The sequence below is a fragment of the Bufo bufo genome, chromosome 1 (assembly GCF_905171765.1).
Source record: "Bufo bufo chromosome 1, aBufBuf1.1, whole genome shotgun sequence".
NCBI lineage: Eukaryota > Metazoa > Chordata > Amphibia > Anura > Bufonidae > Bufo > Bufo bufo.
The window spans coordinates 705,043,417-705,115,505 of record NC_053389.1 but is presented as its reverse complement, the minus strand read 5'-3'; positions in this window follow the sequence as shown (position 1 = coordinate 705,115,505).

Genomic DNA, 72,089 nt, shown 5'->3' with positions numbered 1-72,089 from the left:
GATCGAGCATGCTAAGCCGAACATCAGTTTGGCTCGAGCATCTCGATGCTCGTCACATGGCGGTATTCGGCTACGCAGCCAATAAACGTGCAGGTAAGTACTGCCCTCACTGTAATGCAGTAGCCATGTTCGTTACCGGCATTACAGTGATTGGCTGGCCGGAACGCGTCATCGGGTGCCATATAACACCCGATGACGAGTGTTCGGATCAGTCTTAGGGAAAGCTGTGCTGAGAAAGGGACAGACAGTGTAGGGAGTGATATCCAAATATTTTTATTAGAAAAACTTTTCAGAGACCTAAAAGTCCTTTTAAGGACTATTGTGTGTGGGGGCAGCAATATATATTTTTAGCGCAACCTGCGCTAAATTGCTAAAACTTTACAGACCCAAAAGTTATTTTAAGAACTGTGTGTGGCAGCAGCAATATCTATTTTTAGCGCATCCTGCGATAAATAGCATGGAAAAGTTAGGCCGCTGCACACAGTGACATTAGCTGCGCCACATGTCCTATATTAAGTGTGCGCATCCAAAAAATATCTGTAACATCCAGTATACCTTTTCCGTAGACGATGTCCGTTGCGGACAGTAACATTAGCTGCGCCACATCTCCAGTGTAAAGTGTGCGCATTCCAAAAAATATCTAACATCAAGTGTACTTTTTCCGTAAACGGTGTCTGCTGCGGACAGTGACATTAGCTGCGCCACATCTCCAGTGTAAAGTGTGCGCGTCCAAAAAATATCTGACATCCAGTGTACTTTTTCCATAGATGGTGTCCGCTGCGGACAGTGACATTAGCTACGCCACATCTCTAGTGTAACGTGTGCGCATCGAAAAAATATCAGTGACATCCAATTTTTCCATAGACAGTGTCTGATGCGGACAGTGACATTACCAGTGCCACATCTGCAGTGTAATGTGTGCGCTTAAAAAATTTATCTGTGACATACAGTGTACGTTTGCAATAGACGGTGTCCGCTTCTAACAGTGACATTACCAGTGCCACATCTCCAGTGTAAAGTGTGCGTATCCAAAAAATATCTGTGACATCCAGTGTACTTTTTCCATAGACGGTGTCCGCTGCGGAGAGTAACATTACCTGCACCACATCTGCAGTGTAACGTGTGCGCCGAATTTTTTTATCTATGACATACAGTGTACTTTTTCAATAGACGGTGTCCGCTTCTGACAGTGACATTATCAGTGCCACATCTGCAGTGTAAAGTGTGCGAATAAAATTTTTTATCTGTGACATCCAGTGTACTTTTTCCGTAGATGCTTCTGACAGTGACATTACCGGTGTTACCTCTCCTGTATAACATTTCCTCATCCAAAAAACCTGTGACATTCCCTGTAATTTTTTATTAGCCTCAGGTGAAAGCATTGACATCATCTGCGGGATATCTCCTGTGTGACGTTTCCACATCCCAAATACCTTTTTTAATTTGTTTGCACATACACTTCAAAATCCTAAGCTACTGTACGTGTGACATACTTTCAAACATATATAACATTTAATATGAAGAAGGCAAGCAGTAAGGGACAGGGAAGTGGCCGTGATGCTGATGGTGCACGGAGTGGCCCTGGGTGCGTTGAAACTGTGCTTTGTGCCAGATACCTAGCTTCATGTCCCAGTTTGCAGGGTGACACAGGACACCACTCTTGAAATCAGACCAGTGCGACCATTTGTTCGGTTGGATTGCAGCAGATAATGCTTCCAGTCTGTTAAGCACCACCCTGTCTTCCACCAAGTCCATTCTCAGTAGCTAAGAGTCTGCTCAACAAAATCCCAAGCCTGGGCAAACAAGTGATCCCACACTTGGATATTTCGAGGACAGGGCCGGACTGGGACGAAAAATAGGCCCGGGCATTTTTGACTGAGCAGCCCAATCACATGACCCCCAACAGGCCCCACCCCCTTGCAGTCTAGGGGTGGAGCCAAAACCGGAAGCCCAATTGAGAGGCAGGGCCAGCCACCAGTAAGATAGGAAGGCTTCAGCCAACACACAAGCTTCTTTGGGGGTCCCCAGGTGACATTAGGGGTCTTAGTACGATCCGGCCACCTAATCCGGCAGAAAATGCAAGGAATCGACTGGACACAAAGCACAGCATGCAGCGGTTTATGTCCCGCTGATTCTCTGCATTTTTCCCAGATTGTGGCCGGATCTCTGCCGTACCCCATTATAGTTAATGGGGCTGGCGGGCATTCTGTCTGCATCCAGTAGTGCCGGATCCAGTGAATTCTCAGCTGGAACAGCCGCCAGGATCACTGACGCAGATGGAGCCTCATACAGCGCCCCACACCTCTTATATCCAGTGACGTCTCCTCTGATGTAGATGTTCTCTTTCTTCATCCTCTCCATTCAGACCAGACCACCGTGATCATTTCTTTCAGCCATCTCACATCTCTGCAGAGTTTGACAGACATCTTAGTTTCCTACTTTTCCATTATCCTCCAATTAACATCCCATCATGCACCCCCAATACTGAGAAGCTGTGCTCCCCAAAACTATACTGCAAAAAGAACTGTGCTAAGCTGATGCTGTGCCAGGGTGCCCCCACAGTAATGGTGCTCCCAAAGTCCCAACAATAGTAATTATTTATTTGCCAGAGTGCATTTAGTAGTAATAGTGCTCCTACAGTGCCCCCAACAGTAATTGTGTCCCACAAGTAATAATGCTCCCATAGTCCCCCAGTTGTAATAAAGCCCACCATAATGCCCCGATAGTAATAATTCTCTTTATAATGTGTGACAGTAGAACCCCCCCCCCTTATAATGTGCACCAGTACAAAAAATGCCCCGTTGTGTGGCAGTAAAAAAAGAAATACCTCCTCTTAGTGCCCCCAGAGTGCCCTCATGTGTTCCAATGACCCGTACTGTGTGCCACTACAAAAAACACTTAGTGCCCCCAGTTGAGCTTAGGTGCCCATAGTGACCTTATAATTTGTGCCAGTATAAAATACTCCCGTCTCCATAGTGCCCTCCATAATGTGGCACTATAGAATGCCCCTATAGACTGCCCCACATAGATACCCCCATAATGCTCCTTTCCTCCCTTCCCCATAGTGGCATCAAAATGGGTGCCAGTATTAAATGCCCCTATATAATGCCCTCATAGTGCTCTTGTCCCCCACTTCTCCATAGTGCCCACCTATAATGCATGCCAGTATATAGGGCCCCCAGTAGATGCCCCCATAGTGCAGTCATACACGCACTCTCCAGATACATGGACGCAGTCATACACGCACTCTCCACATACATGGACGCAGTCATACACGCACTCTCCACATACATGGACGCAGTCATACACGCACTCTCCACATACATGGACGCAGTCATACACGCACTCTCCACATACATGGACGCAGTCATACACGCACTCTCCACATACATGGACGCAGTCATACACGCACTCTCCACATACATGGACGCAGTCATACACGCACTCTCCACATACATGGACGCAGTCATACACACACTCTCCACATACATGGACGCAGTCATACACGCACTCTCCACATACATGGACGCAGTCATACACACACTCTCCACATACATGGACGCAGTCATACACGCACTCTCCAGATACATGGACGCAGTCATACACGCACTCTCCACATACATGGACGCAGTCATACACGCACTCTCCACATACATGGACGCAGTCATACACGCACTCTCCACATACGTGGACGCAGTCATACACGCACTCTCCACATACATGGACGCAGTCAGACACGCACTCTCCACATACATGGACGCAGTCATACACGCACTCTCCACATACATGGACGCAGTCATACACGCACTCTCCAGATACATGGACGCAGTCATACACGCACTCTCCAGATACATGGACGCAGTCATACACGCACTCTCCACATACATGGACGCAGTCATACACGCACTCTCCACATACATGGACGCAGTCAGACATGCACTCTCCACATACATGGACGCAGTCAGACAGGCACTCTCCACATACATGGACGCAGTCATACACGCACTCTCCACATACATGGACGCAGTCATACACGCACTCTCCACATACATGGACGCAGTCATACACGCACTCTCCACATACATGGACGCAGTCATACACGCACTCTCCACATACATGGACGCAGTCATACACGCACTCTCCACATACATGGACGCAGTCATACACGCACTCTCCACATACATGGACGCAGTCATACACGCACTCTCCACATATATGGACGCAGTCATACACGCACTCTCCACATACATGGACGCAGTCATACACATACTCTCTACATACATGAACGCAGTCTCCACATACATGGACGCAGTCATACACACACTCTCCACATACATGGACGCAGTCTCCACATACATGGACGCAGTCATACACGCACTCTCCACATACATGGACGCAGTCATACACGCACTCTCCACATACATGGACGCAGTCATACACGCACTCTCCACATACATGGACGCAGTCATACGCGCACTCTCCACATACATGGATGCAGTCATACACGCACTCACCATATACATAGATGCACTCATACATGCGCTCACCATATACATAGATGCACTCATGCACACAGTCACCACATACATGGACGCACACATATACAATACACATATATAGACACCCAGCTTATCTGCTGTACCTCTCCCCCATACACTAATGCCTCTGCACTTGTGCCATGCAGGATAGCAGGGAAGCTGGATGACATTTCATGATATAATTCACCTAGCTTTCCTACTGTACTGCAGGTCACATGTGCCTAGTCTGGGAAAGCTGAATATAACCCCAGTTCCCCTGCTACTCACATCACTGGTGCAGTTGTGACAATCCATCTGATGTTCAGCATGGTGGGCAGGAAAGTTCAGGCTGCAGGAATCGCTTCGCGGGCAGAAAAGGGGGCGGGGCTATTATAGCTCCGCCCACATCGGGCCGTCCTGTTGCTGGTGACCACTGTCCATCATAAGAACTAAGGAGGGGAGAGGCGGAGCAATGTCACTGATGTCAGGAGGTCAGTGACAGAGTGCAAGTGGTGCAGCAGGAGGAGAAGTCAGCTGCTCTGACAGGGGCCCGGGGTGATGGAAGTACAGTGACTGCTCTCGGCCCCGAAGCAGCTGCTTCCCTGATAGTTACGCCACTGGGAAGTGCTCATCTCCACTCCTGCCCGGCTGCTGCCTGCCACATTAATTTAAAAAAGGCCCACCAGACGGCCCGGCCCACCGGGCAAATGCCCGGTCTGCCCTATGGCCAGTCCGGCCCTGTTCGAGGACCCCTTTTAAGCGCCATTCCTTGATTTTTCCCTCTCGACAAGCCCGCTTGAAGAGGGACAGATCTTGTGCCCTGTTTCCCAAACTCTTGAGCATCCACAGTCACAAGAAGATGACGGTGGGGGGCGGCAATTGCTGTTTAATGAGGTGTATGATGATGAGACACAGTTGCCAATAAGACACTGGCAATTACTGTCTCAAGAGGTTGATGAAGAGGATGAGACACAGTTGTCGATCACTGAGGTCATGGTTAGGTCAACAAGTCAGGAGGATGAGCAGAGTGAGGAAGTGGAAGAGGAGGTGGTGGATGATGAAGTCACTGACCCAACCTGAAAGGGTGAAAAGCCGAGTGAGGACAGCAGTACAGAGGGGGAGGGATCTACTGCACGGCAACAGGCTGGACGAGGCAGTGGGGTGGCAAAACGGAGAAGGCGGGCCACACCAAACAGGCCCGCAACTATTCCACGGAGCACCCCCTTGCGGAAATCGCCCTTGCCAAGGGGTAGGTGTTCTGCAGTATGGCGCTTTTTTGAGGAACGTGCGGACAACAAAAGAATAGTAGTTTGCAACCTGTGCAGTAGTTTGCAACCTCACCACCACAAGCATGATCCGCCACATGGCATCCAAGCACCGTAATAAGTGGGAGGAAAGCCTGTGTCCACAATCTTTGTCTGCGGGTCACACCACTGCCTCCTCTTCCCCTGTGTTACGTGCTGGCTAATCCCCTGTCGAAGGCGCAGGCCCGGATGCCTCCCACCCTGCACCTGGACCTTCACATGCACCATCAGCGACCACATCCACTTACGTGTCCAAGCGCAGTGTCTAAATGTCCTTACCCCAGGCTTTTGAATGAAAGCGCAAATACCCAGCCACCCACCCACAGGCCATAGAACTAAATGAGCAGCTTTCCAATTTACTGGCCCTGGAAATGTTGCCATTTAGGCTTGTGGACACTGAGGCCTTCCACAACCTGATGTCAGAGGCCGTCCCACGTTACACAGTCCCCAGCCTCCACTATTTTTCATGGTGTGCTGTGTCCGCCTTACACCAACATGTGTCCCGTAACATCACACGTGCCCTGACCAACGCAGTTACTAGGATGATCCACTTAACCACGGACACATGGACAAGTGCATTCGGCCAGGGATTCTACATTTCCCTGATGGCACACTGGGTGAAAGTTGCAGAGGCCAGGAGCGAGTCGTAACCTGGGATGGCACAGGTGCTGCCGGTGCCAAGGATTGCGGGCCCTACATCGATCAGGGTTTCCACCAGCACCTACGTTAGTGGCTCCAACCCACACTTCTCCTCCTCCGCCTCCACTTGCACCTCTGAATTATCCGCGTGCAGCACCTGTCATCCATCAGTCGGTAGCTGAAAGCAGTGTAGCACTGCAGTGGGGAAGTGGCAACAGGCCGTGCTGAAGTTGATATGCTTAGGGTACATACAGCACACGACCGCAGAGCTGTGGCAGGGGATAAGAGACCACACTGAGCTGTGGCTCTCGCCACTCAACCTAGAAACAGGCATGGTTGTTTCTGACAATGGCCGTAACTTGTTGGCAGCTTTGGAGCTCGGCAAGCTCACACACATCACATGCCTAGTCCACGTCTTAAACTTAGTGGTTCAGCTGTATATCAAACCTATCCCAATTTGCCTGAGCTACTGGTGAAAGTGCGCCGCGTGTGTGCCCATTTCCGCTAGTCATCGACAGCTTCAGCTGGTCTGTCAACGCTGCAGCAGCGCTGGAAATTGCCAGCTCACTGACTGTTGTGCGACGTGAGCACGCGCTGGAAATCGACGTTCCACATGTTGGCCAGGCTTTGTGAGCAGCAGAGGGCAGTAGTGGAATACCAGCTGCAACATGGTCATCGCCTTTCCAGTCAGCTTCCGCTATTCACAAGCGAGGAGTGGGCATGGATGTCTGGCCACTATGAGGTTTTAAGAAACTTTGAGGAATCAACACAGATGGTGAGCGGCGATAGCGCTATAATCAGCGTAACCATCCCACTTCTGTGTCTCTCAAACGCTCGCTGCTCACAATTAAGGACAACACTTCGCATGTGGAAGAGGTGGAAATGGGGGAAGACATTACACAGGGTGATAGCCAGACCACCCTCAGTTCGTCTTCTCAGCGTGAATTGGATGATAAAGAGGAGGAGGCGCAGGAGATGTTGCCTCCGTTACATAGGGTAGCACCCATGGTAGTTTTATTCCATCTGTTCTGCGTGGGTGGGCAGAAGAGGAGGAAGAGGATGAGGAGATTTAGAGTCATCCTAATGATGAGGACAGTGAAGTCTTGCCTGTTGGTACTCTGCCACACATGGCTGACTTCATGTTAGTCTGCCTTTCCCACGAACAGCGCGTTATACGCATTTTAGACAACATGGGTTATTGGTTATTCACCCTTCTTGACCCCCGCTGCAATGAGAACTTCTCATCTCTCATTCCTCTAGTGGAGAGGATGAGCAAAACGGTGCAATACCAGAAGGTCCTTGTTGAAAAAGGTCCTTGTTGAAAAATTGCTCCAAACATTTCCAGCTGACAACGCTGGCGGCAGAGTCTGTAGTTCCTTGGGCAACCGAGGAGGGGAGACAAGTTGAACACACAGCAGTTCCAACAGAGGTAGGGCAACATTCTCCAAAGCCTGGGACAGTTTCATGACACCCCGCCAGCAACCTCACCCTGACGCGCGGCCTACTGTCACAAGTAGGGAAACATTTTGGAAGATGGTGAAGGAGTACATAGCAGATCATGTCAGCGTCCTCAATGATCCCTCAGTGCCTTACAACTACTGGCTGTCCAAGCTGGACATGTGACACGAACTGGCACTCTACGCCATGGAGGTGCTGGCCTGCCCTCCCGCCAGCGTTTTGTCTGAGCGGGTATTTAGTGCTGCTGGTGGCATTATAACAGATAAGCGTATCTGCTAGTGTTGATCGAGCACCAAAGTGCTCGTGTGCTCTGGCCGAACACATCGTTATGCTCAAGTGCTCTACCGAGCACTCAAGGATAATAGAAGTCAATGGAAGAACCCCAGGCACCCCCTGCTTGGAAGAAAAGAGGATGTCTGGTTCACAAAAAAAGGATAGAAATTGATAGAAAACTCATCAAAATGGTTTGGAAACAGCATTAAGAGGATGTGTGGATGCATCTTGGACGCCTATTATCTATGACATACAATAGACAACCACACAAAGACTATATGCCAAAAGCCAGGTATGTGGAAGCCAACAATTTATCCATGAGAAAGATAACAGTCAGCATACCTTACAATGGAAGACTTCTGTACTATGAGACATTCCAAACCAGCTCTCATCTGACTGAGAGCCAGTAAACCTCAAAGTTGCTTCACATCTGTTGGATGGCTTGGGTGGACCTGTGCACCTAGATCAATATCATTAGGGTGACAAAAAGTTTTCTGATTGTCCTTTCATAATATTCAATAACCTTTCTATACAGTTTTGTCATGCAAAAACTAATTTGCATAAACATGAGCATGTGGGAAAGACAAACAAATGAGCAGAATCTGCCTTGTTTGTCAGCTGAAAAACCATTTGCATGGAAAATTTGCAATCTACACTACTCATGAACAGCGCCATCTATTGGATTCATAGTCTTTTCTGGTTTGATGCTCTGGTCTCCCATTGACTTTTATTGTATTAAATTGTACTCGAGCACCCGCAGTATTTGGCCGAGCACTGCAATGTGCGAGCACGGCCGAGCATGCTCGCTCAACACTAGTATCCGCCTGTCAACTGAAAATGCTGACAAGTTGACTCTTATAAAAAATTAACAAGGCCTGGAAGGACCCTGACTTCTCGACTTTCCCAGAGGAAAGCTGATGAACATAAAGGCACTTTAAATGTGTTGTTTATAATGTACTGAATACACTGTATTCCCATGCACCCCTTCCACCACAAAAATTTGTCGCATAGAATGTTTTACAGGGTCAGCTCACCTACAGGCCCTCGCATATAATGTTTTACAGGGTCAGCTCACCTACAGGCCCTCACCTACAATCTTTTACAGTGTGAGCTCACCTACAGGCCCTCGCATATAATGTTTTACAGGGTCAGTTCACCTGCAGGCCCTCACCTACAATCTTTTACAGGGTAAGCTCACATACAGGCCCTTGCATATAATGTTTTACAGGGCCAGCTCACCTGTAGGCCCTTGCATATAATATTTTACAGGGTCAGCTCACTTGCAGGCACTCACCTACAATCTTTTACAGGGTGAGCTCACCTGCAGGCCCTCACATATAATGTTTTACAAGGTCAGCTCACCTACAGGCCCTTGCATATAATGTTTTACAGGGTAAGCTCACCTGCAGGCCCTTGCATATAATGTTTTACAGGGTCAGCTCACCTGCAGACCCTCGAATATAATGTTTTTCAGGGTCAGCTCACCTGTAGACCTTCACCTACAATCTTTTACAGGGTCAGCTCACCTGTAGGCCCTCGCATTTAATGTTTTACAGGGTCAGCTCACCTGTAGGCCCTTGCAGATAATGTTTTACAAGGTCAGTTCACCTGCAGGCCCTCACCTACAATCTTTTACAGGGTCAGCTCACCTGAAGGCCCTTTCATATAATGTTTTAAAGGGTCAGCTCACCTGTAGGCCCTTGCATATAATGTTTTACAGGGTCAGCTCACCTGCAGGCCCTCGCATATAATGTTTTACAGGGTCAGCTCACCTGCAGGCCCTCGCATATAATGTTTTACAGGGTCAGCTCACCTGTAGGCCCTCACCTACAATTTTTACAGGGTCAGTTCACATATAGGCCATCACATATAATGTTTTACAGGGTCAGCTCACCTGTATGCCCTCACCTACAATCTTTTACAGGGTCAGCTTACCTGCATGCCCTCGCATATAATGTTTTACAGGGTCAGCTCACCTATAAGCCCTCACCTACAATCTTTTACAGGGTCAGCTTAGCTGCAGGCCCTCGCATATAATGTTTTACAGGGTGAGCTCACCAGCAGGCCCTCACATATAATGTTTTACAGGGTCAGCTCACCTGCAGGCCCTCGCATATAATGTTTTATAGGTTCAGCTCACCTGCAGGCCCTCACCTACAATCTTTTACAGGGTCAGCTCACTTGCAGGCCCTCGCATATAATGTTTTACAGGGTCAGCTCACCTGCAGGCCCTCATCTACAACCTTTTAGAGGGTCAGCTCACCAGCAGGCCCTCAACCATAATTTTTTAGATGGTCAGCTCAGCAGCAGACCTTCACCGCTAATGTTTTAGAGGGTTAGCTCAGCAGCAGTCCCTCGCCCTTAATGTTTTAGATGGTCAGATCAGCAGACCCTTGCTTCTAATGTTTTTAAAAGGTTTGTATGATGCCCTCCTTTATGTGTAACAAAGGGTGTATTGGAGTGCCTGTTCCTTGTAATTTTTGGCAGCCTTTTCACTTAGTGCATAGGCTTTATGAGTGTAGGAGTCCCACTACCTGAACAATTGTACCACAATGTGAATGAGGCCCTCCTTTATGTGATATACAGGTTGTATCGGAGTGCCTCTTGCTTGTAATTTTTGGCAGCACTTGCACTGTATATACTAGTAAATATGTACAGTACAGACCAAAAGTTTGGACACACCTTCTTATTCAAAGAGTTTTCTTTATTTTCATGACTATGAAGGCATCAAAACTATGAATTCACACATGTGGAATTATATACATAACAAACAAGTGTGAAACAACAGAAAATATGTCAAATTCTAGGTTCTTCAAAGTAGCCACCTTTTGCTTTCATTACTGCTTTGCACACTCTTGGCATTCTCTTGATGAGCTTCAAGAGGTAGTCACCTGAAATGGTCTTCCAACAGTCTTGAAGGAGTTCCCAGAGATGCTTAGCACTTGTTGGCCCTTTTGCCTTCACTCTGTGGTCCAGCTCACCCCAAACCATCTCGATTAGGTTCAGGTCCAGTGACTGTGGAGGCCAGGTCATCTGGCGCAGCACCCCATCACTCTCCTTCATGGTCAAATAGCCCTTACTTTCAAAGTTTTCCAAATTTGTCGGCTGACTGACTGACCTTCATTTCTTAAAGTAATGATGGCCACTCGTTTTTCTTTACTTAGCTGCTTTTTTCTTGCCATAATACAAATTCTAACAGTCTATTCAGTAGGACTATCAGCTGTGTATCCACCTGACTTCTCCTCAACGCAACTGATGGTCCCAACCCCATTTATAAGGCAAGAAATCCCACTTATTAAACCTGACAGGGCACACCTGTGAAGTGAAAACCATTTCAGGGGACTACCTCTTGAAGCTCATCAAGAGAATGCCAAGAGTGTGCAAAGCAGTAACCAAAGCAAAAGGTGGCTACTTTGAAGAACCTAGAATATGACATATTTTCAGTTGTTTCACACTTGTTTGTTATGTATATAATTCCACATGTGTTCATTCATAGTTTTGATGCCTTCAGTGTGAATCTACAGTTTTCATAGTCATGAAAATAAAGAAAACTCTTTGAATGAGAAGGTGTGTCCAAACTTTTGGTCTGTACTGTATATAGGAAAAAATGTTTCCCAACAATTTTATCACTAAAATCTATTTTATCTTCGGTTTTGGGCGTATTATTGTCAGTCTGTAAAAGTGGCGACCTGGGAGTCCAAGATGCATCCAGACATCCTCCCCATGCTGTTCCCGAACCATTTCGGTGGTGTTTCCATCAATTTCTGACCTTTTCCTATGAACCAGACACCCTTAAGAGACACCCTGGTTTATTGCTCAGGCTCTCCCATTGACTTCCATTATACCATATCTACCAAGCACCCGAGCATCTCTATGTGTTTGACCAGAGCATCCGAGCACTTTGGTGATCGATCAACACTACTTGTCTCTACCTATGTTCAGCTCACAGGACAATGGCGGAGACCGGGAGACAGGGTTTTATAGGGCTGTGACATCACAGGTGATGGCTATCTACGGATTGGCTGGCTGCACGGCACTATGGGTGATCTTGTGTTGCCGGGCTTCTTACTTTCAATTTGTAACACGTGCAGCCGCCAATAAAAATCACATTTGTGAATCAAAGTTTTCCTAAACTTCGGACCCAATTCCGATTTGAATTCTTCACTTCGCTCAATACTAGTCATTAGTAATCCTTTGGCTCATTGTTTTTCCTACTTGCTCTTATTTTAACACATCATTTCTAAATTTCAGGCAGCAAGATACATTGTACATACTGGGATATGGTGTTTAAGTAAATTTGTAACATCATAGTACTAAAAAGCTGCCCCCTAACTTTGGAAACTAATATAAGAGTGTTGAAAAAGCAGCCTCATCATAAACAGATTTTACTATATCAGAGTCAAATTTTACTACTTCATTATGAGCGTGTGTGATGGGTAATGTGATTGGTTTTACAGCAAAACACCAACCTCTATTATGAAGCATACCATCACACTTCCCTAATAAAAGTTTTTATTGTGTCCTAGTTCATACATAAACTAGAACAACACTAAGTTGCATTAATAAATTGTACTTAACTTTTTTTTTTGCTTTCTATTTGGGAGCAGATTGCTAAGGTGGTGCTAATGAACACTCTTTTTCCATTGTTCCTAACTAAAATGTTATGCAATGCAGTAAAAGGTCTTATGGATGCCTAGAGCAATGAACTGTGGGAGATAAACAGAGCTAAGAGGTGTTAACTTCAGACAAATACAATGTGTTTTCTGGAATATGTAACGTACTGGCTCATGTATTAATACTGATGAATTTTCTCATCTCCTGATACTTATGCTGCTTTGTACAAATGTAAGTGCTGGTTATTCAGTACACATCATTGGGTTATGGTGCTATAGATTACTCCTTTGCAATTATTATATGGTTTCTGTATCAGCCAAATATATAAAGTGGTCGAGTTGATATGTGACACTATGCTGCTGGATGATGTTTATACTTTTTATGTTTAAAATCTGCCTCATCTTGATGCCGGCTTGTGAACCTGCAAATTCAGAGCTCAGTGTGCATTCTCAATGAAGCATACTTTCTCTCCCTCTCCATTCCCTCTAGCCTGCTTGAGTCTCCTCTGCCCTCCCACCTCTCTCATTTTGACATCGTCTTTGCAAGCTATGATTTTTGCAAAAAAACTCATCTCAAAATTTCTACCAAGGAAAGATTTGTGATATGTTCAGTCTGTGCCACTGCACAATGGATGGCTATTGCTACATTAAAAAAAATAATAGCGGGCCCTTGTGTCTATTAGATCACATACAATAGGGTACTGTTCTTCCTTCCTATATGTGTCTCAAAATTACTAATGCTAGTAACCCCACTGTTAATAAATTAGCATTTGAATATCATATTTGCACTCTATTTTTGGTATCTGTCATTTAGATGAGTTACTGTCTTATCACAAGAAAGTTTCAGTTTAGTAGGAAGCTATGCTATCACAAGTACATTTCAGTCAAATGCGCTTAAATGATATCACAAGTGTGTTTCCATTAGGTAGACTCCTGTGACATCACAAGTGTGTTTCCATACTGTGCTATTGTAAGTATGATCCCAACTATTGTGACATCACAGGTGTTGCTGTTATATAAGCTGCTATGAAAGCACAAGTGAGTTTTCATCAGGTATGTTGCTGTGTGTTTATGTCAGGTAAGCTCCTTTGACATCACAAGTGGATTTTCATTTAATGAGCTGCTTGGACATCACAAATGGGTTTCCACTGGGCAAGTGTGCTATTGTCAGGTAATCTGCTGCTTTTACCAGTAAGTTTCAGTCTGGTAAGTAATTGTGGCATCACAGCTATGTTTTGCCAGGTAATCTGCTGTAATGCCACAAGTGAATTTCATTTAGATGCGATGCTGTGACACCACAGCTATTTTCAGTTAGGTAAGTCCAGGGGTGGAAATACCTTATGTAACTCAAATTAGCAGTTTAAAATTAAGGAGCCCATACATTATTTTTGCATTTGATCCTCTGTCTTTGATGTCCATCCCTTCTTTCAGATATGTGGCATCCTGCTAACCTAATCATATGCAGTTGCTTCTGTAGTGCTCCAAAGTAGAGAAAAACCTGGAAGATATACCCTCATCAACATAGAAATTGCAACACCAAGAAGGACAAGCTGCATGGTTATTAAAGATGAGTGAAGTTCTTCAAAATTCTATTTGGCTGCTTCACTAAATAAAATAAAATAAATCACTTCATGATGAATTACTTCATCACGAAGCACATTTTTTGTAAGTAGCGGGCGCAATAACAGGGAATAGCGATTGTGCCGCCCCCGTCTTTGAACTCCTCAGATGCCGTGTTCATCACTGATCGCGGGATCTGAGATCAATATAAAATAATTTAAGGGGCTGGTCCCCAAAAATTTTTTTTTATTGTACTTACCTATACGGCCATCTTGCTTAAACATGCAGCGCGAAATCTTGCGCAGCACGTGATGATGTGATCACGTCTGCCGCCGTGGTGATGTCATACGTCACTGCACACAAGATTTCGCATGGGATTTCCAAGCAAAATGAGTGCGGGGGCTTCTTCACACTGAAATGGATGGCAAGTATGATTTTAAAAAATTTTAACGCCATTTCAGGTAAAATAAATTTGTTACTAGTCCCATGAAGAATGAAGAAATTCGGCTTAGCCATGAATTGAATGTTTCCTGAAATTTGGATCGAAGTTAACTTCAATTCGCTCAACACTAAAGGTTGTGCAAATTGAGCAAGTAGCGGGTGTTGCTAAGATCTGCAAATAATCACCTTTTCAAGTACCTAGCTGAATTTGTGGCATGTGGAAGGGGCATAAAAAAACAGATTGAGAGCAAAGTTTTATGGCCACATAAAACCGCAAAAAATGGATCAAGTCATATGGAATGATGGTACTATGCCTCCCCCATTGACGTTACAGTTATTGCCACTCACAAATTGAGAGGGACATAATCTTTGAACTGAGAGACCTTGGTATGTGCCTAGGCTGAGCACCATTCAACATTGTGTGTTCCTGTGGTTGGCAAAACAGTGATAAATTGGAATGACAGCAAGAGGTGCACAGAGACGAACCTCTGTACAGGCGGATTGCGTAGTGATCTATTCTGTACTGCAAGTGAAATTGGATGTCATATTCGAAGACTTGAGCAGCAAACAGTATCTACACAAACCCTCAGAAGGCATTTGCACAGCATTAGGTAATGAGATGGTCGTCCAGCTAAACGTGTTCTGTTAACCTCATGCCACTGCTTTCAAGGCTATCACGGTGCATAGCAATACAGCAATAGAGGCTGGAATGGAGGGCTATTCTCTTCAGCGATGAACCTTGCTTTTGCCTCAGATATACTGATAGCCAGAGATTGGTCTGGAGACCATGTAGGCAACACCATGGGTAACACCATGAAGAGGCCTACAAAGGGAATGTCACATCAGAATTATGATTTAGGGTGGCATAATGTAAGGTAGCCGGAATCCTCTAGTCTTCATTTCAGATACACTAACAGCTCTGGGTTACATTGCTTTGGCCTTGGAAGGAGTGGTAAGGCTATTTCCCAGGTGGCTTTTCAAGAACTCCTTCTTTTCCTTCCTCTCTTTCGATGTGAAAACACTGCATTTTCATGCAGCCATCACTAGGGGGATCTCAATGCATCTCATTGCAAACAGATTATGACAGCTTCCATTTCAGGCAACTGTAACTGCATAAATTCCTATGCACTGAGCTCCCCCTAGTAGTGTCTACAGCCGACCAACTTTGTAATAGATGGGAAGCAGGAGATTTATCAATGTATTTAATCAAGTTGTTTAGACCAGATGTCTGTCCTGAAGACTTTGAGAAATATGGTACTCAGAATGAGCGCCAAATGTATGAAGCATCTGTCCCGCTTTACTAAAAGAAATCAGATAAAATGGGTGAGGCCAATGGTGTTTTTTTATAGCATTTTTTTTTATTAAAATTTCATTCCTTTTACCACAAAAAATCATCAGAAATCTGGTACGTTTCACTTTGCATTCTGCATTCCCTGTTTGAGTGTTTGATGCACATATACTGGGAAACTGGGTGGGGCAGCGAGGCCCATATTAAGTTTTGCTATGGGGCCCTATAAGATCTGTGAATGCCCCTGCATAGCAGTGAATGGAGAGCAAGCCATGCAAGCGTGGCCACCCCTCCATTCACTTAAATAGGTGATCCGCTATTTTCGGAAGTTCCATAGAAGTGAATAAATGGTGGATGCGCATGCATTGCTTGTGCTTTGTTCACTTAAGGTTCTCGATCTAAGCAGTGGATCTCACACCTGTCAGATATTTCTGGTATATCTCATCAATGCACAATAACTGTTGGAGATGGGAGTACCCCATTAAACAAAGAGACAGCATATTCCTTGCTATACTAACTTACAGCTATACTTACACATAAAACTGGTATCCTTATCTTTTGAGACCACATAGCAGGGCAAATTTGATTCTCCATACTCTCCTGTTATGTGTCCCATCAGACTGTTACCCTAAAATACTCAATCTTATAGCCATTTTGACAGAAGTGGACTCCCACAGAAACATCTGTCTTACAAAAAAATAGTATATATCAATTATCACTCCTTACATGGAGTAACCATCACGGTCAGCAAAGTCTGAACAAGTCAGAGAAAGTAGTATACTGTTCAATAAGTATGAAAACTCTGTCCAAAAGGACTTACAATCTAAACAGTACTCTCCACCCCATCAAGTCTGAACTGTAGCAAGTGTTCTTACTTTCCGACACCTCAAGTGTTGAAAGCACCATTTGGACAGCTGCTGTCCTGCCTTGTGGGATGGGCACGTATTGTTAAATATTTGCTATGAGAACAAAGCAGAAAACTGCTGTAGAAATACTTGGAAATTAATGAAACACATTCCTAATCATTTAAAAAAATTGGCCCAATGCCAGATCCATACGTCAAGCATCAGTTATAGGATCTTAGCAGTGAAGAACATGTTGCTTGCATTGAAGTTCATATTAGTAAGGCTTGGTTGTACTTAATAGGTGGATACATTGTTTCCCCTAGGAGTGTAGCTACTTTAGTGCGCTCTCATTGTTATTGTATTACATGTTCACTGAAAATCTCCTGATGTATCAGATTTTAGCTGAACTTTGAGGCTGCAGTGATGGATGCCCCATTGTGCAGGCAGATACTTGCTTGCATGCATTTTAGCAGATTGTCTGTTGTTTTTAAGCTATGGACTTGGAGGTGCTGAAAGAACGCTATTGATTTACAATGTACAAGTGTCCCTCTGCTGTCATTATACCAATTTTTCCACACATTCCACTGCCGGGTCGTGTATTTGGCTTTTACATGCCTTATGCTGGCTTGTAAAAATACACCTATAAAATCCTTTACTCGGTCTACATTTCAAGAACAATAAATAATAAAAAGACAAATGCCCTAGTATTTGGTAGGGACAATTTATCATTTGATGATCAGCTTTCCTCACTATTATTATATAAGGTCAATTGCCACACTGTTTACATCTTTCATAAGTCTAGGCTGAGATCTTGGAGGGTGTAATTAACGTTTCTTTCATAAAATCACAAGCTAAAATGTTTAGTTCTAGACTTGTTTAGTTATAAATTAACTTGGAAAGACTAGATGGAAATTTACCAGACAAAAAAAAAACATTGTAAGCACTCCCTAACTACAATTTGCCGTATATAAAACTGGTGAATTCTTATGTGTCAGAGGATTTATTGGCCCTTTCAGGCACTGGGAACCAACTGCTAGCTTTAGATCTCCTATAGCTATCCTCCTGTGTATGGAGGCCTTTTGGCTCTCCCATTGGGTGTAAGGCATGTTGGATTTTCCCACAGGAGACAACTTACAGAGAGGCTGGCAGCAGCTTATTTCCTTCACCTTATTGAAATAATATACATAGAGTGTGTCCATGTTCATGGTGAAGTCAGGAAAACTATTCCAACAAATATGCATGCAGTATGTATAAGTGTCTTCATAAATACTTAATAACACTCTCATTCTGCAAATCTATGAAATCAACATTGCAGAAAGTGTTGATAGTGGCATTTTGAAGGACCTGAATGCATTTCTCCTGAGCTAAGCCTTGACAAATATTTACTAAATTAGGAAGGTTAAGTTCCTCTTTTAAGCCTATTTAATTGCTTAGTCATTATTTAAGGAAGGAATTAATTTAGTGGATAAGATTTCTGACCAAATGATTATGTCAGAGGTGCTGTCCCAATTTAAAATAATCTAATTTGCCAAATATGTATTATCTTCAATTTGTGAAAGTGTAAGCACCATATAAATAGTATTACTAATAGTATTATTATGATAATTTAAGTTTCATGTTATATGTACAGTACAGACCAAAAGTTTGGACACACCTTCTCATTCAAAGAGTTTTCTTTATTTTCATGACTATGAAGGCATCAAAACTATGAATTAACACATGTGGAATTATATACATAACAAACAAGTGTGAAACAACTGAAAATATGTCATATTCTAGGTTCTTCAAAGTAGCCACCTTTTGCTTTGATTACTGCTTTGCACACTCTTGGCATTCTCTTGATGAGCTTCAAGAGGTAGTCCCCTGAAATGGTCTTCCAACAGTCTTGAAGGAGTTCCCAGAGATGCTTAGCACTTGTTGGCCCTTTTGCCTTCACTCTGCGGTCCAGCTCACCCCAAACCATCTCGATTGGGTTCAGGTCCGGTGACTGTGGAGGCCAGGTCATCTGGCGCAGCACCCCATCACTCTCCTTCATGGTCAAATAGCCCTTACTTTCAAAGTTTTCCCAATTTTTCGGCTGACTGACTGACCTTCATTTCTTAAAGTAATGATGGCCACTCGTTTTTCTTTAATTAGCTGCTTTTTTCTTGCCATAATACAAATTCTAACAGTCTATTCAATAGGACTATCAGCTGTGTATCCACCTGACGTCTCCTCAACGCAACTGATGGTCCCAACCCCATTTATAAGGCAAGAAATCCCACTTATTAAACCTGACAGGGCATACCTGTTAAGTGAAAACCATTTCAGGGGTCTACCTCTTGAAGCTCATCAAGAGAATGCCAAGAGTGCGCAAAGCAGTAATCAAAGCAAAAGGTGGCTACTTTGAAGAACCTAGAATATGACATATTTTCAGTTGTTTCACACTTGTTTGTTATGTATATAATTCCACATGTATTATTTCATAGTTTTGATGCCTTCAGTGTGAATCTACAATTTTCATAGTCATGAAAATAAAGAAAACTCTTTGAATGAGAAGGTGTGTCCAAACTTTTGGTCTGTACTGTATATTGGCGATGGATGGAGACACTTGTTGGTGACTTTACTGCAGTAAAATCAGTAGACAATGGCTTAAGACCAAAAATGTAGGTTGTCCATTTTGTCTTAATCTAACAGTCTTGGATACAGGATATGGCATTACCTTCATTAATGCCAACTGATGTGATACCATGTAATATTAGGATAAAAAATTAAGTTGTAAAATAATCATTAAAATGATCCAGTACAATGTCCATACATTACTCAGACAGTACATTAATATCAATGGAAGGTGACTTCAGAAACCAGGGCTTGTTAACTGGTACCTTTCGCTAACAGCTTATTGTTGTTGACCTCTGATGCAGAAACGGTCCAAATTAGGGAGCTCCTTTAACCAGGGTCAAATGGCCGGATCAATACAGTTTCTCAAACTCGTCAGCTGAAACACTGAAATCTGACCAATGGTCAAATACTAAAATAACTTGAAAATAAATAAAGACTTGATTATAAGAGATTGGTGTAACTGGGGAAAACATGTGCAGCAACTTCATCAACCTGCCTGACCAAATCATCAGTCCTTCAGTCAGTAGATGTATACTCTAAGCAACATGTATATGAGTTTTGTGGTCCTTCTAGGGTGAGAACATTGTGCAAACTAATGAAATAAATACCCCAAATTTGGCCTGCAACCAAAAGTCTAAATATTTAATGTGTCCATTTCTCTAAATATAGTTTGACTCTTAGCACAAAAAAACATATACAGTTCCAAAAATAAGACCCATGAAAATGGTTGTTTATACCAATAGAGGTCTGGATGAACTGCCAGAAGAACTGTTCCTGGAACATCTCCTAACACTGGTCAGTCAGAAATAAAAGTGCAGAACTTGTAATAGGGCTGTAAAAACAGGGCAATGTAAACAGGCTAAGTATTTCAATCTAACCCTTTTGTACTTCAAACAATCCAAGTAAAGTTGAAATTGCTTTATAGGCTCCCCACAGTAAAACATTTAAGTGATTTGTCCCTGTCTAATGTGCACTTTCTTTCTTTCAACCTTTACAGAGTAGGGGAGTGTGCCAGTCTGTAAAACCTTAAAGCTGATGAAATCTCAGCCAGATCTGTTATCTCCCTATGTTATGAAGGTCCTCACTACAGAGATTAAAGAGCAAGGTTACTGTGACAATTTGTTTACATGCAGAGAAAGATTAAGATCTCGTTGAAAGGGAATAAAAATAACATCTTCTTGTGCTGTCACAGCATGAAGCTCATAGTAATCAACACTGGTCTGATTTCAGGGATAATTTAGGACCAATTTATAATCCTAATTAAAAAAGAATTTAATTTCAGATGCTATTTGGATAGCTACCAGAGAAAAGGTTATTTAAAGATCTCTATCGGATAACACAAAGTTGTCACACACAACAGATAACACATTTTTGGATCAGCAAACATTGTACTGAATTCCATAGCATTGATTAGCTTTCATATATATGGTCTTAGCCTATGTGGAAATATACATGAGGTAAAGAATTGAGTTTTCTTTACAATATATTATTACATTTTTGTATTACAAACGTCTTTGACACTTTTGCATTGTAAACGTAACCACGGGTGGAAATCCAAATTGCTCCTGTCACATAATGTCAGGTCAGACTTACAGTGACCTGGTGAACTCTGGTTACATTCATGGTGATGGGTCCTATGCTCATCAGATTAATTTGCATGAAGCTGTCCAAAGGTTGACACTAGTCACCCTCTTCACTCTGATAACAGGCAGGTCACATAGTGCACACTACTTTGTACCATTCAGATTGCTTAACTAATGGATGTTTTGTTTTCTGTTGTTTTACCGGGTTTTAACACTTTTGTAATACCTGAACATTATGGTATAATAAAGAATGATAAAGATTATTAGAAAAAAAGCTGATATATAGAATTAACAATACTCTGAGCATACATGTGTTCATTCACAGTTGTTCTCATGTATTCATTACTATCAATGAAGGTTGACCCAGTATTGTGCCACTTGGGGAATATGTCACTGCTGAGGTCATTGGCTCTAGCTGAACAGGTGACTCCCAGCATAACCAGAAATTGACAAGCAGGGACCAGAGTGAGGTGGACCAAATGAGTTAGAACCAAATGGTGGTGGGGAACAGATAGCTATACTTCCCTCCAGAGGTCTAGAGAGGTAAGTATAAAGAACCCAAACTTGTGAGGTCCTGTCACCGATGCTTTTTAGTAGATATTTTAAGAATCAACAATGTGATGAATAGTATTCCTTATTGAAATTCATCCAGCAGGGAGGATAGGGTAGGTATGGTCAAAAGTGTTTTAAAGTGGGACAACCCCATTAAAATCTTTTTAAATGGCATGATATAAAACGAATAGGGAATGACAGATTGATAAAATGATTGCCTGTCCTAAGTGCTTGGGTGCTCAGGAGCTCAAGTAGCACACCTCGGGATACTCGGGTGCTCTACCGAGCACCCGAGCACAATGGAAGTCAATGGGAGAACCCAAGCATTAAACCAGGCACCCCCTGCTCTGAAGAGGGGAGGGTGTCTGGTTCACATGAAGGTCATAAATTGATGGAAACACCACTAAAATGGTACGGGAACAGCATAGGGAGGATGTCTGGATTCATCTTGGACTCCCAGGTCGCTGCTGGGAACGATGTTGTCTGAGTAGTACACCAATTTTACAGACTGACAATAATACGCACAAAACCGAAGATAAAATCAATTGTAGAGGAAAAATTGTCAGGAAACATTCTTTCCTATATATTTACTTGTATATAAAGTGCAAGTGCTGCCAAAAATTACAAGGAAGAGGCACTCCGATTCAACCTGTATATCACATAAAGGAGGGCCTCATTAACATTGTGGTGCAATTGTTCAGGTAGTCGGACTCCTATACTCATAAAGCCTATGCACTAAGAGAAAGGGCTGCCAAAAATTACAAGGAACCGGCACTCCAATACATCCTTTATTACACATAAAGGAGGTCATCATACACAACCTTGAAAAATTATAATTGCTGGCCTGCTGGTGACACTCAAAATCATTAGGAGCAAGGGCCTGCTGGTGACCTTCTTATATGGGCGAGGGCCTGCTGCTGATCTGACCATCTAAAACATTAGGGGTGAGGGTCTGCTGCTAAGCTGACCATCTAAAACATTAGGGGCAAGGGCCTGCTGCTGATCTGGCCATGGAAAAAATTATGGTTGAGGGTCTTCTGGAGAGCTGACTCTCTAAAACATTAGGGACGAGGTCCTGTTACTGATCTGACCATCGAAAAAATTATGGTTGAGGGCCTGCTGCTGAGCTGACCATCGAAAAAATTATGGTTGAGGGTCTGCTGCTGAGCTGAACATCGAAAGAACTATGGTTGAGGGCCTGCTGCTGAGCTAAGCATTGAAATAATTATGTTTGAGGGCCTGCTGCTGAGCTGACCCTCTAAAAACATTAGGAGCGAGGGCAGCCTAATAAGCATGTTGATATGATGGAGAAGGAGGAGGAAGAGAAAAGGAAGATTGACCCATATACCCTTTTTTGTGGTGGAAGGGGAGCATGGGAATACAATGAATTCAATACACCATAAAAGCCACATTTAAAGTGCCTTTATGTTCAGCCGTTTTCCTCCAGGCAATCCAGGCCTTGTTCATTTTGATAAGAGTCAACCTGTCAGCATTTTCAGTTGACAGTCGGGTTCTTCCATTGACTTCTATTATCCTCGGGTGCTCGATAGAGCACTTGAGCATAACGATGTGTTTGGCCAGAGCACACGAGCACTTTGCTGCTCGATTAACACTAGCAGATACGCTTATCTGTTATTATGCCCCCAGCAGCACTAAATACCCGCTCTGACAAAACGCTGCGGCAGGGCATGCCCGCACCTCCAAGGCGTAGAGCGCAAGTTCGTGCTACGTGTCCAGCTTGGACACCCAATAGTTGTTAATCACAGAGGGATCATTGAGGACGCTGACACGGATTGCTACATACTCCTTCACCATCTTACTAAACTTTTCTCTGCTTGTGACACTAGGCCACACATCAGGGTAAGGTTGCTGGCGGGGTGTCATGAAACTGTCCCAGGCCTTGGAGAGTGTTGCCTTGCCTCTGTTGGAACTGCTGTGTTTTCTCCTCGTCTCCCCTCCTCAGTTGCCCAAGGAACTACGTACTCTGCTGCCAGCGTTGTCAGCTGGAAATTTTTGGTGCAATTTTTCCACAAGGACCTTCTGGTATTGCACCGTTTTGCTCATCCTCTCCACTAGAGGAATGAGAGATGAGAAGTTCTCTTTGTAGCGGGGGTCGAGAAAGGTGAACAACCAGTAATCAGTTTTGGCCAAAATGCGTGTAACGCGAAGGTCACGGGAAAAGCAGCATAACATAAAGTCAGCCATGTGTGCCAGAGTCCCAACAGACAAGACTTTTCTGTCCTTATCAGGAGCATGACTCTCAATATTCTCATCCTCTTCCTCCTCTTCTACCCATCCACACTGAACAGATGGAATAAACCTGCAACCGTCTCCTGCTCCTCCTCCTCCAATTCGCACTGAGTAGACGAACGGAGGGTGGTCTGGCTATCACCCTGTGTACTGTCTTCGCCCATTTCCACCTCTTCCACATGCAAAGCTTCCTCCTTCATTGTGAGCAGCGAGCGTTTCAGAAGACACAGAACTGGGATGGTTACGCTGATAATAGCGGCATCGCCGCTGACCATCTGTGTTGATTCCTCAAAGTTGCGTAAAACCTCACAGAGGTCAGACATCCATGCCCACTCGTCGCTTGTGAAGAGCGGAAGCTGACTGGAAAGGCGACGATCATGTTGCAGCTGGTATTTCACTACTGCCCTCTGCTGCTCACAAAGCCTGGCCAACATGTGGAACGTAAAGTTCCAGCGCATGCTCACGTCACACAACAGTTGGTAAGCTGGCCAGACGTTGCCAGACTGGCGGCAGCTGTAGATGACTTTCGGAAATGGGCACACACGCAGCACACCTTCACCAGTAGCTAAGGCAAATTGGGGTAGGTTTTTACAAAAACTGCTGAACCACTAAGTTTAAGACGTGGGCTAGGCATGGTATGTGTGTGAGCTTGCCGAGCTCCAAAGCTGCCACCAAGTTACGGCCATTATCAGAAACAACCATGCCTGGTTGTAGGTTGAGTGCCGAGAGCCACATTTCAGTCTGGTTCCTTATACCCTGACATAGCTTTGCAGCAGTGTGCTGTTTGTCACCTAAACATATTAGTTTCAGCACGGCCTGTTGCCGCTTCCCCACTGCAGTGCTACACTGCTTCAAGCTACTGATTGATGGCTGACTGGTGCTGCAAGATGATAATTCAGAGGTGAAAGTGGAGAAGGAAGTGGAGGAGGAGAAGGGGGGTTGCAGCAACTAATATAGGTGGTGGCGGAAATCCTCATGGAAGTAGGGCCCGCAATCCTTGGTGTCAGTCGCACCTGTGCCATCCCAGGGTACTACTCGCTCCCGGCCTCCACAACATTTATGCACTATGCCGTCAGGGAAATGTAGCAGCCCAGGCCACAAGCACTTGTCCATGTGTCAGTCATTAAGTGGACCTTCCAAATAACTGTGTTGGTCAGGGCACGTGTGATGTTACGGGACACATGCTGGTGTAAGGCGGGGACAGCACACTGGGAAAAATAGTGGCGGCTGGGGACTGACTACTGGGGGGCCGCCGCCGCCATCAGTCGGCAGAAAGCCTCAGTGTCCACAAGCCTAAATGGCAACATTTCCAGGGCCATTAATTTGGAAAGGTGCGCATTTAGTGCTATGGCCTGTGGGTGGGTGTTTGGGTATTTGAGCTTTCGTTCTAAGGCCTGGGGTATGGACATCTGTATGCTGCGTTGGGACACAGAAGTGGATGTGCTAACTCATGGTGCTTGCGAAGGTCCAGGTGCAGCGCGGGAGGCATCAGGGTCTGTGTCTTGGACAGGGGATTGGCCAGCACATAACACAGGGGAAGAGAAGGCAGTGGTGTGACCCGCACACACTGATTGTGGACCCAGGCGTTCGGACCACCTATTATTGTGCTTTGATGCCATGTGGCAGATCATGCTGGTGGTGGTGAGGTTGCTAGTGTTTATGCCCCTGCTCATTTTGGTACCACACAGGTTGCAAATGACAATTTTTTTATCGTCCGCACTTTCCTCAAAAAAGCACCACACTGCAGAACACCTACCCCTTCGCAAGGGAGATTGCTGCAAGGGGGTGCTCCAGGGAACAGTTGTGGGCCTGTTTGGTGTGGCCCACCTTCTCCCTTTTGCCAACCCACTGCCTCTTCCAGCCTGTTGCAGTGCTGCAAATCCCTCCCCCTCTGTACTGCTGTCCTTGCTCGGCTTTCCACCTTCCCAGATTCGGTCAGTTACTTTATCGTCCAGCACCTCCTCTTCCACTTACTTACTCTGGTCATCTTCCTGACTTGTTGATCTAACAACCTCAGGTATTGACAACTGTGTCTCATCCTCATCATAAACCTCTTGAGACACTAATTGCTATTGACTTATTGGCAATTGTGTCTCATCATCATCCACCTCGTGAAACAGTAATTGCCGTTCCCCACATCTTCTTGTGACTGTGGATGCTCAAAAGTTTGGGCATCGGTGCACACGATCTCCTCATGTCCCTCTTCAAGCGGGCTTGGCGAGAGGCTCAAATTAAGGAATGGCGATGAAAAGAGCTCCTCAGAATATCTGAGTGTGGGATCACTTGTTTGCCAAGAATCTCCAAGGTGGGAGGAAGGAGGATCAGGGTGTTTACCAGACTCTTGGCTACTGAGACTGGACTTTGTGGAAGACAGGGTGGTGCTTAATCGACTGGAAGCATTATCTGCTGCAATCCAACCAACCACCTGGTCGCACTGGTCTGACTTCGAGAGTGGTGTCCTGCGCCGCCCTGCAAACTGGGACATGAAGCTAGGTATTGTGGATGAGTGTGTTTCTTGGGCTCTTGCAGCAGGCACAGTTTCACCGCGCTCAGGGCCATGGCCTCTGTGTGCACCATCAGCAGCACGGCCACTTCCCCATCCCTTACTGCTCTCCTTCTGCATATTAAATGGTATATATGCTTGCAAGTATGTCACACATGCAGTAGCGCAGGTTTTGTAAGTGTATGCACAAATAAATTAAACTGAATGTCACTGATATTTAGGATGTGCAAATGTTATACAGGAGATGTAGCGCAGGTAATGTTGCTGCCACCAGCAGCGAAAACATTTGACTGAATGTCACTGATATTTAGGATACGCAAATGTTATACAGGAGATATAGCGCAGGTAATGTCGCTGTGACCGAGCGGCTAATAAAAAATTTCGATGAATGTCACAGCTATTTGGGATGTGCAAACGTTATACAGGAGATGTAGCGCAGGTAATGTCGCTGCCACCTGTCTTTTTCTGAACATATACATATTCATTCTAAAAGCATTGAAGATCCACTTTTCTTTACTCACATGGATATACCCAGAGTGCTTTCCCTTGCCTAGGCCGTTATTACAGAAAATAATATATACATGTATATTTTCAGCCGACAGTGGCTAGCCTACCTACAAGTACAACCAGGGACTGGCTACATAAACAGGCGCAACAAAACAATGAAACCTATACATATACTTGCCCCGCAGGGTATGCAGGGGGGTGCATAATAAGGAAGGCTAGAAAAAGACCATTATATAAACCCTACCATAAAACCGCGTGGTATAAATGGCACATGGGGTTCTGGGTAAGGGCACTCACGAGTGTAAAACCCCAATCTATGGGGTGGGGGAAATATATAAGGCATGTGTATATACCTGAGGATCAAAATAGAGGATCCAATTTTTTATTTTTAACGGCGTGCCCCCAATGGATCCCATCATCGGGGAGTACAACGCAACCAACCATTCACGCCGGGGGACCGAAACATTGAGAAAATCTCTCAGTGGGGAGGTACACTGCCAAAATATATGTCACGACTGGGTCCAACTCCATGGTGAGGAGCCCTCCCTATGCCCCATTCATACATGTTAACATTCAATCCATCCACCTCCTCGGGATTAAATAGTGCCTCCCCCCCTTTTTTTTAATAAAAATATTCTGAGCTCCCCCATATCCAAGGGATCCAGTTCCATAGTTACATCCCCATTCAACCCGATGTGCCCATAAACCACTTGGTCAAAAGAGAGAAGGGTAAATGGGTCCGCCAATATAAAGTACCTATACATGATACACTCCCCCAATTGCATAAATCCAGCAGTCCAGTAATGTATTCAATCATTCAATTAGCCGGTTCCTCGATTGCATCCATCGAAATCCACCCATGGCTCTACATCCACCCATGACATGTGTCATACCAAAATCTGTGAAGTATAAAAAGAAAGAATTATAAAAATGAACACAACTTTTTGTTGTGTACTGTCACTTATGTTACATTAAAAACACTTACAACGTCCCAATATCCTGAGTAGTATTCAAAAGAGGGTGCCCACCTTGAACTCTCTATTGAGACCCTTGGGTTCAAGGGTATCGAGCTCAAAGATCCACTTGAGTTCCAAGCGTTTTAGAAGCCGTTCCCGATCCCCCCTCTACACAGTGGGGGAAACCCATCAATAATCCGGAACCTCAACTGTGCCACATTGTGTCTACATCTATAGAAGTGCTCAGGTACCGGAAGTTCCCCCTCAAGATTCCCTGTCTGCGTCTGTCTCTTTACCAGAAGTTTCCGAATTGAGTACTGATTGGTGCTGATTTATCCTCAATTTACAGGCCTGCGTAGTTTCTTCCATGTACAGCTGTCCACAAGGACACTGTAACATGTATATAACGTAATCAGAGGAACAGGTGAAAAAATCCCTGATTTTGTACTGCTTACCGATGCGTGGATGAGAAAAAACACCTTTCAGCATACTGTTGCAATTGCAACAGTTAAGGCAGGGGTAACAGCCCTTCCTAAGCCTCTGTGTCATTTTTGGGCTCTGCACCTCGGAATGTATAAGGCTGTTACCCAGATTCCTAGACCTCCTGTAAGACATCAGGGGTGGAGACTGAAACTCCTCTATGTCTGAAATGGACCGCGCTAAGACCTGCCAGTTACGTTTGAGTACTCCTGCTATCCGTCCACTTATTGTTGAAAATGTAGACACAAATGGCACCCTTTTACTGTCTACCTTTTTACTGTGTGTACTCAGTAGTTGTGATTGTGCCTGCCGTTTAACCCTGTCCTGATTTCTCTTTATCAAATTCTTGGGGGTATTTTCTGTCAAAAATACGAATTTATGTCCCATATTCTGTAATCTGTCATCCGCCAACCCCTCATCCGAGACTCGTCCTGAGCTGTTGGCTAAAAGGGAGAGATTCCAACATGCCCTTAGGATGGGCACTATTGAAGTTCATCATGTTATTCCGGTCCGTTGGTTTCACATAGAGGTCCATCTGTAAGCCGTCAGTTGTCAAATAAACCAAAGTGTCAAGAAACTGTAAAGACTGTGCAGAATCCACCCTCGTAAATTTAAGCTGCACAGGTATGTCATTCAAAAAGTCATGAAAAGCCTGCAAATCAACTTCCGTCGCTGTCCATATCAGGAAGATGTCATGATATCAGATATACCTCATCCAACCCCTCACAAATCGGTAAAGGGTGGATGGGTATATAGATGACTCTTCCACGTATGCCATGCATATGTTTGCATAAGTTGGGGCCATATTTGACCCCATTGCGGTCCCCCGGCACTGTATATAAAACTCCTCCTCAAAGCGGAAATAAATACACGTCAACAAAATTTTGAACAGCGAACACACAAACTCGCACAGCTCTGCCGGATAGTTAGTAAGTCCCAATGACGATTGTATCGCCTCCAGACCCCGTTCATGTTCAATGCTGGTATATAAGCTTACTACGTCAAAGGACACTAGCCTATTACTCTCATTGAATGTGATGTCTCCCAATTTATTAAGGAAATCGGTTGTGTCCCTCACGTATGACGCGGCCACCGTCGCTGATGTTTTGAACAGTTTGTCCAAAAAGATAGCCGCAGGGGTAAACACAGAGCCTGTCCCCGCGACTATCGGGCGTCCAGGTGGGCTTTACAAATTTTTGTGAATCTTGGGCAACGTGTACAGTATTGGTGTTACCGGATGCTGTTGTATGAGAAAAGAATGCAATTTTCTATCAATAAGATTATTAGCATAAGCATTATCCACCAAGATCTTAATCTTTCTCATAATCTCAAATTTTGGAACCACATTAATCGGTCTGTACACTTCCCTATCCTGTAATTGACTCCTAATCTCCGCAACATATTTATCCGTATCCATCGCTCCTCCCTTATCAGCCGCTTTGATAGTTAATTCTTAGCGCTGGCTGAGAGAGAGGAGGGCATCACTTTCTTCCTTGGTCAGATTGGAGCCCCATTTATCTAGCATGTGTTTCCTCAACTTCGTGATATCCGATCTGACCAGGGAAATATATTTGTCAACCGCCTTATGATTAAGCGGAGGCTGAAAGTCACATCCAAGATGCAGGCCCAACTCCCAGAGTGTAAGCATACTGTGTTCTACATCCATAGTGCCTTCTGGACTGGACTTGTCTATCGGCTCTTGATCATTGAAGAACACCCTCAGTTTAATCCGTCTGAAGAAATTTAGCAAATCAATTTCATTCTGAAACCAGTCAATGTCAGTTAATGGGCAAAATAACAACCCCTTATCTAACAGCATTAGTTCACCATGTGTTAATTCATATAATTAAATATTTACTACAAGTGAAGTCCCTTTCATGTTCGCTTCCCCTGTACGCCTGCTTTCTCCTGTCATGATGCAGAGGTCTTGCTTCCCATAAGTGGTCTCATCGAACGTGTCTTGCGGGCAATTGCGGACTCTTTGTCCATTGTGCTTGTACCTGCGTCCTCCTCTTCTTGTTCTCCTGGTTCTCTTGGGGTACCTACCCCTAAAAAAACTGTTTCTTCTCCGTGACCTCCCGAGGAATCTGTATCCGTAATGTCCTCTGGGGTTGATCTTCTTTTGTGGTAATTGCCTAACCAATCCCTTTATAGATGGGTGTATAAGTTTTTGTTCACTTGCACTATTGATGTATAGCGTGAAAAAGACTTGTAAAGTTGAAATGTTGCTTTTGTTCGGTATCAATAAACACACGATTGGATCGAAGATTGGAGTGCTGCGGTTCCTTCCTGTATCTTTTTTTGTTGCTGTGGGGCCCCTGAGGACGGGGCCTGACACCCCGAGCACCGCTGCCTAGTATGGACTATCATATGTCAGTAAGTGGTGCTATACTACTTTTTTGCTTTTTTTAAATAAAAAATTACAGGGACTATCACTGATATTTATGATGTGCAAATGTTATACAGGAGATGTAGCGCAGGTAATGTCACTGCTGTCACCAGCGGCTAATAAAAAATTACAGGGAATGTCACAGCTATTTGGGATGCGCAAACGTTATACAGGAGATGTAGCGCAGGTAATGTAACTGTCCGCAGCGGACCCCGTCTACTGAAAAAGTACACTGGATGTCACAGATATTTTTAGTATGCGCACATGTTAAACAGGAGATGCAGCGCAGAAAATGTCGCTGTCCACAGCGTCTACGGAAAAGTACACTGGATGTCACAGATAGTTTTAGTATGCGCACACTTTAAGCAGGAGATATTACGCAGATAATGTCACTGTCCGCAGCGTCTACGGAAAAAGTACACTGGATGTCACAGATATTTTTTGGATGCGCAAACATTATACAGGAGATGTAGCGCAGGTAATGTAACTGTCTGCAGCGTCTACAGAAAAAGTACACTGGGTGTCACAGATATTTTTAATATCCGCAAATGTTATACAGGAGATGTAGCGCAGGAAATGTCACTGTACGCAGCGGACACCGTCTACGGAAAAAGTACACTGGATGTCACAGATATTTTTAGGCTGCGCACACGTTACACAGGAGATGTAGCGCAGATAATGTCGCTGTTTGCAGCGACCAAATAATTGCAAGCTATTTAGCTCAGGTTGCGCTAAAAATATATATTGCTGCCAGCACAACTATAGTGCTTAAAAGTACTTTTGGGTCTCTAACACCAACCCTGCCTAACAAAAAAATAAAATTCAATTCCCTACACTCTCTGTCCCTTCTACAGCACAGCTCTCCCTGACTAAGACTGGCCGAACCACGTGTCATCGGGTGCTTTATAGCTGTAATGCCAGTAACCACTACGCCATGGCTACTGCATTATAGTGAGTGGCAGTACTTACCTGCACGTTTATTGGATGCGTAGCAGTCAACAAACGTGCGAGGAGGAGACTCGAGCATCGTGTTCGAGCACACGTGGTATTCGGCCGAACACCACTGGTGTTCGGCCAAGCATGCTCGATCAACACTACCTGTCCCTCATTCACTTTGCATATTGTTGGTAGCACAACACTTGTTTGCACAGAGTGATATGCTGCCAGTAAATAGCAATTTTAAGTGCCAATCTAATGATACAACTACCTGACAAACTAGAGTATGCTTGTTTGTCCAGTAATAAACCACACCTTTACATGGGCCTGTTAGTGTGAAAAAGAATTTCTAGGATGTATGACGTTCATCCTCAAAAACTTGCCTGATTCTCAGCCAGTGTAAAAGGGCTATTAGGGTGTAGACATTAGTTTACCATTCCACCTGATTCATCAATTTGCAGATAATTTAGTCCATAGACTACAATAAGATAAAGGATTTGCATATTATTTTTATAAATTCACCAAATGCATTCACATTGGTCCTATTCCACATTGATGGACTCCGGCGGCGACAATGTATGTGCTCTGGCGAGGCAAAATCGGACCTCATTGAATAACTTCAGGATTTAATTTTTCAACTTGAAAATAATTTTAAACTTAGTTCCGAAGTTGGCTTCAGTACCGAGGTACCAGTCAGTACTGTACCCAATAGAGATAAGCGAATCGAAGCTGAAAAAGTGGAATTCGATCTGAATTTCAGGAATTATTAGATTTGCACCGAATCCGAATTTCCTTAAGCTTCGTGGTAACGAATTGCATTTTTTCCTAAAATGGCTGCGGCACATGTTAGGATATTGAACTCTGGGAACTAGGGATCACAAACAATGCCATGCATGCAACCAATCAGCAGCCAGCCAGCCCTGTGATGTCACAACCCTATAAATGGCCATCTTGGATTCAGCCATTTTGCAGTGTACTTAGTGCAGGGAGAGACGTCAGCAGGCACTAGTGAAAGTGCTAGGAAAGACTTGAAAACTTTTATTTTTCTCAATAGAAGTTCAGGGAAAGAGCATTAGAAGTATAGGGAAAGGATAGGGAGGAATTATTCCACAGTATTGAAGCAGAACAAGGTTCAACAGGGGAGTGTACAGCCTGGATAATAGGAACAATCCTATTACACTTTGCTGAACTGACTGCGGATCCAAATTGCCATTATACTGCCCATTATACTCATTTCAGGTTTTCAATATATCTGTAATTCCAGCGAACCGTTCTTGTTATTGGGGTATTATTAGCCTTTGTGCGGTGCAGTTATATATATGTTCTAAATCCTTTTTTTGTTGTGTATTAGTGGGGGGAAAAAATATTATTTGCCGTTCACGGCCGCAGTTATATGTTCTAAGGTCTTTTTTTGCCATGTATTAGTAGGGAAAAAGGGCTTATTAGCCGTTGTATGGTGAAGTGAGAAAATTAAAGCCCTTTTTGGTGTGTATTAGTGGGGAAAAAAGGGGCTTATTAGCCGTTATGGCTGGAAGTGAGAAAATTACAGCCCTTTTTGGCATGTATTAGTGGCAAAAATAAATATTATTTGCCATTCTCGGCCGCAGTTATATGTTCTAAAGCTTTTTTTTGGCATGTATAAGTGGGGAAAAAGAAAAGGGGCTTATTAGCTGTTGTGTGGTAAAGAGAGAAAATGAAAGCCCTTTTTGACATGTATTAGTGTGGGGAAAAATATGCAGCATTACCATAAAGTGGCATGGGAGAACCGTGCTCCAATGTGGTGGTCCAGCCTGTCGCAGCAACCACTGCATCACCCAGTAGCATGCACCCAATTTCAGGCAGTCAAGCCTCCACCACCTCAGCCGAAGGAAGCTGTCTGTCCTTCCCATCATCTGCTGGTCCTGATGCTCCTGCTCCTCCTCCTCCTAGTCAGTAATTTCATCAGCAATCGATCACCAAAGCGATTGCCAAGAGACAACAGCATGCGTTCACTCATCCAACGGCGCAGAAGCTGAATATGCTCTTTGCCAAGTTGCCTTACCAAGTGGTGGACTCTGCACCTTTCAGAGGACTGATGGCTTGTGCAAAGCCAAGGTGAAGAGTCCCAAGCCGTCATTTATTTGCCAAGAAGGCAGTACTAGCCCTGTACACATATGTAGAACAGAAGGTGGGCCAGTACTTGAGCCTATCGTGTCTGCCAAAGTGCACGGCAGCGCCAATGTGTGGAGCTGTAACTATGGTCAAGGACAATATATGTCTTTAAGGCTCCCTGGGTGAATGTGGCTCCTGCCCAGCCAAACCAGCAACTTGGCAAGGTGACTCCACTTCCGACTCCACATTCTCACGCCATTGGTCCTGCGACAATGTCCGCCTCTGCCTCCTCATCCTCCACCGTGTCCTCATCCTCCACTACAAGGACAATTCACATTGCCCCACCAGAATACCACATGTGCAGGACACAGCGGTGTCACGCTGTTCTGCACCTAGTTTGCCTGGGCAAATGGGAGGAGAGGAACTACTCCATGTCCTTCATCAAGAATTCGAATCCTGGCTTTCTCTGCGACAACTCAAAATTGGAACCATGGTGACCGACAACGGAAAGAACATTGTGTCGGCGCTGCTTCAAGGAGGGCTGAGCCATGCGCCCTGCATGGTGCACGTGTTCATTCTAGTTGTCAAGCGTTTCCTGAAGTCTTCCACCCATCTGCAAGACATCCTAAAAATGGCCAGGAAACTTTGCATGCATTTCAGCCACTCATACAGCGCCAAGCATAACCTCCTTGAGCTACACTGGCAGAATGGCATCCCCCAACATAGGCTGATATGCAACATTTCCACCTGTTGGAATTCCACTCTCCATATGTTGGAACAACTGTATGAACAGACAAAGGCCATAAACGATTTCTTGGTGATACAGGCGGACAGAGGTACTCCCCTGTGTAACTTCGATGTTAGCCAGTGGCAGCTCATGCATGACACCTGCCATTTGCTCGGACCCTTTGAGGAGGCCACTTTATTAGTCAGGACTATGGGATGAACAACGTCATTCCACTGATTTATGTCTTGGAACAGATGCTGCTAAATATGGCTGGCCAGAGGACAGGAGATGTGGTGACTACATCTCACGGCGACATGAGCCCTGTGGGGACTGAACTAAAGCTGGAGGACATTTGAGCATAAGCAATGTGTAGAGAAATGGGTGGTTTTTCTACACAGGTGACAGGAGAGGAGGAGCAGGAGCTACAGGGCAATGAGGAGGAGGCAGAAGACCCAAACACACCGTAGCAGAATGCAGCGGAGATGGAAGCAGGGAGTCCCTCCGAGTCACTTGCGCAAATGGACCGAGGCATGCTCACTTGCTTGCGTAGTGACAGCCGAATTGTCACCATTCGGCAGAGGGATGACTACTGGCTCTCCACCTTGTTAGATCCTCGCTACCAGTCCAAAATGGGGGCCTTTTTACTCCCGCTGGTAGGGAGGACAAACTGACCTACTATCGAGACATCCTATGTGGTCAGTTGGCCGCTGCCTATCTGCACCATCATCCATCCTCTCGCAGGTGTGACCGGGGTGGCCCTCACATTCCACTGCCATGGCTGATCGGGGGGCGACAGGAGCAGTTCCAGCTCCCTCAGCAGCAGCCTGTGTCTAGAGTTGCTGATGAGCAGCTTTTTTCACCCGCATAGTGAAGAAACTACTCACCAGCAGATAGACATACAGCAGAACCTGAACCAACAGGTGGTGGCATATTTGAAATGCACCTTGCCAGCCGTCATTGGAGATTTGCTGGACTACTGGGCAGCCAAACTGGATTTGTGGCCGCAACTGGCCAAGTTTGCAATGGAAAAGCTGTCCTGCCCGACCAGTAGTGTGACATCAAAACGGTTGTTTAGTGCGGCCATATTTACCCCAAAGAGAACTCGCTTGTCCACCGAAAATGTGGAGAGACTAATCTTTGTCAAGATGAATCAGGCGTGGATCAGCCAGGATTTCCACCCACCAATGCCTGATGCATCAGATGAGATCATCCATGCTGCCTCACCCAAACCTTGACAAAAGAGACCGGTTTCTTCTGGCTACCTGCCTCAGCTACTATTCTGATGCTGCCACCCGCCTGATGCCACACATCTGATGCCAAATGTTCCTTCTTACACCCACCATCGTCAGAAGGTACTATTAGTGCCACCCACCTTTTCACTCTGTCACCTGGTCACTCTGTGGTCTCCTGATGCTGCTGCCACCTCCAAACTAGGTCACCTTGCCACTTTGTGGTCTCCTGATGCTGCTGCCACCTGCACACTATGTCAGCTTGCCACTCTGTGGTCTCCTGATGCTGCTGTCACCTTCACACTATGTCACCTTCCCTCTCTGTGGTCTCCTGATGCTGCTGATACCTCAGCACTATGTCACCTTGCCACTCTGTGGCCTCCTCATGCTGCTGCTGCCACCTCCACACTCTGTCATTGTGCCATTCTGTGGCCTCCTCATGCTACTGCTACTGCCACCTCCACACTTTGTCACCTTGCCACTCGGTGGTCTCCTGATGCTGCTGCCACCTGCACACTATGTCACCTTGCCACTCTGTGGTCTCCTGATGCTGCTGCCACCTCCACACTATGACACCTTCCCTCTCTGTGGTCTCCTGATGCTGCTACCACCTCCACACTATGTCACCTTGCCACTCTGTGGCCTCCTCATGCTGCTGCTGCCACCTCCACACTCTGTCATTGTGCCATTCTGTGGCCTCCTCATGCTACTGCTACTGCCACCTCCACACTATGTCACCTTGCCACTCTGTGGTCTCCTGATGCTGCTGCCACCTCCACACTATGTCACCTTGCCACTCTGTGGTCTCCTGATGCTGCTCCCACCTCCACACTATGTCACCTTGCCACTCTGTGGCCTCCTTATGCTGCTGATGCCACCTCCACACTCTGTCATTGTGCCATTCTGTGGCCTCCTCATGCTACTGCTACTGCCGCCTCCACACTATGTCACCTTGCCACTCTGTGGTCTCCTAATGCTGTTGCCACCTCCAGACTATGTCACCTTGCCACTTTGTGGTCTCCTGATGCAGCTACCTTAACACTATGTCACCTTGCCACTCTGTCATTGTGCCATTCTGTGGCCTCCTCATGCTACTGCTACTGCCACCTCCACACTATGTCACCTTGCCACTCTGTGGTCTCCTGATGCTGCTGCCACCTCCACACTATGTCACCTTGCCACTCTGTGGTCTCCTGATGCTGCTCCCACCTCCACACTATGTCACCTTGCCACTCTGTGGCCTCCTCATGCTGCTGCTGCCACCTCCACACTCTATCATTGTGCCACTCTGTGGTCTCCTGATGCTGCTGCTACCTCCACACTATGTCACCTTGCCACTTTGTTGTCTTCTGATGCTGCTACCACCTCCACACTATGTAACCTTGCCACTCTGTGGTCTCCTGATGCTTCTGCCACCTCTACATTATGTCATTGGCCACTCTGTGGACTTCTCATGCTGTTACTACCCTGCCCACTTCATAACTGAGCCACTATTTTGCCTTTTTGGCCTGGTTGACATCATAATTTATTTAACCCTTCTTCTGATGTGTCAGAAGGAAAGAAAAATGAGACACACACAACGAATCCTGTCTGTGTAGCAGCTGTAAGGCCTGTATGGTCCCATCAGAATTGGCTTATGATTTGGTAGACAAAAGCAGGAGTGGGTACAAAACACAGAAGACATGCAAATATTCTATTGACGTGTCATCTCTGTTTTGGATCCACTCCTTTTTTGTTTTGGCATTAGCAATACTGATGAATTACTGACCAAATGGTGACCGAGTGAAGGCGAATGCTCAACAGACAGGATCAGTTTTTTTGGGGGGTTATTGTTCTGACCGTTTAGAGAAAGGGCAAAATAATCAGTGACGTCAACACAAACTTACTGCTGACACCCTCTCCACTCTGTCAGGGCAGTTCTACTTGTATAAGCGTTTAATAGAACAGGTTCAGTAGACATCTATGTGTAATCAGCTGATGATGGTATAAAAGAAGTGTGCTCTATCACGCTATAGTAGGATCTTGGGCCTCTGCACGTTTTTTCTTTATACCTGGCACTAACATCGACCTGTAAGGCTGAGTTCACACTTGAAATATTTGGTCAGTTTTGGCCCTGTAACTGCCCAAAGAAGTGAAGTGTGCAGTGATTCTAAGAGCGATGCCTGTCATCTGCGTGTCATACTTACTCACAGTATTGTTTCACTAACATAGCAGACTTACTATGCATGTTGCTGCAAGGTACAGTGTTCTACACCAATATACAGGCTCTCTGCAGCCGCAAAATAGCTGTTTTTAACGCAATTCGCCACAAATTAATTTGGATCAAATTAAATATTTTCAGAATATTCAGCAAACCGACCGAATCTAATTTTTGAGAAATTTGCTCATCTCTAGTACCCAACGTCGTATACCTGTTTTAAAATGGTTTTTAATAATCAAATGCAGAAGTTATTCACTGAAGTCTCACAAGTCTTCCGTGATAACTTATTTCACTTCGCCGGAGCCCATTTATTTAAATGCTGTATGGAGACGGATCTCTGTACAGCATTAAAACGAAGTTTAGAGAGAAGCGACTTTAGATCTTGGATCCAAAGCTCTCTTCACTCATCCCTACTTATAACTCTATGATGTGCCAGCATTGCATGGTGAATGCATTTATTTACTAAAACATATCAGGAGACGTGACAGGTCCTCTTTAAGGTTATTTTTATTACCTGGATGTAATTTGTTTGATTAAAGGTCTCTTTCATGACCCAGTGGGTCCTACAAACCCACCTTAATTACACATAACACATCTGTATAAGAAATCTTGTAGCATACCAACCATTCCAAAGTTTCGTGAATCAGTCTCTTAGGAACCAGGTCAAGTGATGCTCATCTTCTAAAAATCTGGCTTCCACAAATGTAACATCTTAACTAGGAGTAGGAGTAGTTTTGGTCCCATTAGAAGTGACTTTTTTATTCATATTCCAGGCCCGAAACCTTTCTTGTACAGGCATATTATGTTTAATTAAGGTGGACAACTGGAGAAGGAGTGGTCTTGCACATAGAACTGGAGAATGCATAGTTTTTTGGCACCTACTGTGTCCCTGAAAAGACCTTTAAAGTATAAACATATTTTGTGAATTTGTGAAGACAGAATTCTGGGGTGCATGGAGTGATATTGCAGCGTGTAATTGTTAATTAGAAGAAAACCCTTTCTTGAGAAATAGCAGGACTTAAGATGGGAACAATGTTACCTGCTTCTGTCCTGTCAAAATGCACTTCACTGTAAGTAAAGAATGCAGGCTGACAGCAATTCCTCCTGTCCTCCCAATATATACACGCATGCTCATCTGAATGTACATGTGATTTCAAAAGAAGGAGAGAGGGAACAAGAAGCAATCTTATCTGGTCGGGGGGAGGGGGGTTGTCAGATATCTTCTGAATATACAAACATTTATCAGACATTTATGGTGAGAATACCCCTTTAAGTACAAAAGTGTAATTCATTATACTCATTTGATGTCATAATGCTATGTTTAATATTTTAATATTAATATTCTCCAACCATCCTAGCCATTTGATTGATAGACATAAAGTATGTATTTTCATAGACTATGCTTTTAAAGAACAGAAGTCATACTAGTATCTTACATATCAAATGATTTGGATACAGGTCTTGTCCGACATATCTCTCCCTTGTTTTCCTGTTTACAAACACATTGACAAGTACATGATATGTGACCTTATTTACTGGGGAACCTGTAGATTCATTTATCTTGGAATTAGCAGGCAATGAAGTGTAAAAGCTCAACATCCCTCCCCCTAATTAGCATCATAATATGTTTGTTTGCTACAGAGGGACAATTAGTATGTATGAGCCAGAGGGGAGAGGGATCAATAAAATGTCTGAAGGGCAGCCAGTGCATAGTGTTCTTCAAAAAGTGCAAAGGTGAAACAGTGCACACATCAGCTCTTTTGAGAAAACCCTACATTGAAAGAGACTAAGACAGATGTATATTTCGCTCATTGGTTATAATAATATTATTTACTCACTTGACAAATATGATTCTTTTTGAATTTATGAATGAATCATAAACACATCCTTACAGAACTCTAGATGGACTACAATTTATTGAGAATACTTTATCTCAGATTCCCAATAAAAGGGGAACTAGGTTCTGCACATTCCAATCTGCATCATAATGCTTATGTATATTATTGAATTCCATCTCCATACAAGACACCAAGTGTTACGGACCCATAATGTGGCACCCAGAGGTTATGTAGTCCTACTGTACTTCTATACTCCTCCAAAATCTGATTGGTTAGTGTTGTATAGAGAGACCACACAATGGCATATCAGATGCCTATGGTACTGTAATACATAGCCACAGATACTTCTTGTATATGTCTCTGTTGTGTGCTTGAGGCCTAAAAGAACCCATACACTTTAGATGAACATCGTCAAAACCCAATGATGTTGACAGGACCAGCTGACAATAGCTGACAATAGCTAGCAGGGTGGGAGGAACTATAAACTAGCTGGGCATTGTTAGGGGCAGTTATAGGGGAGTGTCTATGTAACTAGCGGGGAGGGAGGAGCTATAAACTAGCTGGGTGTTGTTAGTGGCAGTGATAGGGGAGTGTCTATGTAACTAGCGGGGAGGGAGGAGCTATAAACTAGCTGGGTGTTGTTAGTGGCAGTGATAGGGGAGTGTCTATGTAACTAGCAGGGTGGGAGGAGCTATAAACTAGCTGGATGTTTTATTTGCAGTGATAGGGGAGTGTCTACGTAACTAGCGGGGTGGGGGAGCTATAAACTAGCTGGATGTTGTTATGGGCAGTGCTAGAGCTGTAGTAGAGAAAGGAGAAATGCATCATGGGTCTGGTTGGATACAGCAGCAGGAAGTGCTACATACAGGATGGAAACAAGTTAGAGTGATTTAATATGGTGAAAACGGGTCAGGACGGAGAGTCTAAAAAAAAAAAAAAAGCAGTGAAGCAGTGAGAATGTATATAAGGTAAGCAAGTACACAAGCAAGTACATGAACATATCTGTTAAATAATAATAATAATAATCTTTATTAATATAGCACTAACGTATTCTACAGTGCATTACAGTTCAGGAGTTCATGTACAAACAGTCATAAATAATGTAGCAACAGACAAGTCAATAATTACAACAAGAGGAATAAGGACCCTGCATACCATTATAATCCTGGAAAACTCCTTTAAGGTGGCCATACACCTTAGATAGCTATTCCTCCCAACCCCCCATACACATACATATTTGGCAGCCCAAATGTGGGTTTGGCAGACATTTATCTAATATGTATTAGCTCCTTTATTGCCCTCTCCCTATTGAGAAAACATACATAAATAACAAAGTGTATTGGAGAGTTAGAAGGAATAAATGTTAGTCAAATTAATTGTCACCTAAAATCACTGAACTAGTAGATAATAAAGGGTAGGTATTGCATACATGTCACTGAAGCTAGTATAAATACCCTTAAAACGTCACTTTAAATAATGCATTTAAAAAGTATACCCACAAACATACAAACAGATATTAATCATTAATTGATAAAAAGATAAGGTGGGAGACGTATAACCCAGTAGGACTTAGGAACATAGGGAAAAGTTACCGCACCGGGGTTACTCACGATACTGTCAATAGAATATAGGTGGGGGTAACGAATAACCAATGAAGTCACTTCAGGTTCTCCAGGTTAATGGAAGCACTTTGGATAAAGGCTTGGATTATCCAGGGTGGTAATCAATCGGTTATTCCCAGGATACCAATTCTGTGCTCTTCACATCCGCTAATATCCGCTAATAGGCAATTTGGGAGGCTATCCTTATCAATCTACACTCTCACTGCCTACAAACGGAGTGATCGCTCTGAAAGGGGCGTCCCCACCTGCCGCAGGCCATTACATTGGCCATTATCTTGCCATTGTACTTCCTTGATTTTCTCCCCTGATGAACCGCTGCATTCTAGCTGGGGAAACGCGTCGGGAGTTTTTGATAGTGGAGACGGGACACTATATGGACTTATCCTTATTATAGGCTATTTAACCATTGGGATATCTTTTATAGGCAGGGATTCTAATACCAGGGCACAGCCACCGAGAAGTTGGACCGCCCCTTTCGTAGCGATCACTCCACTTGTATGCAGGGAGAGTGAAGATTGATAGGGATAGCCTCCTAAATTGCCTATTAGCGGATGTGTATTTATAAATTTTTTCATCAATATTGTCCGGCATTTCTGAAGAGCACAGAATTGGTATCCCGGGAATAACCGATTGATTACCACCCTGGATAATCCAAGCCTTCATTCAAAGTGCTACCATTCACCTGGAGCACCTGAAGTGACCTCATTGGCTATACGTTTCCCCCACCTATATTTCATCGACAGTATCGTGACTAACCGCTGTGCGGTAACTTTTCCCTATGTGCCTACTGGGTCATACGTCTCCCACCTTATCTTTATATTAATTAATGATTAATATTTGTTTGTATGTTTGTGGGTATACTTTTTAAATGCATTATTAAAAGTGACGTTTTAAGGGTATTTATACTAGCTTCAGTGACATTTATGAATTGTCACCTAGTCGAACCCACAAATTGGCTCTTAAGCCTTCCAAATGTCAAATACGTAATATAGAAAAAAAACTAAATCAAGCTGCGTTCACCTGTTAACAGCTCTAGAACAACAATTGGTGCACACACCTTAGTACTACAGGTGTTTTATAGTGAATTGCCCATGCTGATTGCACTAATGTGATTGTGCACCAAAATAGCATAAAAACTTTGGAGCAAATGTTTGCTGCAGAGTTAAAGGGGTTGGCCACTTTCTGGTTGACTAATTTGTTTGTGAGATGATTATATGGCACTTACTAATATAGTCTTTGTTGAAATTCTGCACCATTTTCTATATTTTATAAGGTATACTCCCTTGTTTACAAAGTCTATTGTGCTGTCCATACAGAGGTCCTGTCCATAAAATGGCTGCTGATGGACGGTCATGTGACCAGGCAAATCACCTCTATATCATGCCTTTTCCATTCAAATACACTACACCTGTCATCTGCACTTGTTCTGTTGGGCATTTATTGCATATGTAGTGTGTCTGAATGGAGGAAACATCACATGGAGATGATTTTCCTGGTCACATGACCCTCCATCAGCAGCAGCCATCTTATAGACAGGACCTCTGTGTGGACAGTGCAAACGACTTTGTAAACAAGAATTTCAACAAAGGCTGTATTATATGTAAGTGCCATATAATCATCTTACATACACATTGGTCTACAGTAATCAGAAAGTGGCCAACCCCTTTAAGATTTTATTAGATGGGTAGATAATCTTGCAGAACATTGCAAACAAGTGTTCATAGGATGAATGCTTGTTAACAATGATCTGGCAGTGTAATGCTGCCACCAATTACCTGGGTAATCGGAATCGTTCAGCAGGTTTAAAAATCATTGTTTGCTTTGTACTCATGATCTGCTGCTGGCAAATAATGATTAAGTATGGGGACGAGTGACAGCATTCGCGATCGTTCCTTACCATACCATGGAGGAGATCGCTGCATGTAATAGCAGTGGTCTCCTCTGCTGACAAGCAGGTGATTGCCGGAAAGCAATGCTTCCTTCTCAACAATTGCCTGGATGATCTACTCGTCTAATATAAAGCCTAAGTCCGCCAATAGGTTGTGTTAAGTTGGACAAAAACTTCTAAAATGCATCAAATATATTATACAGCATGAGCCACTTTTATAAATTTGACCCATCTTTATACTACCTGGTCCAAGTTTACACAGTCTATACATTAGAAAGGAATATTATATCTGCCCAACTTATTCCTGTATGAACTGTATATATTCTAGTAATGTAAATGCACAATACACATTAAATAGCTGATCGTTTGGAAGAAAGCTATCACTCCCGATTCTCTCCCAACTCCCTCATATACATACATGTTTGGCTCGGCCGATCTTGTATGAGTAGTCAATAGGGAGAGAAGAGAAATATTTACTTCACCCAATCCTTCTCGCCCCGACATCATCTGTCGAGGAAAGTTGTAGGCTCCCCACACACATTAGACTATGAGCTGAACCCGCAGCGTCTTCAGCTGACAATAAATTAAACGGGTTGAACAGGGGTTTGCTATTGATGACCTATCGTCAAGACAGGTCATCAGTATCTGATCGGTCCAACACCCCCGCGATCAGCTGTTTGAAGAGGAGGCAGCGCTCCATGCAAGCCCTGTTTCCTTTTCATTACACTGCCTGTCGTCTCTGAAGTTTCGGAAGTGCAGTTCAATGACAAGTACTCTCTCCATTCACTTGAATGGATAGAGTACTTGTAATTTCACTACACCACCACTCCACAGGTGACGACCCGCAGTGTAGTGAACAGGAAGCAGCGCTCGCATGGAGAACCGCCTCCTCTTTAAACAGCTGATCAGCAGGGGTGCCAAGTGTCGGACACCCCCCGATCAGATATTGATGACCTATCCCAACATATATGGCCTGCAGAACCCCTTTAATGTGTATGTGGGCATTAAGTAAACAACTACAAATAACTATACAAGTAATAACTCTCTATGTTTCGGATTGTGATGAATGCAGAGCAGGGGATATGTATGTATATTGGTACTGTTATATTGTTGTCAGTTGTTATTAGCACTTACAACAAGCAAGAGACATGCTAATCCATTTTAATTGTCATTCAATCTTGAATAGTATAAAGACAAGGAGCTCAATTAACACAATCAATTCCCTCTGTCTAGGACAGATAAGCCTATGTCCTTATTAGCCGGTTCATTATACATTGGAATATTGACTTTGGATGACAGTGTGGAACTAAATGGTTACATAAAACACAACATGGTAGCATACAGTGTTTTTGGCAGTCATCAAGGTCAAAATCAATAATGATGCTTAAAAAGAACCAGTTGACTAATTGTAATCAACATAAAAGTTGGCCATACACATTACATAGAAGTAGGTTGATGGCTCAAAGTGAGTGTTTGTTTTGCACACACAGTCATACACATTTTAGTCCGTATTGGCTGTTACAGTTGGTCAAACCGGCCATACATGTTCAATTAAACTAGACAATGGATGGAAGATCTGTCTAAGAATATTCTTTCATCTTTTATTCATGAGGGATCTTTTTGATCCTTACAAAAATATTCAACATGGCCGACTTGTTTTCAAATGATACTGGCCTTTCTATGGTCGACTAAAACAATCGTTTGTTGTAAAATTTTAAACAAAAAATGTTTGCTTTGGTTGAAATCATCTGTTTTATTTGATTTTAGACTAATGCGTATGGCCACCTTAAGCCTACCTTGGACATTAGGCTTTTCTGTACATGCATATAAACTCAGAGGATGACCAGAACATTGGAACAGATTTATTTATCCTGTCTAATATTTAATCAGTGTAGACACATAATTGACAGTCTAAAGACGTGTCAAATTTTTCAGAGTTCCTCATATTGGGTAATAAATCCGGCACATCTTTATACATTTTTGTCTAACTTTTACATCATCTATATTTTGGCTTACTGTACACAAAAATGTTGTTCCCAAATATTATCTCAATATTTGACAATTTGTAAGTCACTCAATTTTCTCACTAACCCCCACCCCTTGTAAAGCTCAAAATGTATGTAATGCACATATTAAATATGGTACACAAAGTATGCAGACCAATTTTTTGGCACAAATTAGAGCACAATTTCTGACTTGGTTTTCAACAGGATTAATTAATGTGACAATTCTGTATTTTGGAATACATGGAAAGATTGCACTGTACTGTACTCTACTCATATACTCTGTTCAAATCTTGCAAAGATAATTTTATTACAGTTAAAACTTGAGTATTTCTTTGCCCTAAAAATAACATTCATATCTGGTTTGCGCATCTATGTAATTTCTTTTTTATTTTTATTTATTTATATGTCTTTATTGCTTTTCTTAAATAACAAACAATGTAAAAAAAAGATATCTGGTCACAGAGATTGAGCACGTATGACAGGTACATTTAAACAATGTGTTACTTTGATGCGAGGCAACGTACATACATATAAAGGCATCTAGATCAAAAGATACCCTATATTAATGTCAATTCTCTGTCACACATATCAAAACAAAACCGGCCCCCCCCCAAACAGCAACCCCCCCCCCCCACTCCCCCCACCCAACGTACCTGGCCTGGTACGGCCGCCACGGGGGGCGGTAGGACGCTCATGTCCCTCTCTTGGGTATTTCTCAAACCTTCATAGGGGCGAATCCTATTTGATGTGGACTAGTTGTAGTCATTAATTTTGAGGTAATTGAAAATGTATTTATATTAGGGCTTAGCGATAGAGAATGGGGGGTCATCAGTTCCAGTCCGGATATTTCTTCTCGCTACCTCCCCTGTCTATGAGCCTATTTCTGTAGTATAGCTCATCCCACGCCGTTTCATACACTCAAAGTCTGTTACTCTTGCCATTAAGCTTTGCCATTCATTTATTGTTGGCGGTGTATCTTTCACCCATTGTCTCAAGATTATTACCTTGGCCAATAGAAATCCCTTCAGCCAGTAAACCTGTTCGTTTTTGGTAGTTTTTTTTTTATACTCGGGGGGAAAAAGTCCAAGCACAACTACTTGGATGGTCAAGGGGGGGCTATTCCCGCTTAGTGCCGTCATCTCCTGAAATATGCTGCCCCAAAAGGTCTTGATCCCTGGGCAGTCCCACAGCATATGTACATATCCTGCAGCTACAAGAGAACATTTCAAGCAGCTAAATTCTTGTCCCTTGTTACTATACATTTTAGATAAGAGACTCGGGGTAACATATAGGCGGTGTATTATTTTAAATTGTGTCAACCGGTGTTGTCGTGAGAGTAAAGCTTTCTTAATGTTTTGATAAATTTCCCGCCATTGTGAAGGGTTACATTCCCCTATATCCACCTTCCATTTATCTACACTTTTAAATTTAGTGACCGTGCTTAATTCCTCAATAAGTCTCCTATATATTAATGAGACCCTAACTTTGTTCCCTACTATATTATAACAAAATAATAAAAACCTCTGAGTCGTTGTTATCAAAGGTATTTTTTTAAGCGTGCATGCTAATGCATGTTGTAATTGTAAATATCTATAGTGTTCTAATGCAGTTATTGGTGTCTGCTCAAACAATTCCCCTATTAATTTAATTTTCCCTTTCGTGTATATGTGTGAAAGTAACGTAATACCTCTCTGAGTCCAATAGTCGTTTTCATTAAGGGCCAAAAACTCTGTTAATGCAGGGTTGTCCCATAGCGGGGTAAAATCTAGAACTTGAGGGGCCTGAGTAAGTGCCTTAATTTTATTCCAGGTCTTCTGTAGCGCTGCCCCGATGGGACAGACAAAATCCGCACACTCCAGAAGCCCGGATTCCAATATACTAAATATATTGTATGTATGTTGTTGACGTTGCCCTAAGATATGGGGTAATAGTACTCCATCCGCCGTATTGACACACCACTGTAGTTGTGAACACAAGTAGTAGATTTGAAAATGAGGCAGGCCTAGGCCGCCGTTACTTGCCGCCAACCGAAGGTATTGTAACTTAATGCGTACCCTTTTTCTGCCCCATATCAGATCGTTTATCAATCGATCAATCAGATTAAAAGCACTATCCTCGATCCAGGCAGGGCAAGAGCTAACCGTGTACAATATCCAAGGCAACAGAACCATTTTAATCAACGCAATTCTATTAATCTGCGAAAGTGGAAGTTTCTGCCAAACCCTTATTTTATCCCTTATTTTCCCGACTAGGGGAGTAACGTTTAATATATTGTAGTCCCTGATGGTGCTGCCAATTTTTATCCCCAAATAGTCTAAGTGGTCTGTAGGGGCAATAATTCTGACCCTGAGATCATTCGAGGGGGGCATCCGATTCAGGGGGAAGAGTACAGACTTTACCCAATTTATCTCATATCCGGCAATTCTACCAAATTCCTCTGTTATCCGCATAACATCTGGGACACTTCTCCATCCATAATTCAGATAGAGCAATACGTCGTCTGCATATAGACATATCTTGTCATCCGTCCCTCTCCCCCCAAACCCCACTATACTAGGTTCAGCCCGTATCCTGCAGGCGAGGGGTTCCATAAAGATTGAAAAGAGGAGTGGAGAGAGGGGGCATCCCTGTCGTGTCCCCCGCTTTAGGGAGACGGCAGGGGTGAGCACCCCGTTAACATTAATTCTGGCCGTTGGTCCGCTATATAGCAGTTTGACCCATCCAATAAATTCCTGCCCCAGATTCATCCTCTGCATAACACGCCAGAGGAAGGACCACTCCACCCGATCGAACGCCTTAGCGGCGTCCAAGGACAGGATGGAGCGGTCCTCCCCCCCCCCCAATCTGAATGTTGAGAATGGTCCGGCGTATATTGGTCTGAATCTGTCGCCCGGGGATAAACCCTGTCTGGTCTGTATGGACTAGGCCAGCTATTACTTTTTTTAACCTGTTAGAGAGAACCTTTGCAATTAGTTTATAGTCTGCATTAAGCAGCGATATAGGGCAATAGTCATCCACTTTGTTTCCATTTTTCCCCTTCTTCAGGATCAACGTAACAGTCGCCTCCGTCAGAGACGGGGCAGATTGCCACATTTGCTGGATTCGTTCAGGACCTGCAGCAACCCGGGCAGGAGCACCCCCGCATGGCTCTTATATATGCCAAACGGGAGTCCATCCGATCCGGGCACCGAGGAACCCCGGGTCTCATGCAAAGCCGCCTGTAGCTCACCCAAAGAAATGGGGGCGCTCAAGGGGGCTGAGTCCAAATCCGACAGCACCGGGATCTTGACCTGTTTTAAAAAGTCGTCTATCTTAGTCTCCGTATCATCCGCTCCGGAACCGTAAAGATTGCTGAAATATTTCAAGAATTCTCCCTCCATCTCCACTCCTCCTTTCAATCTGCGCCCGTCACCTGTCAGTATTTGTCTAATTTTTTGGGGAGGCCTTTGATTCGCAATAATAGAGACCAATAGCTTACCCGGGGTACCGCCCTCACAAAAGTGTTTATAGCCCATGAAAAATAATTGATTCTGAGCTTTTTTCCTCATATAGGTTATGTAGTGGTCTTTAGCGGATTTTAACTTAATACGTGTGCTCGCGTCGTTATGTATTCGGATGCAACCCTCTAAATATGCAATGTTTGCTTCCAAATTTTTTTGCTCTTTAAAGAATTCATTTTTCTTCCTTTTTATTCTGCAGAAGTATAGCCCGCGAATAAACGCTTTCATGGCATCCCAAACAAAGTGGATATGTGTTGTACCGATGTTCTCTTGCCAAAATTGTATAAGTTCTTTATCAATCCTTACGGAATCATTTAGTATAGTTAACCAGTGTTCGTTCAATCTGAACGGTCTGATAGTCCCGGCTTGTTGCCCGATCTTCATCACCAGTAAAATCGGTGAATGATCGGAGATGCCGTGGTTCTCATATGTCATTTTTAAGATGGAGTCGAGCATCTCACCATTGGCCAAGACAATATCAATCCTGGACATAGCACTGTATGCTTTACTAAAGCAAGAGAACACCTGTTTGTTACCATAAAGCCATCGCCAAACATCTATTAGTCCTATCTCCTCACAAAACCCTCGAAGTAGGGCGTGCTTTCCATGCGAGCTTTTCCCCGCAGTTGAGATTCTATCCAACGCCGGGTCCAGGACGCAGTTAAAGTCGCCACATATTAATGCCGGGGACCGCTCTCTATTAGACATAAAAACCGTCAACTGATTTAGGACTGTCATTGCAAATGGTGGGGGGATATACAAGAAAGCGAGGACACACTTTCTACCGTTCCATTGAGCATAGAGGAAGATAAATCTCCCATCTCTATCGATCGACTGGTCTAGGAAAATAAAGTCAATGCTTTGATGTACGTATACACTGATCCCTCGGGAATATGACGAAAAGCCGGAGTGGAACTGATGCCCCGCCCATCTCTTTGTTAGATATTCTGGGATTTCAGATGTAGCATGCGTTTCCAATAGGGCAACTATTGCGGGAAGATGTCGAATAATCAGATCAAAGACCACAACCCGTTTCGTTCTATCACCCAGTCCACGCACATTCCATATCATAACTCTATTATTCGTCATGTCATGCCATGAAAAAAACGTCCGTCGCCCCCCATGGGCAGCCGCAGCCAGGCCAGAACCCACCCCCACCCCGTCTCCCAAGCCCGCCCACCCCTCCCACCCCCCCCAAACCAACCCTCCGCCCCACCACCCCCTATCCCCCAAACTGGTTCACTGATGCAGAGCATCCTGTCAACCTCTTACATTTCGCCCATCCGTCCATGGGCCGCCCCCACCATCCCGCCGTCCCCGGTAACCTGACATCTCACCACCCCATCTACCTGCGTCATGTTATCTGTTCTCCAACAGTGTCCAGCCACTCTAAGGCTTCACTAGGTGACTGGAAGAACAGTACACTGTCCCTGTAGACCACTCTTAGTTTAGCAGGATATAACATGGAGTATTTGATGTTGGCATCTCGTAATCTTTTCTTTATGTCAAAGTATTCTCTACACTTGTTTTGGGTATCCCTAGAAAAATCAGGGTATATTTGTATTGGATGCCCATTAAGAGCAATCTCCTTTAGTTCCCTCTTACATCGGAGCACCCAATCTCTATCACATGAGGATAGTATTCTAATCAAGAGGGATCGAGGGGGACCGCCCGGCGGAGGCTTTTTAAAAGGAATTCTATGTGCTCTCTCTACACAGAGCGGCCACCTTCCGCCCTCGAGCTCCCATCGTATCGATCAATAATCTTTGTATAAACTCCACTGGGTTTTCCCCCTCTACACCCTCAGGGAAGCCCACCAGTCTCAAGTTGTTTCGATGTGCTCTATCCTCCATATCTGTTAATCTCGCATTGCTCCGTTTGTTTTCCCTATCCAAGTCGTCTATTTTTGTGGTCATCTGTCTCTGGACAGAAATATATACAGATGAAGGCGGTGGTGGTGTGGGTGTACTCCTCGCCACTCCCCGCATACACCTAATGCTGCGCCTAATGGGATTCGGTGAGTTATGTCCACCCGTTGGAGTGTCAATGTAACATGCAAGCAGATTTATCTCGCCAATCTTCAACCTCCTACCTGGGCCGTGGGGTCATAGTGTTCCATGTGGTGTTAATCTCACCGTTCACTTAAAAAAAAGGTGTAGAGCGCAATAGTCCAGTTAGAACCCCAAAGATATGGGGACACCACTAATCTTCTATCCGAGTGGCCAATTGATGCTCCGCTGCCATATGCAAATGCAGAAGTGGAATAGCAGGGTTGGGGGAGGGGGGCACAGCACGCCGGCACACCCGTACCATCAGACTAAAACATCAAACCCCTCACTTTTCAGCCTGCAGCTTCATCAGGAGTTTTAAAAGGCATCTCCACAGGGCCATCTCGGCAAAACACACCCAGGGCGCAACCCCAACGGTATAGTAAGAAATATAGCGACCTGCACCCACGGCTGGTCAGCCGGTCATCAACCCTCCTTCCGCAATGGGAAATGCCAAAGGCCAAGAGAAAGCGAGCTCACCAATCTTCAGCCAGCCGGCCAGGAGGGGGGTGTACAGTGCAGGTATGGTCTCAGGTGTGTGGTCTCAAGTGTGGTCTCAGCGTTCCACGGTGTAGCCGGTCATCGGACACTTCAGGGACCAGGTTTAATGCGCTGTGCAGGTTGTAGGTACGGGTAATAGTTATCAGGTTCCACGTGGGTGCCTGGCGTCAATCCATAGTAAGACTTCTATCCGGCGGCGCTGGATATTAGCTCAGTAGCCTTGCTTTAACCGCTGCTTGGTATCATGGAAGGTGCCGACAGCTCCGGTCAGGCTCCGGTCAAGCGCCAGTGTATACCGCGCTAGAGCAGGCGAGGAGGGGAGGACGCCGAGACGCCAGGCTGAGGCAGGTGGATGAAGGGGCGGCCCCCATGCGGACGCGCGGTACGCCTACGTAGCTACACCGCTACGTCATACCGCTACACGACCCCTACTGTAATTTCTTAATGTATTTCCAGCATTGTCAACATCTATTTCCTGATGCTTATATAGTGCTAACACATTCAGCAGGGCTGTACAGAGATTGCTATGAATCACATCAGTCCCTAGCTCCAACGGAGCTAACAATCTGAGCCCCGTTAAATGGAGGCGGCGTGCAGGTAAATATGGAAGAGGATGCAGCATTAACATAAGCGCCATGAACCTTACAAACAACTGATTGATGGGGTGCTGGATTCAAACTCCTGACAATCTGATATTGATGATCTATCCTGAGGATAGGTAATCCATATTATCACACTGCCCAACCTGTTTAAGTACAAATTAAGAACTTTGTTTTATATCTCAACCCATAAGTGAACCTTAGTAAAGGAAAGAGGCTAATAAAAGAATAGAAAATGGATACAATGCACCCAGATAGAAATGTCAGTCATGGCAGGGTTGCTCGTCGCCATATTTATTGCCAATGCAGCATTTATTGGATCATCTGGGTCATCAGCTTCGGCAACCTACGAGTGTGCAGGATCTATAGGCCCAGCTGTAACGTCTGTGGACAAATGTGATACCATAGAGAACCTATATACCTTCATGTCCAACCATATCTCATTTTATATCGAGGCTAGAGGCGCCCAACAGGATACTAGAGACTCCTTTCATTTGTTTTCTCCAATAAACCTATCCTTTCTCACTAATATTGTAATCACTTACATACTGTATATCATCATTACATTCACACATAGAAAGTTTTATTGATTCTAACAACTCCTCCTTGTGTTACTGGATGCAATATATATATATATATATATTTTTTTTTGCACTTCCTTTCAGACAACCGTCAGCTGCATCTGCTGTAGTAATACCAGCCTAAGTGGGCGGAGTAAATGGAGGTAGTGTCAATTAAGATAACTGATCAAAGTTACTTTAGAAAAGATGACTTTGTGTAGAATTGACCCTATCAAGTATGGCTGACGCCTGCCAGCATATTGAAATAAATTAAACCACAACAGTCTTTTGGATTTGTTTGTAAGAAGATCTTCAGGGACTTGTGTCTGACCACAGGAGTTGTCTAGGGCATTTTTTTTCTTTTTTTTTTTGACCCCACAACTGGCCTAGATTTTCACATTCTTCAAGGATAGGTGTAATTTTAGATGTGCCTTGGAAGCTTTTTTTTTCCTGTTTTCATCAGTACTACAGGGATCTTATCCCATGGTGTGAAACCCCAGCACATTTATGAAAGCAAATTTCCTTCCCTACATCCTTGGAAGATAAATGACATTAAGAAAAACAAAACTGCAAGACTGCCATGGATTAAACAACAAAGCCGTGTCCTACTGTTATCATAACCTCCGTCAGTTTAACCTCTCTGTTATGTGGCTGCATTCCCAGTATTAGATTTCACCACTGTGTTGCAGAGATATATTTTCCTGGTACTGGAAAGTAAAAACTTGGTCTTACTCTCTAGTTTAAGGAAAAAACCTTACAACTTATTTGATTCATAATACATATTACTTAATTTTTACTTATATTTCAGCATTTTTTAATAAGTAAACAGATTAGAAATAAATGGAATTTCTCAACTGTCATGCATGAATGTAACTTTAAAGATTAGCTATCTGTTTCACTTTTTCACTAGGGTTAAGCAAACCTGAACTGCAAAGTTCGGGTTTGTACCGAACTTTGCGAGTTCGGGTACCCGGACCCAAACTTTTTCACTGAAGTTTGGTTCGGTGTTCGGGTGATTTTATTATTTTCCGTTATAACCATGTTATAACGGAAAATAATAAAGTGAAGTTCGGGTCCCCATTGACTTTAATGGGGTCCGGGTTCGGGGTCAAGTTTGGGTCCCGAACCCGAACTTTGACCTGAAGTTCGGCCGATCCCGGCGAATCCGAACTTCCACGGGTTCGCTCATCCTTATTTTTCACTATAAATCAGTAGTACAAGTGAAGATAAGAAACTTTGTAATATATCACATGGCAGAAAATGCCTCTTTCTTCATCTATCGAGCTTCTTTCCTACTCCCCCCTTTACCTAGCACCAATGACTCTATGGATTCTATGGAGACGGTAGAGGGAGCAGCTGCAGAGAATGAGTCAGAAAGACATAAACCTCTTTTGCTACTTTTACTGTCTCACTCTAGTGCTGAATTCACTGCTATACTGCTCTGTACTTCTTGCTGCATGCTACATATTTATAAGGTAGGAGGATCTCCACTTCTCGATGTGTGCTTTGTATGGGAGCCATCAAGGCGACTAGTCGCCACCAATAGCTCTTTTGCAATTATAGAAGGATCCTGCAGAGGGGAAAATGTTGATAAATCCAGAATACATCATATAATGGCCAGATATATTATTATATATACCTGCATATGACAGCTTATTCTGAAAAGTCATCTGAAATAATAGGTACAATGTAAACATACTGTAGTTATCATAGTTCTCATCACGTCTCTCCCATGTGAGCAAAATCTCAATTTCACCATTCAAATAAGGCCACCATTTTGTTGTAAATGTTTAGTGTGAATATCACAGCAAAATCTTCCAACACATAGTCTAACATGCTCACGGACTTCAAGAGCCAAAGGTATGCCAAGACATTGTGCATGTAAAATATGTTTAGCTGATATATGTTGGTAACAGTGGACTCTGCTTAAGGGTTCATTCACACAATTGTATTTCTGGTTCTGCTTCCTTTCTGCAATTTCGAGGAACGGGTGTGGACCCATTCATTTTAGTGGGGCCAAAAAAGATGCTGACAGCACACCATATAGAGCATGTCCTATTCTTGTCCACCATCGTGGACAAGAATAAACATTTCTATCATAAGGCTGGCCATGTGCTTTCCGCAATATGGCCTTTCAACCATTAAACCATGTTTTTTATACTGCTTTGTGAAAAGAAAAATTAGAGTCACGGGCAGACATGGCATACAGTTGAGTTCACATGGAGCATAACTCAGTGGACTGTTTGAAATACTTAATCCACAAATGTGGTGTGAACGTAGCCTACAATGCAGTGTTTTAGCAGTATTCTGAAATGAAACGTTTAGACCCAAATTCATAATTATTGTTAATGGGTCACTATCATTTAAACTATCTTTTTTACAGTTGAACTCATCTGAAAAATAATCACTTTCTCAGGTAGAAATGGAATATTTCATCTGGCTTAGTATTTGTCTGTGAAGGTTCTCATTTATCCAGGTCATGGTATATCTGTAAAGAATAAATCAAGGCAACTGGATGTACTGTAGATTTCTTGAAAACGTTCCACTCGTTCTTCCAAAGAGCTTTCTCAATTCTGAGAATTGAGAAAGCTCGTTGGAAGAACGAGTGAAACGTTTTCAAGAAATCTACAGTACGTCCAGTTGCCTTGATTTTGGCTTAGTATTTACTTTTTCAGACTGTATCCAATATTGCTAAGTGGCAATCTTCTTGTAGAGCAGGAATCAGCAACCTTCGGCACTCCAGCTGTTGTGAAACTACAACTCCCAGCATGCAAACATGCTGAACTGTTCTTCTAGCTCCCATGGAAGTGACTGGAGCATTCTGGGAGTTGTAGTTTCTGAACACCTGGAGTGCCGAAGGTTGCTGATCCCTGTTGTAGAGGATACCGCTGCAAAGATTTCTGGTACTTGAGAGCAATGACATCAAGGCAGACCATACTGGCAGATGGATAATATAAATGATACCCCTCAATCATCCACATCGATTTTTCAAGGAGCTAGCAGTCCATGGGTGAGAACAAAATATGGCACAGGAATTAGCGTGTCAACATTTCTTCCCTAGTCTATTTGGGTGGGGAAGAGGAAGGTATACGTTAATGATTGTAAAATAATTTTGACTGTCTATGGCCAGTTTAAGACAAATACATTAGTGCTGGGACACAAGGACATTGGTTCAGTCAAAGAAGTGGTGTATTAGTAGTAGTAGTCAACTTAAGGTCTGCTGTCCAGAAGCTGGCATGGATGGGGTATTGCATGGTAATGGTAAGTGGACACCATTGGTGCACATAACCAAAGGCTTAACTAGCATGAGCATGATTGTATCCCCCAAATGACTACATATATAAATAACTCAATTCTTAAATCATTATAAAAATGTTTCAGTATAGCTACAGCTTCAGAAATATCCCCCAAAGTTGCAACAGTATTTTCAGTCATGTCAAATCCTTAATTTTAAGGTCAGGTCAGTAATGCACTTGGGTGCGCTGGCTATTCTCATTTCTTGATATATTTCCAACAGAGCAAAAAATGTCTTTCAATTACTGTTGTTTGCTATATTTGCATAATGTAAATCCCTCCTATTGCAATCATTATTTTCTAAATTGAACGATAGACCTTTTCACTTTGGTTTAATTAGCAAAACAAATGAAAACTATAGGGGTAAATTACAATAATAATTTAATATTGATGATATAGCCATATGCACATTCTGCTGAAAAGAATAACATCTTTGTAAGGAATACAGATCAAAACAGGGCAAATGCAAATTCTGAGGAAGTGGCAAAAAAAACAAAAAACAGTCCACCTGCATTAAATCACATATGCAGAATTAAGGGAAGCCATTAAATTGAATGGAGCCATTAAGGGTATTTCACTCAACACCCGCTTGTAATTGGCAAAGCTGTCACTTTAAATCCACAACTTTAGAGGTAATGACAGAGTCTTTTTTCCCTTTTCAGAATGCAAGGTTTAAACTTAAAGAAAGAATGTGAGGTTTGTCTCGTAAAAATAAATCTGTCAACAAAAAATAACTATTGTTCTACTAGCAAAAGGTTTAGATAGTGGTGGTTTAATTTGTTTGTAAAGATTACCACAATGTATCTGTGTTACGTTTTATTTACCTTTCAGATAATTGTATGGCAGCAAATGGAAGTGTTTTATACTTAGCATTTATTTTTACTGACAGCTACTTTATATTTTATAGAGTTCATCTATATAAATATATACAAACGTATTCAACATAAAACAGCAAACATACTACATGGAATAAAGTTACACTGGCCACACACATTAGATGACATTAGAATGGCTGTATCTAATGTGTGTGGTGCTTCTTTGACTCTCCCCCAACATCAGATGCCAGGGAAAATAAAGGTTGAGCATGTTGGATTTCAACATGCTCAACGCTTTTGCTCTCAAGAGAGAAGCTGCCTTTGGGGATGTCTGGCAGCACTGAGGGAAGAAAGGGATGCAAATGAGCTCTTAACAAGCTCAGCCTCTGATGCCACCAGATGTAAGGCAGCTATCCTATAAGTGAATGCTTGACCCTTTAAATAGGCCTTGAAACATGACTTGGATATTAAATAAGCCAGCACCTCATCTGCAAACAGTTGTTTTGTAGTGATTGCCTCTCATCAGTGCAGAGCAGAGAGTAGTGGCTTAGGCTACTTTCACATTTGCGTTTGGGGTTCCGCTTGTGAGATCCGTTTGATCCGTTGGATCCGTTCATCCCCAATGCATTCTGAATGGATAAGGATCCGTTCAGAATGCATCAGTTTGGCTCCGTCCTACCTCCATTCCGCTCTGGAGGCGGACACCAAAACGCTGCTTGCAGCGTTTTGGTGTCCGCCTGGCCGTGCGGAGCCAAACGGATCTGTCCTGACTTACAATGCAAGTCAATGGGGACGGATCCGTTTGACGTTGACACAATATGGTGCAATTGTAAACGGATCCGTCCCCCATTGACTTTCAATGTAAAGTCAGGAGTCCCTATTAATATAGCATCGGATCGGAGCTTTCTCCAATCTGATGGTATATTTTAACTTGAAGCGTTCCCATCACCATGGGAACGCCTCTATGTTAGAATATACCATAGGATTTGAGTTAGATCGTGAAAACTCAGATCCGACAGTATATTCTAACACAGAGGCGTTCCCATAGTGATGGGGACGCTTCAAGTTAGAATATACTAAGAACTGTGTACATAACTGCCCCCTGCTGCCTGGCAGCACCCGATCTCTTACAGGGGACTGTGATCCGCACAATTAACCCCTCAAGTGCCGCAGGCAGCAGGGGCCAGACCAGTGCGGCCCCCCCTTTCCTCCCTCCTCAGACCTGTCACCCATCGCACAGACCTGTCACTTACCAGTAGGAGGAGTGCCGGCCGGCCACAGACAGCATATGTAAGTATAAGCTAAGTAACCATGGCAGCCAGGACTGCAGTAGCGTCCTGGCTGCCATGGTAACCGATCGGAGCCCCAGCAATTAAACTGGGACTCCGATCGGAAATGCCGCTCCGCTGCCACCAATGATGGGGGGAGGGGGGTTGTTAGCCTGTGGCTACTGCCACGAATGCTTTTAATACTGGGGAGGGAGGGGGGCCACACTGGCCACCAATGCTTTTAATACTGGGGAGGGAGGGGGGTCTGGCCCCTGCTGCCTGGCAGCACCCGATCAGGGGGCTGAGATCCGCACAATTAACCCCTCAGGTGCGGCACATGAGGGGTTAATTGTGCGGATCACAGCCCCCTGTAAGAGATCGGGTGCTGCCAGGCAGCAGGGGGCAGTTATGTACACAGTTCTTAGTATATTCTAACTTGAAGCGTCCCTATCACCATGGGAACGCCTCTGTGTTAGAATATACTGTCGGATCTGAGTTTTCACGATTGTGAAAACTCAGATCTGAAAAAGCTGTTATGCAGACGGATCCGCACTGAACGGATACTATCGTTTGCATTTATAGGTGCGGATCCGTCTGTGCAGATACCAGACAGATCCGCACCTAACGCAAGTGTGAAAGTAGCCTTAACTGGGTGAGAGGCCTATCAGAATTTGGGGGTACTATCTCTCCTTGGAGAGAGAGTGCCTTAGTCGGGGTGAGGAAAGTTGATGTTCATATGTGCCTGCATTGCTGAGAAAAATCATGTTTTAATATATGCAAATAAACCTCTTGGAGCAATGAGGGCATTGTCATTACACCTAGAGGCTCTGCTCTCCCTCTTCACTTTGATTGACATCATTGAGACTGACCCTGTCAATCATAGTGCAAGGGACGCAGCAGTTGCAGCAGTTGCAGAGAGAGCTGAGTCTCTAGGAGTAACCGTGACGCCCCCATTGTTCCTAGAGGCTCATTTACATTCAGTAAAACATTTTTCTCAGCAATGTGGGCACATATGAACACGGGACCAACATAGATGCCTTCAGCTGCCAAGGGCACATGTAACAGGTCAGACAGTGGCCAATGATCAAATATATATTGATTATTGATCCTTACATGGGTTCAGAAAAAATGTTTACTGTGATTGCTCAACACCATTCAAATGATTTGGTAGGCCAACATTGGGAATGAGTTGGATGATGGATGTTATCTTTCAATAAATAGAAGAGTGACCTGTACAACTAATACAACTAAGAAATATGAAACCATTTAAGGCAACACTAAACCTTAAAATGAATCATAAAAGAAAACAAGAAATATAGTTGCCCACATTGTTGGACAGTCTGCATCATTCTCTGGGTAATCCTGAAACAGTCTTATTAGGCTTAAACTCCTGATGATCTGCTTCATCTTTGGCAAAAGACTGTCTGAGGGTTGAACTTGGCCAAGTGGTGGCACTTAATCTGTCCTATAGACAGGACACAGTAGAGAGGTTCCTGTTGCGGCAACTTGTCTTACAGCTTGTCACAAGACAGTGAGGAGAAGGAGAGGGGCATGAATGACCTCCTGGGACACAGGGAGAAGATTTCTTTATTTCTTGTTATAATTGTAATATCAGACAAAACAGGGCCAAGGGAAAATGAGGAGATAAAAGGAGGACGTTCTGGGATATTTCTTATTTGCCGTGCATTTTTTGCATTCAGTGTTCTTTTAATATGTCTAGAACAGAAAGTTCTTCACTTATAACCTTAGTATCCTAATACTACATGCAGAAAGTATGATGATATTCCTAAGTAAAATTGCCTTCTTAGTGGAAAACTATGTAATATTGGCAGACAGATGTTGAAAGCTTGGGATGCTTAATATTCAATAATCAGTCTGTATGACTATGAGACTAGAAGATGTCACTACCCAGTCAGCACCATGACAATAGAAGTGATTCTGCACGCACCAAGTTTACACCAAGTTTTAAAACAACAAAAATCAGATAAGTTGAGGAATCATTAACTGATTGCAATAACAAAGGCCTAATTTACTACGATTCCTAATGGGTAGAAGTAGGTTTCTATTTTGCATTCTCCCTCAGCTTGATAAACTTTCAGCTGTTTGACAGGTAAAGCCAACTGCATACCACTCAAGCCTGACAAAAGGGGCTTGACAAATGGATTTTCAACCACTCCTTGAAAAGAAGTGGATGACAGATCGATATGAAATCCTTTTGGAGGGAGGCAGACTTTTAACTTGATTGATTAAATTATATCTAAATCTGGTAAGATTTGGGACTTCAAAGGCATTTTTTCCAAGTTAGGACATCCCAGATGAAGACAGCATGCTATTTGTAAAAAAAACTCCAATGCTCAAGCGGTTTTCAAATTGACCCTGTTATAATAGGTGAAAAGGTTCCTGCAAGATAAAGGTGTCTCATTGTGATGAATTATGTCAAGGAATTAATGCATGATCCCTAAGTTTTAGCAGACCCTGTGCTCTTTGACCTCCATCTGCTTGTTTGTATGGATGGTAGTAATTTTCAACCGCTAGGTTACAAGAGGTCACTATGTGGCCAGAATATTTTAAACACAGATAGAAAAGAAAAACAAAGTTCTCTTTCAATTTGGACTCAAACATAGGAGTTACCACTTGAGGCATGCATTTCCTAAGTGGCATCTTACTTATTTATCCCTTCTCATATAAAGATACTTGAGCCAAGAGGAAAACACGTCAAACATGTTGTGGACATACCATAAACTATACTTTCCAATTGTTTCTGTTCTTCATCTGGGAGGAAAGCAGAACAACATTAACTCATGTACAGATAGCTGACCTTTACCTTGTATTATTAAACTATTCTTGTTGTCTTTCTTATTTTATAATACAAAGATAAAATGTAGTAATTTGTAAGTTGAATTAGATACTCCACGTGTTTTAAGGAACAACCTGGTTTTGCATTTTAACTCTGGATGATCCCCACCATGAGATTACAAAGGTCAAGTAATGTCTATATAACCTATTCCCAAAAAGGAAGTCTCCTCTGGTTCTCAGGTACAGGAGGTGAGAAGAAATAACAAGTATGGCAGCAATTTCAGGCACTTACAGGGACTGTTTGTTCTTTAGAACATAAAGTAAATCAGGAAAGTGGAGCTCCTAGTGAGAGTTAAAGAATTTGACAATTCAATGTGCTGTTTTATAAAAGGACATAGTAGTCTTCATATAGGACTTTTTCCATGTGAATGGCATTTGTGGATTGATACATCATCCATGCATAAATAGAGCAAAGTAAAGCTGGCTACACATTTTGGTTGACAACTATTCCTCCCTACTAAACATACAGTATCTCCTGAAAACAAAAGGTACGTTTGTTGAGTATGTTAAAGTCCAGTAGCCCTATCCCGACATGTGCCATTAGGGGAATGCTGGAACACGTCTATATACATTGTACATGGTTGGCTAGTCCCACCAAAGTCAGCAGGTTTAGCTACAATGAATGTAGTACATATGGTCAGCTTTAGTTACAACTGCTTGGGCTGAATCAGTTTGGTCTAGTTTTTATAGAAATCTGTAGACACGTATTCCACTTGAAAGTGTAACGGGGTGCCGAAGGCGCACTCGGTCTCCCATCAGCCGCAGACCTGCTGCTTAGCTTCGGAAGCGAGGATCTGTGTTTAACCTTGTTCCCAGGGCAGCTTTGCTAGCTGGGAGGCTCCCTGCTCCTAGGTCTGCCTTGAGCGCCGTGCTGATCACTCGGTGCTCGACTGGTCGGTCTGTCGGTCATGTGATGCTGGCCACGTCACATGACCTTCACTCCCACTATAAATACAGGCAGCCTGCTGGCCACAGGTTGCCTGTTAATTTTAGGTATCTGGTGATTGTTTTGTTCCTGCATACTTACCTGATCCTGTGTTCCCTGACGATTCTCTGCCTGCTCCTCCTGTACTGCGCATCTCTCCTGGTATCCTAACCCCGGCTTCCACCTGACGATTCTTTGCGGACTCCTGTTGTACTTCATTTCTCTCCTGGTATTTGACCTCGGCTTTTCCTGACTATTCTCTGCTCATTCCTTAGTACTGCGTAGCTCTCTAGGTATTGACCCGGTCCGTTCACGTTCCGTTATTTGTCTTGTCTGTCTTCCCAGCACGTATCCTAAGTTAGGGACTGCCGTCTAGTTGTCCCCTGTCATTAGGACTTGCGAGGCAAGTAGGTAGGGCCAGGGGTGAGGGTGGAGTGCAGTGGTCACTATACTCCCCCCGTGTGTAGTGTACGTTACCGTCACAGATTAACAGGCCGTAACCTAACCACTGTATCATGAATCCTCTGGTGACCCTGACTGACCATGTCTCTAACCTGACACAGATGGTGCAGGAGCTAGGGGAGAAACTCTGTTCTTTTGAGCTAGGACAAGGTACTTTCATCCCTCAGGCCTCCAGTCCACATTTAGAGCCCCAGATTAAGCTTCCTGAGCCCTTTTCTGGAGAGCGGAAGAAGTTTCTTTCCTTTAAAGAAAATTGTAAACTTTTTTTCTGTTTGCTCCCCCTATCCTCTGACCATGAGAGTCAACGCGTGGGCATTGTAATTTCCCGGTTACAGGGTGATCCCCAGGACTGGGCATTTTCTTTACCTGCTGACGCCAGTTGTTTAACATCAGTGGAGGTTTTTTTTCAGGCCCTGGGTACCCTGTATGATGAACCAGAGAGGACACTGGTAGCCGAGACTGCTCTAAAAGTTCCGGTTCAGGGCGATCTACCTGCGGAGGAGTATTGCACCCAATTCAGAAGGTGGTGTGTTCCCTCAGGATGGAATGAACCAGCACTTAAGAGTCAGTTCAGGTCAGGTCTGTCTGATAACTTAAAGGATCTTCTAGTGAGTTATCAGCTTCCAGAGACTCTAGAGGAGATGATGACCCTTGTAGTCCGACTTGACCGACGGGTTAGAGAGAGACGACAGGAACGAAAGTTCTCTTCTCAAATGGTGGTCCAGCCTGAGGTCTATCCCAGAAACAACGCTGAGGTCTCTACTGAAGAACCCAGGCAGGTCGGCATGACTCAAGGGAATCTGCGCCACAGATGTGGAGTGTGTTTTTACTGCGGAGATCCTGACCATTGGATCAACCAGTGTCCAAAGAAGGCCTTCTCCGTTAAGTCTCCCAAGGCAAGGCAACCTAAAGACCAGGTACACCCTGATATTACGAAATGTAAGCTTTTGGTACCTATAACAATATCTCTGGGGGTTAATAAATGGCCGGGTTTATTGACTCTGGTTCAGCGGCCAGCTTTATTGACTCAGAGTACACCATTAGACTGGGTATTCCAATTTTTTCTCTTCCTACACCTATCCATGTCATGGCTATCGACGCCACTCCCCTGGTAGGTGGTATGGTGAGGTCATGTACCTCAGAGATTTCTTTAACCGTGGGGGTGTGCCACTCTGAGAAATGTTCCCTCTTAGTCCTGGAGAACTTACCGATTGAGGTGGTACTAGGGTTACCTTGGCTCCGATTACACAACCCCACTATTGATTGGTCCAGGGGGGAGTTGGTGAAATGGGGACCTAAGTGTGACTCGTGCTTGTCTGTGGTACAAGCTGGGGTCTCAGTAGAATCTGATATATTACCCACGGTCATTAGGGAATATTCTGATGTGTTCTCATCACCTACCCCGGAGGTTCTACCACCCCATAGACCTTATGATTGCGCCATAGAGTTAGTAGAAGGTGCCAGGTTTCCTAAGTGGCGTATTTATAATCTCTCTCAGCCCGAACGCAAGGCCATGGATGATTATATTAAGGAAAGCCTCGGTAAGGGGCACATTAGACCTTCTGTCTCTCCTATGGGAGCAGGGTTTTTCTTTGTTAAGAAGAAGGATGGTGGTCTTAGGCCTTGTATCGATTACCGGAAATTGAATAAGATCACTATCCAGAATAGATGCTCTCTCCCATTGATTCCGGATTTATTTAACCAGGTTCTGGGGGCAACTTGCTTTTCTAAGATTGACCTGAAAGGGGCATATAATCTAATCCGAATCAAGGAGGGAGACGAATGGAAGACGGCGTTCAATACTCCGGCAGGGCACTTTGAATATCAGGTTATGCCTTTTGTATCAGCAATGCCCCAGCTGTGTTCCAAAACTTTATGAATGATATTCTTAGAGAGTTTTTAGGTAAATTTGTCATTGTCTATCTTGACGACATTTTTGATATTTTCTCCTGATTTAAAATCTCATGTGTCTCATGTTATACAAGTATTAGAGGTGTTGAGGGAGAATCAGTTGTCCGCTAAACAAGAGAAATGTGTCTTTGGTGTACAGGAGATACTGTTTCTAGGGCATGTCCTGACCCCTCACGCCTTCAAGATGGATCCTGGTTAGGTACTAGCTATTAAGGAATGGGTAAGGCCTTCATCCTTAAAGGCCTTACAACGGTTCTTAGGTTTTGCTAATTACTACCGTAAATTTATTAAGAATTTTTCAGTAATTGCTAAACCGTTGACCGACCTTACTAAGAAAGGGGCGGATTTGGAGAACTGGTCTACTGAGGCCATTACTTCGTTTGAAACACTAAAAAAGGCATTCAGTAGCGCTCCCATTCTGATCCAGCCAGATCAGGAGAGACCTTTTATTGTGGAGGTGGATGCGTCTGAGGACGGTGCAGGAGCAGTCCTTTCACAAGGTCCTGCTAGTCTAACTAACCTAAGACCGTGTGCATTCTTTTCCAGAAAATTTTCTTCAACCGAGAGAAACAACGACATAGGGAATCGGGAGTTGCTGGCCATTAAGTGGGCATTTGAGGAGTGGAGGCATTTTCTGGAGGGGGCAAGGCATTGTTTAACTGTTGTCACTGACCATAAGAACCTTATGTTTCTCGAATCTGCTAAGAGGTTGAATCCCCGTCAGGCTAGATGGGCACTGTTTTTTTACTCGTTTTGAATTCTTCATTACTTTCAGGCCTGGAAGTTAAAACGTGAAGGCAAATGCATTATCTCGGAGCTTCCATGCTTTTCAGCCTACAGAGGCACCGCCTGAATCCATCCTACCAGCAAATATCTTTGTAGCAGTCTTAACCCAAGATATCTCAGCTCTCATTAAGGCTGAACAACATCTGGCACCGGCAACCACCCCAACAGATAAGTTGTTTGTTCCCATACAATTTCGTCTCCAGCTGTTGGGTGAGTGTCATGATTCTGCCTTTTGTGGACATCCTGGTTTTGAGGGCACTAGAGAGCTGGTTTCTAGATCCTATTGGTGGCCCACTCTATTTAGGGATGTCAAGTCCTACGTGTCAGCCTGTGAGGTTTGTGCTAGGTCTAAGACACCTAGGACTCGCCCTGCTGGTAACCTACAACCCCTACCCATTCCCAGTAGACCCTGGTCCCATATCTCGATGGACTTTATTACTGACCTGCCACCGGCGGAGGGTAAGACTGTGGTTTGGGTAGTGGTCGATAGGTTTAGCAAGATGGTTCCTTTCATTCCTCTGTCTAAACTCCCGAATGCCAAGACCCTGGCATCTATTTTTGTGAAAGAAATTGTACGGTTACATGGTATCCCGGAAAATATTGTATCTGACTGGGGTGTGCAGTTTGTGTCCAAATTTTGGAGGGCTTTTTGTCAAAGATGTCAGATTTCGTTGTCTTTTTCCTCCGCCTACCACCCTGAGAGTAATGGGCAGACTGAACGCCTTAATCAGTCTGTGGAACAATTCCTGAGGTCGTATATTGCTGATGACCAGCAATTATGGGTTAAATACCTTCCGTTGGCTGAATTTCCTTTGAATAACCGTGTTAATTCTTCTGCTGTGGTCTCCCCTTTCTTTTGTAACCATGGTTTTCATCCCCGTTTTCATTCTGGGTCATCCGTCTCCTCCTCTAACCCTGAGGCGGATAGGCTCTCTTCTGAACTGTGCACAGTTTGGGCCCGGGTTGAAATGAACCTAGAAAAGGCTCAAAGTTCTCAAAGACTCAAAGCCAATAGGAAACGTTCAAGGGGCGCAAATTTTCTGGTTAGGGATAAGGTGTGGTTATCCTCCAAGAATCTCTCTCTCAAGGTAGATTCTAAAAAATTTGCTCCTCGTTTTATTGGACCATATAAGATCATGGAGGTGATTAACCCAGTATCGTTTAGGTTGGAGCTGCCCGAGTCATTCCACATTCATAATGTGTTCCATAAATCTCTACTTAAAAGACATGTTGAACCAGTAGTACCATCAAAAGACTTGCCTCTGCTGGTTCTTGTTAATGATGCTGTTGAGTATGTGGTGTCTAAAATAGTGGATGTCAGGAAGGTGCGTAATTCCTTGCAGTACCTGATTCACTGGAAGGGGTATGGACCTGAAGAGAGATCTTGGGTACCTGCCAGGGAGGTTCATGCTCCTAGACTTGTTCGAAAATTTCATTTAGAACACCCTGAAAGGCCATCGCCTGAAGTCTTGGGTCCGGTGGCCCCTCGTAAAAGGGGGGGGGTACTGTAACGGGGTGCCGAAGGCGCACTCGGTCTCCCATCAGCCGCAGACCTGCTGCTTAGCTTCGGGAGCGAGGATCTGTGTTTGACCTTGTTCCCAGGGCAGCTTTGCTAGCTGGGAGGCTCCCTGCTCCTAGGTCTGCCTTAAGCGCCGAGCTGATCACTCGGTGCTCGACTGGTCGGTCTGTCGGTCATGTGATACTGGCCACATCACATGACCCTCACTCCCCACTATAAATACAGGCAGCCTGCTGGCCACAGGTTGCCTGTTAATTTTAGGTATCTGGTGATTGTTTTGTTCCTGCATACTTAACTGATCCTGTGTTCCCTGACGATTCTCTGCCTGCTCCTCCTGTACTGCGCATCTCTCCTGGTATCCTGACCGTGGCTTCCACCTCACGATTCTTTGCGGACTCCTGTTGTACTTCATTTCTCTCCTGGTATTTGACCTCGGCTTTTCCTGACTATTCTCTGCTCATTTCTTCCTAGGTATTGACCCGGTACGTTCACGTTCCGTTATTTGTCTTGTCTGTCTTCCCAGCACATATCCTAAGTTAGGTACTGCTGTCTAGTTGTCCCCTGTCATTAGGACTTGCGAGGCAAGTAGGCAGGGCCAGGGGTGAGGGTGGAGCGCAGTGGTCACTATCCTCCCCCCTGTGTGTAGTGTACGTTACCGTCACAGGAAGACTCTAAGTTGACAAACACTGAAATCAGGCCTGCCGCTGTTCGGAAAGTATTCAGCTGCCCTTAGATATTAGATTCTTTTTTTTCGTTACGTTCTTTGTTACTGCTTCCTGTGACATCACCCCTGCTGTACAACAAAACAAGAGTGACTGTCTGGCATCTGTCTCTACCATCTTGTCCTCTCTCCATCTGAAAATGAATGTCTCTGAACTGAACTTCTTTGGGAGAATTCATTATGAGGGGAATATTTAAAGTCAGTTTTGCTTAACTCTGTGTTGGAATACTTTGTGCCACATTTATCAAATCTCACAGGTTATTTGATACATTTGGCTTGTTCTTAAACCTAACACTTTTGTCTAGAGAAGCTACTTCAGTTTTCCTACTCCACTCTGCTCCTGGAGTGAGATTGTGACTTTTTTAAAAAAAAAAAGTCGCAATGATAACTCTGGAGTGAAACTCATTAACATGGCTAACCACATCCACTTTTCCACCCATATTACAAAACTGGAGTGAGTGATATAAAAATGCAAAAAGTTGCAAATTTTTGCACAAGCGCTTACATTTTTGCTCAATCGAGTGCAAAAAAGTCACAAAAGCCCTATGTTGCGACTTGTTGATGACAGAATTCTGGAGTGAAGGTATGATAAATCAGGGCCCTTGTCTTTTCCCAGCTACTAATATATCTAAATATATCTCATGCCTGCTGTCTTGGGGTTATATTTGACTTGTCTCAGATCTTTCTTTTGCTCTCTATATCTAAACACTGGCAGACTCAAGTCACCTATAAGAACATTTCCAGAATCTGACCTTTTCTCACTGTGGAAATTGCCAAAACGGCAAAAAATGATTGCTCTGATTCAGTAACTCATTACTAATTGATCTTCCCCTCATTAAACTGTTCCCTTTCAATCTATTCTACCGTAAATGCAGCAGCCAAACTCATCTTTCTGTCCAGCTGCTACACCGATGCCTCTGGCTTGTGACAATCACTGGTTGTCTGTCCACCACCAAATACAATACAAACTTCTGGCTCTCATTCACAAAGCTCTCCACGGTGCTGCACCTCCATACATTTCCTCCCTCATTTCTGTCTACCACACTACCCGCTTTCTATGTTCTGCTAATCATCTGAGATTAACATAATTTGAACCTCCCATCTTCAAGGCATTTCTTGAGCTGAACCAGCTCTCTGGAATGTACTACCCTGGAAAATCAGGTTAATTTCCAACTTCCCGAGGTTTAAACATGCCTTAAAAACACATTTTTAGGCAGACATCCCATTTCTTAATCTGACTCTTTCTTGTCACGCAACAGAAAACTCCCATTCAATGCACTGACTCATGCATCTTTAGCTGCACTAACCTATTTAGTACCAAGGTGGCTGGACCAATACAGAAAACAAACAAATCTATCGTCTCACCCCTATATCCTCATAGATTGTAAGCTCCTGTTAGCAGGGCCCGCACTGCTAGTATTTGCATTGTATATTAGTTTGTACCACTGTGATGTCTAATTTGGTTTGTAGATGTTCCCTCTGAATTATGAAGTTCTGTTGAATAAGTTGGTGCTATATAAATAAAGATTATTGTTGTTGTTGTTGTTATTATTATTATTATTATTATTATTATTATTATTATTATTATTTATGTCTAGTAAGATGTAGTAAATGTAGTAAAAACCCAAGCACTAACCTAGTTGATTAATTTAGCGGTTTGAGAATCCATAACTTATTTTTTATGTTTGTTCCATTTCAGATACTTTAAGGCTAAGGCTACGCTGTGACTTTTTGTAGCACGACTGATTGATGTTTAACTATGAAACTACAGCTGCAGTCCAGATGCATGCATTCAGCTGAATGCAATCTTGTGGACTGCAGCTGTCATTCAATAGTTAAAATCAATCAGTCGTGCTACAAAAAGTAAGAGCGTAGGCCAGGCCTATAACTTGCTGGTTAATGAAAAGTCTACTGAAACCTCACAGTGCGTTGGAATGCAACTATCCAGTCTACATGGAAGATCAATGGTTTTAAGCACATGTTTCATTGATTAACCATTTAGTGTCTTTCCATTTGATAAAGATCTCATTTTTTATTCTTAGCAGACAACCAATAAAGATAAGGATGGTTAAAAGAGCAAACTGTTTTTCCATGCACTTGCTCAGTATATCTGCATGCTATAAAAGACTTATGGAATAGATAGAAGAATCTTACAAGTTACTCGGACAAAGAATCAAGAAGGGAATTATTAAGATGTCTCATGTAAAGATATAGTTTATGTTGCGTTTGAGATGTAACCCCATCAAAAATATCCATTTGAAAACATTTTATGTGGATAAACAGCTGTTTAGCCAAGTGATTATAGGCCGTATGGTGTTTAAAGGCAAAACATATTTATTTTATATGTTTCACCTGTAAAAACCATACAACCAATTGCAAAACCTTGGAAAATCTCAGTAAGATTGACTTTCGTTTTTTAAATGCTGTTTTTGATACGGTTATCAAGTAGAATAACACATGGAGTTTTTGTGACAGTTTTTGGTGCAGTTTTTGATGTTTTTTCAGCCAAAGTCATTATTAGATCAAGGCAACGTGGTTATTAGTCCTTTCATTATATTTCCTATTCAATTGAATCCACCTCCGGGTTTGGCTAAACAAAAAGCCTTTAAAACAGCCACAAAAACTAACATAAAAACAGCATATGTTATTCAAACCTTATGCTTTATTCACACAATCAGTGTTTGGTCAGTGATTTCCATCAGTGATTCTGAGCCAAAACCAGTATTGGAGCCTCCACAGAAGTAAGGTATAAGGGAAAGATCTGCACCTGTTCTGTGTTTAGACCGGCACCTGGTTTGGGCTCAAATTCACTGGAAATCACTGACTGAACACAGAATGCGTGCTTTATGCCTCTTTTACACATCTTTATCCTTTTTTGTTGGTCCACAAATTGCAGATCTGCAAAACACTGATACTGGCCGGGTGCATTCTGCATTTTATGGATCGGTACGTCCTGCCCTCTGACACGAATAGGACATGTTCTATTTTTTTTACAGTACTGTGGAACGGAAATATAAATGCAGACCAAAACTACCGCCATGTGCATGAGGCATCTTTTAGATAGTCAGTATTTGGTCAGTATTTTTCATCTGTACTTGTAAGCCAAAACTAGGAGTGAGCCGAAACACAGAAGAGGCACAAATTTTTCCGGCAAAATTTTTATCTGTAGTCTCCACTCCTGGTTTTGACAAATACTGATGCAAAATGCTGACAATTTACCATGTGAACGTGGCCTTAGTAAAATTAGGAAGATCCTATTGTGGGAAAAGAGGCCAGGTTCACATGTGACAGATTCTTTTTTTTTTTTAACTATGCTATATAATAATAATAATTCTATAAATGCCCCCAGGAGATCTTTCGTGCGGTATGGATCATTAATTGTGCCTCCATAAGCCATTTTTGGGAGGAAAATAATTGTGGCATTTTCTATCACAAACTATGTTACAGAGGTATTCTCCCTAGAAGCACAGTGGTTTTCCATTGATCATTGGTCAGTAGGAAAATCACGGAGACATGCACTACCTTGGTCTGATTTTTTATGGGCCATTAGTAGGGGATACTCTGGAAATTCATTTTCAGCTAAGGGCATGTTCAAATGTGTGTTGGAGGCTAAGTTCATGGCTTCCATCACAGAGTTTGTGAAATAGAGAGGAGAAAAAAGTCCTGAGTGCAGGACCTTTTTCTCCACTAAAAAAACATTCTTTATAATTGAAAACACCACATTATAGACCCCATTAATGTGATCTGTTTCCGCTCATTCCTAGTCAGTTATGTTCCAAATCCGGCATTTCCGTTACTTTCCTTGTTTTGATCCTATAAGGGAGTGGAACTACCAAAATAGTAGCACTGATGTGAACTTGCCCTAAGCAGTGTCCGTGGAAATTGGATGACATACGGAGGGCAAAAACCAAACACATAGACTAAACATAAATTCTTCACAGACATCTTCACGGATGAAATGGATTTTCCAAGAATGTCTAACAGACATGGAAATGCCATGTGGAAAAGGTCTGTGTGGGTGGCTATACAGGTTCCAACTGTACCATGTTTATGAGGCTTTACTGTTCTTTCTAGGATTAGTTTTCCTTTATTTTCACTCACTAGGGGGCAAGGATTGGTAACATTGGATTATAATAACACTCTCAATCACTGTTATTTTGTAGATAAATGGCACTTATTCCCCTACCCCAGCTGAAATAATGTGCAATACTGCGCAGCTTATCAGTCAGCGTACACCTATTTCATATGTATAACTTCCTTTCTGTCAGTCCTAAAACTCTGCCTACACCACCTGCCTACTTGCATGATCCACTCAAAACGACGGCCCACAACTGGACAGTGATCACTTTCTGGCTAGGCGCAGGGACATATTGTAAAAGAAAGTAATGACAGACACCTAAAATGACAGATGAAAATAGTAAACCAGGAAGAATAAATGGATGGGGCAATTCAAAACCAGGAGAGAACAACTGAGCCAAATCATTAGACAAAAGGAGTAACGATACAAAACCGGGTCAAACACAGAGGGTCACGTCTAGGTCCAAACGCAGAGTTAAGGTCAAGATCCAGGCTAAAGGCAGGCAACAAGATTCACAAAGGCAAAATCGGCAGTCAGAGGTAGGTGTAGAAATGTAGTCCAAAGTCCAAAACCAGAGAATAACAATGAAGCAAACAGGCTAATGAGATTTTGACCAAATAACAGACAAATGTGGCCATCAGCTGCCTGTTTAAATCCCCCCATAGGTCACATGATGCACCATGAGTCACGTGACCTGCATGACTTCCTTTTTACCTGATTGTCATGCTCGCCTAAACTCAGAGCTCCAGCCTGGTTGCTATTGAAACTAGACGGCACTGCCACTTGCTGACAGTCACGGCCCCCGGCTTCCAGGATCTAACACCTTCATTTTCAATCACAAATAAATGAAACTCTTTCATAATCCTCAATCATCTTTTTTGCCACAACTGTTCTATTTTCCATGTATTAGCAGCTTATAACTGAATTTTTTTTCTAACCAAATATTATAT